We start from the raw sequence: 72,089 nt of genomic DNA, 5'->3' as shown, positions 1-72,089 counted from the left end.
AACAGATAAAAGTCTTTCTATGATTTTTGATATTTTCAAGAAAGCATCGCCGGAGAATAACACTTTGCCAGAATCCTTCTACGAAGCTCAAAAGACGGTGAAGAAGTTGGTTCTTAACTCCATCAAGATTGATGCTTGTCCTAATAATTGCATGCTATTTTGGAAAGAGCATGCTAATGTGGATGAATGTATAAAGTGTCATGCATCAAGATGGAAAAAAAAGGAACAAGGCAATGGAAATCCCACTACAGGTACTAATCCCAAAAAGCTTCCTTGTCAGATAATGAGGTATTTTCCTCTAATATCGAGGCTTCAGAGAATGTTTATGTCATCTAAAACTACCGCTAGTATGAGATGACATTCAGATGAACTTCAGAGTGACTATGGGGTAATGACACATCCAGCCGATTCAAAAGCTTGGAAATCATTTGACGATAAATATCCATCTTTTGCCTCTGAAACACGAAATGTTCGCCTTGGTTTAGCAAGTGACGGCTTCAGTCCCTTCAGGAATGGACATATTCCCTATAGCACATGGCCAGTGGTTCTAATACCATATAATTTGCCTCTATGGCTTTGCATGAAACAACATTCTCTTATTTTGTCCACGCTCATTCCAGGCCCTAAGGGACCTAAGAAAAATATTGATGTGTATCTCCAACCTCTAATTGAGGAACTTATGTTGCTTTGGAATGTTGGTGTGGAGACATATGACGCCTCAAAAAAAGAGAAGTTTAGGTTGTTCGCTTCTTTGCTATGGACTATTAGTGACTATCCAGCTTATGATGATCTCTCTGGATGGAGTACGGGAGGAGAAAAAGGTTGTCCTACTTGCAACAGTGACACATCTTCAGAATGGTTAAGAAATGGGGGCAAGTATTGTTACATGCGTCATCACCGACTTCTACCCATTGATCATGAATGGAGGTACGATGGGGCATCTTTTGACGGCTTTGGAATGTTGGTGTGGAGACATATGACGCCTCAAAAAAAGAGAAGTTTAGGTTGTTCGCTTCTTTGCTATGGACTATTAGTGACTATCCAGCTTATGATGATCTCTCTGGATGGAGTACGGGAGGAGAAAAAGGTTGTCCTACTTGCAACAGTGACACATCTTCAGAATGGTTAAGAAATGGGGGCAAGTATTGTTACATGCGTCATCACCGACTTCTACCCATTGATCATGAATGGAGGTACGATGGGGCATCTTTTGACGGCACACATGAGATTAGACCAAAGCCAAAGGAGTTAACCGGTGAGGAAGTGCTTGAATAATTTGTGGATGTTGAATGCGTTACATCTTTTGAGAATCCTACTAGGAAGAGAAATCGGCGGAAAGATCAAAAGAACAAATGCAAAGCAATATGGAGAAAAAAGAGCATTTTCTATGAGTTGTTGTATTGGAGTAGTCTTCTAGTACGTCATAATTTAGATGTGATGCACATTGAGAAGAATTTTTGTGAGACCTTACTTGCTACTTTGCTTGACATAGAAGGGAAAAGTAAGGACAATCTGAATGCACGGCATGATTTGAAGGAAATAAAAATTAGAAAGTCCCAGCATACTAAAGAACGCGACTTGGTAGTTGGGAGATTCCCCCGGCTCCTTAGACATTGTCCTTGGAGGAAAAAAGGAAGCTATGTACCTTCCTGACGAGTGTCAAGTTCCCTAATGGCTATGCTTCAAATATCTCCCGAAATTCATTGGTAAGAGAGCGCAAATTGGCAGGTTTGAAAAGTCGTGACTACCATGTCATTATGGAGCATCTTCTTCCTATTGTTATACGTGATTGGCCGAAGTCATTGTCCACACCACTTATTAAATTGAGCTCATTTTTCAAGGAGCTGTGCTCTAAGACATTGAATGTGAAAGACTTAGAAATAATGGACAAGGAAATAGTTGTCATCCCATGCGAGCTAGGAAAGATTTTCCCAGCGGCTTTCTTTGTGATTATGATTCACCTGTCGGTACACCTTGCAAAAGAAGCAATGATTGCAGGACCCGTTCAATATCGCTTTGTGTCTACTTGCATTTCTCTTTCCCACTTGTGCACATGATTTTTGTTTACAAAAGCCTAAGGTTGAAAATGATTATAACTTAGAGTTTGAACATATTGGACTTCATCTGTCTGAAGTCTGCTCAGCTATTCCTTTACATTGAGGTCATCTTTTACTCTAATTCTACTACAAATTGACTCTGTTCTGCACAATAATATGATGAGTCTGCTTGTGGCTTGTGCTGCCTTTATAAGTTGAAAATCCGTAAACCTGAACCTGTATTGTCCTTTGCTTAAACAGTTATAATCTTAAATTGCAAAGCAAGCTTACTGTTTCTTGAAGTTGGTCCATGCGCTTGTACAATTAATGTTAACAGGAATTGTGTCTTGCTTAGAACAAAGGTCTGCATAAGTACATAGACTATGAGCCAATACTTTGTGTTTGATATTAGGTCTTTTTTACCTGCTGTCATATACTTATATGACTTGGCAAGTTAGGAATGCAACTACTTACCCCAAACCATTCCTCAAAACCTGAATAATTGCAACACCAAACCATTCCTCACAACCTGAATAGCTATCTAATGTTTTGATTTCATTATGCTACACATGTAACTCTTGTAATTATATCAGTTTTGCAGGGGCTATAATATTTTGTTGTTCATTTAAGAAGTCTGATGATATGCTGTAAGGCGGCAATGATGATGCTTCAAGAAGGCTGATGACATAAAATGCTACTCAACGTCTGTGGAAAGTTTGGAAACTTTTTTTAGTGCCTATGTAGTTGTGGTTGTAAAGGCTTGGGAAGAGAATTACATTGCTAGTGTTTGAATATTGCTATATTGGTGTACTTTCTACTCTTCAATAAGAAATAGTTTGATATTTAGTTGTGGATTCTGTATGAACTTTAGTGAATATAAAAATAGTTTTTCATGGCATCATCTAATTATAGAAGTGCGGAAGCTATCTGAGTGCATTTAAGTGCACATATTATCTAAGGAAATAGATGTGTCATTCACTCCATAATATTGTATCATGACTTAACTCATACAGCTTTTGCACCTTGTATGCTGACTGCCTTGCTTGAGATAATTGACTTTGCCTAAAATATAGGTTGAGGAAAGGCATTGTGAAAGTGTTGTTAGCCTTCTTTACACAGTAAAGCTCGTACCAAAAAAGGAAGGTCGCAACAACACACATAAAGTACAGATGTTAAAAAAAAGTTAGTTCCGCTGCAACCACAATTCAAGTTACACTAAAAAATATCTTTAGATGCAACAATAATCTATGTGATGCTGAAAAAAATGGCTATCGAGACAACTAAATTTATATGATGCTAAATACATGGCTTTAGAGACAACTAACTACATTTGATGCTGAAAAAATGGCTTTAGAGACAACTAAATTCATGTGATGCTAAATACATGGCTTTAGAGACAACTAACTACAGTTGATGCTGAAAAAAATGGCTTTAGAGAAAACTTAAGTCATGTGACGCTAAATGCATGGCTTTAGAGACAACTAACTACAGTTGATGCTAAAAAAAATGGCTTTAGAGACAATTAAATTCATGTGATGCTAAAAATATGGATTTAGAGACAACCAATATTCATGTAATGCTAAAAACTTGATTTTAGAGGCAACCAACATTTATCTGATGATGAAATGTATCTTTAGAGGCACCAGAATATACTTGACGCTAAACACCATATAATTTAGGGGCAACCATGTTTATGTGATGCTAAAAGGGGCTTTTAGAGGCAAGTCGGCCAAACAACGTGCCTCTATAACCAAATATTTTTGTACTGGAAAGTAAGTCATTTCGAGCCCTTTTTTGGGTTTAATGTTCCTATAATCCAACCTCTACGCCTATTTCAAGTTCTAATGCCTCATGCAAGTCATACAATACTCATTAAAGCTTTCTATTACTTGGTTGTATGTTTCTAAGCAAGTTTAAGACACTTATCCAATGAAAATGATTGAAAGTAAGCCATTTCGAGCCCTTTGTTGGGTTTAATGTTCCTATAATCCAACCTCTACGCCTATTTCATGTTCTAATGCCTCATGCCAGTCCTACAATACTCATTTAAGCTTTATATTACTTGGTTGTATGATTCTAAGCAAGTTTAAGACACTTGGCCAAAATGAGTGAAAATAAGCCATTTCGGGCTCTTTTTTGGGTTTAATGTTCCTATAATCCAACCTCTACGCCTATTTCAAGTTCTAATGTCTCATGCAAGTCCTACAATACTCATTTAAGCTTTCTATTACTTGGTTGTATGATTCTAAGCAAGTTTAAGACACTTAGCCAATGAAAATGATTGAAAGTAAGCCATTTCGAGCCCTTTTTTGGGTTTAATGTTCCTATAATCCAACCTCTACGCCTATTACAAGTTCTAATGCCTCATGAAAGTCATATAATACTCATTTAAGACACTTAGCCAATGAAAATGATTGAAAGTAAGCCATTTCGAGCCCTTTTTTGGGTTTAATGTTCCTATAATCCAACCTCTACGCCTATTACAAGTTCTAATGCCTCATGAAAGTCATATAATACTCGTTTAAGCTTTCTATTACTTGGTTGTATGATTCTAAGCAAGTTTAAGACACTTAGCCAATGAAAATGATTGAAAGTAAGCCATTTCGAGCCCTTTTTTGGGTTTAATGTTCCTATAATCCAACCTCTAGGCCTATTTCAAGTTCTAATGCCTCATGAAAATCTTGCAATACTCATTGAAGCTTTCTATTACTTGGGTGTATGATTCTAAGTAAGTTTAAGACACTTAGCCAAAATGAGTGAAAATAAGCCATTTCGGGCCCTTTTTTGGGTTTAATGTTCCTATAATCCAACCTCTACCCATATTTCAAGTTCTAATGTCTCATGCAATTCCTACAATATTCATTTAAGCTTTCTATTACTTGGTTGTATGATTCTAAGCAAGTTTAAGACACTTAGCCAATGAAAATGATGAAAGTAAGCCATTTCGAACCCTTTTTGGGTTTAATGTTCCTATAATCCAACATCTACGCCTATTTCAAGTTCTAATGCCTCATGCAAGTCATACAATACTCATTTAACCTTTTTATTACTTGGTTGTATAATTCTAAGCAAGTTTAAGATACTTAGCCAATGAAAATGATGAAAGTAAGCCATTTCGAGGCCTTTTTTGGGTTTAATAATGTTCCTATGATCCAACTTCTACGCCTATTTCAAGTTCTAATGCCTCATGCAAGTCATACAATACTCATTTAAGCTTTCTATTACTTGGTTATATGATTTTAAGCAAGTCTAAGACACTTAGCCAATGAAAATGAGTGAAAGTAAGACATTTCGAGCCCTTTTTTGTGTTTAATGTTCCTATAATCTAACCTCTACGCCTATTTCAAGTTCTAATGCCTCATGCAAGTCCTACAATACTCATTTAAGCTTTCTATTAGTTGGTTGTATGATTCTAAGCAAGTTTAAGACACTTAGCCAATGAAAATGAGTGAAAGTAAGCGATTTCGAGCCCTTTTTTGGGTTTAATGTTCCTATAATCCAACTTCTACGCCTATTTCAAGTTCTAATGCCCCATGCAAGTCATACAATACTCATTTAAGCTTTCTATTACATGGTTATATGATTCTAAGCAAGTTTAAGACACTTAGCCAATGAAAATGAGTGAGAGTAAGACATTTCGAGCCCTTTTTTGGGTTTAATGTTCCTGTAATCTAACCTCTACACCTATTTCAAGTTCTAATGCCTCATGCAAGTCCTACAATACTCTTTTAAGCTTTATATTAGTTTGTTGTATGATTCTAAGCAAGTTTAAGATAATTAGCCAATGAAAATGAGTGAAAGTAAGCCATTTCGAGCCTTTTTTTGGGTTTAATGTTCCTATAATCCAATCTCTACGCCTATTTCAAGTTCTAATACCTCATGCAAGTCCTACAATACGAATTTAAGTTTCTTATTACTTGGTTATATGATTCTAAGCAAGTTTAAGACACTTAGCCAATGAAAATGAGTAAAAGTAAGCCATTTCGAGCCCTTTTTTGGGTTTAATGTTCCTATAATCCAACCTCTACGCCTATTTCAAGTTCTAATGCCTCATGTAAGTCCTACATAACTTATTTAAGCTTTCTATTACTTAGTTGTATGATTCTAAGCAAGTTTAAGATACTTAGCCAATGAAAATGAGTGAAAGTAAGCCATTTCGAGCCCTTTTTGGGTTTAATGTTCCTATAATCCAACATATATGCCTATTTCAAGTTCTAATGCCTCATGCAAGTCCCACTTTATAAATCTATCAATATTATTTCAATTACCTTGATTTGCAGGACTTTGTCATTGATCGGCACCTTCTTTTTAGACTCATCCCTCATATGTGTGTCCATGAACAAGTCCAAAGCGGAAGGCAGCACCCCTCCACGCTGTGCGGCCTAAACGTTTAAATGCATTAATTAAATAAAGTTTCTGAATTAAATGTATTCAAGACAAGTTACACTTACCAATCTCTTGGCGCGCTTGGCTGAGGAAATAGAGCCCTGGCAATGAGAAGGAGGTACATTGCTGGTCAAGTCACCTCCTCGCCGGTTCTTGCTGGCGTTCTCAAATCGGGCTCTGAACTCCTCGTCTTGAGCATTCTTCATCATCTGCTCGTGAATGCTCACAGAGAGCCACGTCGGACATACACCGCCCTTCTTCTTTACTATCAAGTGGTGATTGTCTTTCAACCTTTTGGCCTTTTTTTTGTCGAATGCAGACCTCACTTGGGATTGAAGCTTCTCCCTCCATATATAAGAAACCAATCCCAAAGGATTAGTTTACATATTATAAACTTAAGTATAAAGGGTTAGTTTACATATATAAAAAAACCAATCACAAAGGGTTAGTTTACATATTATAAACTTAACAAATACGATTTCACCTTGAAAAGAGAAAACCAATGGTTTTCTGTGTCGTTATCAACCTGCGACCAATTCCTCTATGGATGATGGAAATGTTGCTTAAAGCATTTACTCATGGAGCGAATGACTCCATTGTCTTCAAACCTGATAAAAAGCAATTAAAACCGAGTGAACAACACCAATAAAATCTATCAAAAGTAATAAAGTATTACGCTCATAATATAACTTACCAAAGTCCATTGGGGTCCAACTCCTTTCGCTTGTCAACTACCCCAACCCCATGATTGTCCTCTACCCTGACTTCTTCCTCTGCCTCGTCCCTCTCCAACTCGTCATCAAGCTCAGGCTGAGGCTCAAGCCCCTCTCTGCCACGACCTCGACCACTACCCCCACCACGAGAACCACCTCGAGATCCGGCATGTGATGACATCTGCAAAATAAATCACCAACAAAGATTGAAGGCATGGCAAAACTTGAAATTAATCACATATTATAATCAATAAATTATGAAACCGTAGTTTAAAATATTGAAAATCACATAATTAATCAATTTTTAAAAAGCTTGAAATTAAACAAAGATTAAATGACTAAAACACATATAATATAAATAAACAATATGTCTTACACATAGAATACGACAAGACGATAAAATGACAAACATATTGTCTTACAACAAAAGAAAACTACATAAGGTAACAAAACACACTAAATGTCATCAAACAAATCATAATCATCAAGGTCATCCTCGTCATCATCATCGTCAGTTAAATCACCAATCTCGTCGCTGCTTTCATTTTCACTTGGTTCTCCTTGTTCATTCGGCGCCTCAAATTCTATGATCTCATCATTATTGTTGTCGTCATCAACATCATAGTCTGGTATCTCATCCGGAGCACAAAGAATTGCAGCGTTATCAGTTCTTTCCTCCTGGAGAACATCCAAATCAACTGGGGCATCAACTTCAGACCTTCCCTTCATTTTAAACACAGCCCACCATTGCACTTTATTCCTCCTAAGACTGGGATACGGCGCGTAGTTAACTTGGCTAACTTGGTACGACAACACAAACAGGTCATATTATGGGTATTTCTTGGTGTGGTTGACTTCAACAAGTCTGTACTGTTCATGAATGTTCATACCCTTGTCCGAGTCTATCCAACTGCACTTGAACAAGATTGTCTTATAAACATCCAAATTACCATGGTACACCAGTTCGATAACCTCCTCCAAGATGCCAAAGTAATCAACTCCATCAGCAGCTTGTACACATACACCATAATTCATGGTTGACTTGTTCTTGCCATATTCGTGTGTATGAAAGTTATATCCATTCACAAAGATCAACTGATTCCACGTTCTCACTTGTCTGGAAGGACCCATAGCAAGAGCTTGAGTGACATCATCACTTGTCATGGCACGAAGGACCTGTTTTTAGGGACTAAGTTAGTACATGAAGGTATCTCAATGGTTATAACAAATACTGTACGAAACTCACATTTGTCTTGAACCAAATAGGAAACTCGGCTTTGCATTTGCTCCACACATCATCCTTAGCAATGTTCGATCTTAAATTGACAATGTAATCCTCGAATTGCCTTGAGTAAGTAATGTCACACACGTTAGGCAAAGGACAAGTACGATGTAAGGTCTTTACAACTTCTCACCAAATTACCTTTCATAATCACTTAAGATGCCACTGTTTGCAAGTACGTAAAGCTTTGCTCGATCGTACTCCTTGTCTTGCAACCATCGCAAACAACCATATATTCCCGGTCGACCGCAGTCTTCGCTAAACAACTCGGGGACACCAAGACCATGTGTGCTAGCGACATCAGGATTGACATTTCTTCCTAAGTCCCTTGATTTTGTGTCAACCCAAGACTGAAAGTAGTTGGAGCAGAAGTTCGCTATCTTCTCAGTTAGGTAGGCATTGCATATTGAACCTTCAACACGTGCTTTGTTTCCCACTTTACGCTTTAAGTGGTTAAGAAACCTGTCAGTAAGGTGAGGATTAGCTCTTTATGTACGAATTCAATACTGTATGACACTTAAAACAAATTCAGTTACCTTTCGAAAGGGTACATCCACCTATACTGGACGGGGCCACCAACTTTTGCATCATAAGGCAAGTGAACTGGCAAGTGCTCCATTGAATTAATAAAAAAATGATGGAGGAAAGATTTTTTCCAACTTGCATAAGATCTCGGCGATGTTGTTCTCTAAGTGCTCCATCTCACTGACTTTGATTGTGGATGCACACAAGTCTCAAAAGAATTGGCTTATTTCGGTTCGCCTTCCAAACATGCAAAGGAAGCAATTCTTTTAGACCAACCGGCAACAACCTCTCCATGAATACATGACAGTCATGACTCTTCAATCCTTGCAATTTACTATAACTAAGATCCACACATCTACTCAAGTTCGATTTCTCCGAGCCTTGTCGAGTGTGTGAGGTGCTTTAGGCTTGGCCAAATTCCCCACACCATCATCAACAAGCTCCGGTTCCCGGCGTTTGCAAACACGTGCCATGTCCTTCCTTGCACTAAGGGTGTCTAAAGTTTGACCCTTCACATCCATCACAGTGTTAATGATTTGGTTGAAAAAATTCTTCTCAACATGCATGACATCTAACTTGTGACGGATAATCAAATCTTTCCAATATAGAAGTTCCCACAAAATATCCTGTCTCAACCAACCTTTTTTATGCTTCTTCAATCGGTTCAGTGCCTCGGGACCATCAGTTGCTTCAGGTAAGTCCTTCACACACTGCCACAGTTCCTCTCCAGACATTATGTGAGGAGCTACGTCATTCTCAACCCTATTCTTACAAAAAGCAGTCTTATTCGTTCGAAATAGGTGGTCAGAAGGAAGAAATTGTCGATGACAATTGAACCATGTCACTTTACCCCCATGTTCAAGCCAGAATGCCTTGCTTTTATCCATGCAATAAGGGCATGCCTTCTTTCTAATAGTAGACCATCCGGACAACATACCATACGCTGGAAAGTCACTAATTGTCCAAAGCAGCGCTGCTCGAAGGTTGAAATTTTGCTTTCTTGAAACATCATAGGTCATAGTCCCAATATACCACAACTGCTTCAACTCTTCAACTAGAGGTTGCATAAACACATCCAAGTTTCCTTTGGGATTTTTAGGCCCCGGAACGATCAAAGAAAGAAACATGAATGGTTTCTTCATGCACGTAGATGGAGGCAAATTGTATGGTGTGAGGATAACTGGCCAGCATGAATATTGCCCTCCGAACTTACCATATGGAGAAATTCTGTCAGTGCACAGCCCGGGTCTAACATTTCGAGCCTCAGCGGCGAAGTCGGGAAAGGTTCTATCAAAGTGTTTCCATGCTTCACTGTCACTTGGATGTGCTAAGGTACCTTGCACTCGAGGATTGTCGGTGTGCCATGTCATTTCCTGAGAGATGTTCTTAGTTGCAAACAACCTCTGCAACCTCGGTGTGATTGGAAAGTAGATTAACACTTTTGCAGGAATAAGCTTGCCCATAGAAGTTTTCTTGTACCGATCACTACCGCATACACTACACTTATCTAAGTGAGCATCACCCTTCCAAAACAACATACAACCTCTAGGATATGCATGTATCCTCTCATGAGGAAGCTCCAAACCCTTTAGAACTTTCTTTGTGTCATTGAAAGTTCTTCCCATGTGGTTGTTCTAGGGTATCGCCTCATTCAATAAACTAGCAAACCCATCAACACACTTGTGTGGTAGGTTATACTCACACTTTAAACTTATGATTCTAGAAGCCATCTCCAGCACGAACATCTTGTCCCTTCATACAAGGGATTCTCGGCCGCCTTGAGAAGGTCGAATAACTTCTTCGCTTCACCATTCGGTTCTTCTTCAACTGAGTTTGAAAGTGCAAGCATGTCATGATCTTCAGTATTCCCTAAAGCATCCACAACCATATCCATATACAGATTTGATTGAGCGGAAGATGAGGAGGAACCCGTAGCACGTTCACCTTGACATAACTAGTCAAAGTAATTCGGTTTAAAACCCTTACTGTACAAATGTACTTTGACCGTGTCCACATCCAAGTAACGCAAGTTATTACACCGGATGCATGGACATTTTATCTTGTCATCGTCATTTAAATGTGGATGTCGTAAACAAAACTCAATGAACTTATCAACCCCTTTCACAAACTCAATTCTAAGGGAACGCCCATCAAGTCTGTTATACATCCAGCTACGTTCCTTCCTTTTCATAATTTAAAACTCTACACACAATTAGAAAGTATCAATCCACTATATTCACTACTTGTTCATAGAAGTACGTACTATATGTAATAGACAAATATTAGACAATTTATGAATAATAAGAATTACTAACAAATCCAAAAGATTAACAACTACACTAGCTAAGTAATATGTAAAGTAAGTATATACTAAATACATTAACAAATATATAGTGAACATATACTAGATATACACTAAATATATTATACTAAACATATATTTAATATATACAATCAACTCAATTCGATACAACTAAAAAATACATATCTTTACAAAGCACCTAGAATAATAAGCCCTTGATAATATAAATTTGATATGTGACCATTAATTGTACTTAATTCTCTACGTGTAATAAATTAATTACTCAATTTGTCTAAAGCATGTAACATTAACAAAACCACTTCACAATTAACTTCAATAAATTAAACAAGTTGATGAACAACACCAATATACTAAACATGTTCTTTTATCAACAACACTTAACATATTCAATTTTTAACAACAACAACACTTAACATATTTAATTATCAACAACAACAACACTTAACATATTCAATTATCAACAACAAATTCACTTAACAACAACAACAACAAATTCACTTAACAACAACAACAAATTCACTTAACAACAACAACAATGCAATTGAAAACAACAACAACAACAATCATCACTCACAACACCGACAACTATGAACAACAACTATGAACAACAATAATACATCAAAAATACTAAAAATCCCAATCAACAACAAGGAATTCAAGCCAAAAATCAACAAAACTAAGGTATAAATTCATACTTTAAGCAATTGTAGAAGAGAGAGTGACGGCGGCGGCGCTAGCAGTGGCGGGGTGCCGGCGATGCTCCGACACGAGTTGGCGCTAGAATAGAGAGGGCTATGCTCCGTTTGAGAGGAGTACTATGTGAGTCCGACGCGAGTGAAGGTAAATAGAGGCGCGAGTGGCGACGGTCCTTCGGCGACAATGGAGGCGCGGCGGTTCGCCGGCGACAATGGAGAGGTTAGGGTTTGGTAAATGGTGAAATTTGTTGAGAGGTCGTCGAAATGTGTTTGCAAGGGTCGAGTAAGGTGTTGATATATCCGTGTATTTAGCATCCGCCTAGCCCCATTTAGCGTCCGTGAGGCGGAGCTAAATTTAATACTTTTTATAAAAATAAATCAGTTGCAATTAGTGTCCGTTAGGCGGACGCTGACCTCTATAGACCGACGGTAAATTACGTCTGTTTAGTAGACGAATGCTAAATTTAGGAAATCAGACACTATTTATCATCTGAAAAAAAGACGGACGGTATGTCGACTTATACCATCAACTTTCTATGGCGGACGCTAATGTCAGACGCTAAAACGGCGGATTCTTGTTGTGATACTAATGTGATGGATGTGGGACGAAATGAAATCGTATTTGCATTTCATCTAATAGACCAAGTTGTCTATTAAGGATTAAGTAACCCGTATGATTCTAGTAAGATGACGGTGCCCGTTCGTTGCCAACTAAATAAAAAGCAAAGAATGTAATGCTATTGTAGTATCATGTCTAGGAATGATCCTTATTGCTTTGATTATGCTTTTTATGCACTCAATGCTTTACTATGTTCTCAACATAGCTGATTGTGTGTTATTGTGTTGTTTGTTAACCTGTGATGAACCATTGATGCTACAATGGAGAGCAGACTAGGTGTGCTGGTGTTGCTGCATGATGTTGAGCATACGGGGGGATATTTCTTAGTCTTGAAACTTAAAAGCGTTTTAGTTAAGCATTATAAGACTAATATGATTTACTTAATTAGTTTGTGGTTTGAATAAAAAGGGGTCGTTGATGATTCTCGAGTTGTAGTTACATCTTTATTTCCGCTGCAGTTCAGTTTTCGTGACAATGATTTGAGTTAACATTTCTTTTCAATAAGCCTTGCGTTTCACCGCGGCGGTAACACTTCCAAAGTCGATATGCGACGTAGTCGAAGACGTGTATGGATTTTCGGGGTGTTAAAGTCATATTTACTATCTTCTCTTATGAAAAAAAAGGTCAAGATATTTTTGTCCTTTTAATTTTTTGATTGAAATATTTGATGCAATACCATTTTAAACTTGTTTAGAATGACAAGTTGAAATGAGAAAGGGTTTAATTATTTTCTTTTGTAATTTTTTTCATTCCATTAGATCATCAATTAAGGGTAATTTTTTCTGGATGGGGACACCATCTTCCTCCCCCCTTCTCTTATATAATAAAGATTAACAAGAAAATAATATGTCATAAATTCAAGTACTAATAAAAAATTATCATGATAAAATTTGTATGTGAAATTGGAGTACTATCATGTATTTGGGTAATATGTGAATTCGGTTCAAACACAGTTAAAAAACAGTTTGAAACAATTTCAGTTTAAATTTGTTTCAGTTCAGTTCAGTTTCAGTTTGAATCTGTTCAGTTAATTCAGTTTAATATTCAGTTGATCGATCAACTTTTCAATTTTTCACAGTTATTTTCAGCTACAGTTTGTTTCACTTAATTGCACTTTAGTTTTGGTTTTTCATTTACAGTTTATTCCAGTTTCAATTCATTATTTTTCAGTTGATTTCAGTTACAATTTCTCCCATTTCAGTTTAATTCAGTTCAAATTTCAATTGTTTCAGTTCAACCAGCAGTTCATTAACCAAAGTGATAGCTCTATGTGAATCGACAAGTGTGTTCATTCAATATGTAAGGATAAGGTCTGCATTTTTTCTGATCTGATCTGATTTGAACTGAACTTTTCTGATCTAATCTAAGTTGAACTTTTCTGGTATGATCTAATATGATCAAATCTGAAATACACACTAGAGTGTTTAGCCTTAGTTGATTACGATTTGCAAGTCCTTGAAGAAAAAAAAAAAAATCTACGAGTATTCTCATCTCACCCAAAAAAAATAATTTGGCGGATATTAGTATTCCCTTTACAAGTTAGATATAGGAAATCCATTAAAAGAAAGAAATACGAAAATAAAAAAATAAAAAAATAAAAATAGAGATTCGTAAATCGTAATTCAGATACTTTCTCTCTCCCCCTTTTGTTCCGCCTCAAATTCTAAATAATTTCAATTTTCGCAATAATCTCCTTTTTCGCATTTCCCCGCTTTCTCTCTCCTCCGAAATAAAAACCCTAATTCCAGTGACTGCGCCCTTTCTCTCTCCCCACCCCCGCAAATTCATGGCGTCGGAGGAAATAGGCGGCGCAGGTGGCAAGTTCCGCAAGAAGCCGGCTCGTCGTAGCGCAACTCCGTACGCTAGGCCCGCGTCGGCGTTGCGACCGACGCAGCAGTTTGTCGGCGGTGAAGTAGGAGAGAGAAACAGTTGGTTGTCGAAGCTTGTGGATCCAGCTTCTAGGCTCATCACCGCTGGTGCGCACAAGCTTTTTTCTTCTGTGTTCCGCAAACGCCTTCTCCCTCCTCCTCCGATTTCTGGTAATTCATCAAACCCTCTCGTTTTTTGTTTTGTTTTGTTAATTTAGCGTGGTTTGTTTTTTTCAATTGATATTATAGGGGTTTTATGGTAATTGATGATTAGTTGTGTTGGTTTTTACAAATTTTGAGCTAAGTTTAGGGAACTTGGAATTTGGTATTGTTTTTTTTTTTTTGAGTTTATTGTTGGATGTGTTGTTTATGTGGTTAAGGAGTTGCTTAATTGATGCTCCCCCTAAGAACAATGTTTGATTTCGAACGGTGTCGTTCTTATATTGCTGTTTTAGTGTGGTTTTTTTGTTTGAATGTGGGATGGATTTTCGTAAGGGGTATTGTGGAGGAGAGTAAAAGAGGGTTTTTGGTGTTTGTAATTTGATTATTGTTGTTTTGATTCTTTTATTGAGCTCGATCTGGGAAGTTGAAATTTGTTGTTAAGGGTTTTATGGTAGTTTTTTTTTTCAATTCAATTTCCTTGTTGGACATGTTATTTAGAGTTGCTTAATTGATGCTCCTCCATCTCCGAAGAAAAGAGAAAAAATACTCCCTTTTCGGCTTGTTTCCGTTCAAAAAGGTGTAGGAATTCTAACAATTAGTGTTTGTATATTTGATAACAAATTATGATTCTGGATTCATGGATGTTGTATATAAGATTATGAATGTAGGATTGGTGAACTTTTCTATTCAACATTTTGGGTATAATAGACTCCTTCCATATGATAATATAGTGCTCGCATTTCTTTTTAAGTGTCCCAACATGTTATGCCTATTATCTTTTTTAACCATTTTGTTTGGACTAAATGATCCTTAATTTCTACATGAACTTTCGAAAATACTCCTACCTTTCTTTCAAAATATGTGCCCCTATTTATTATTTTACACCATTTCAAGGAATATTTATTGTTTTTGTTTTTTCTAAAGGAAAAAAGAAATAAAGAAACTAGTTCCAAGACAAAAGTACCAAAAAACACTTCCTTAAATTTTTTTTTTGAAAATCCTACTACTCCTTTTATTTTCCTTAATTCCTTTGAAAAATGAGAAGTGAGCCCTATATTATGAGATGAATAAAGTATGACATTTAGATTTATAAACTAGTATTATTGCTCGGGCAATATTCCGAGTCAGTTACGATTATCAAACACTTCCTCCGTTTTTTAATAAGTGACACAGTGAGAAAGTGGAGGAATATCAAGGAGTCTAGAGAGAGAAAGTTGGGACCACTTGTTCAACCAATCAAATTTGAGTATTGGATAAAGTAGGTAGGTGAAATAATTAAATAATGGCAAAGATGTAATAAATGAGAAGTATTTTTTACTACTTTGAGCTACGTGTCACTTATTGTGACATTTCCCTAAAAGGAAAACGTGTCACTTATTAAAAAACAGAGGAAGTATGCTATTCTTCATAAATTTCAGAATTGATTTTATTAGCTTTTCGTAATTTTCTTGCTTGTGTAAAATTGGAAAATGGAATTTAAACATGATTAGTTGTTTTTAAAGAACTTCTAAGGAAACGGGATAAAAATTAACAATTTTAATGGAATTGGGGTAAGAGAATGTTAGTACCTTAATAAAAATAAAAGTGTTAGAGATAAAAAAAACTTGTCTACATCTTTATAGTTATATATAATTATAACTTATAAGACTTTATTATGGTTTACTTTGAAATATTAAACATTGATATTGTAGAGGATTCAGGATTGGTGTTAAACTCCCACATTTTGTTTTAAAGGTAGTAGCTACACGTTGTTAATATTCTTAAATGAGATTATAAATATGTGTATAAGAAGCTTTAGAAGATTGCCACGTGGCACATACATTGGAGAGTGTCATGTGGCACTGTTCCTTTGATAGGGAACGTCTTTTAATATATTTGTATAGGTAGAACATGTGGAAGCTTGAGAAGATTGCCGCGTGGCACATACATTGGAGAGTGCCATGTGGCACCATTTCTTGATAGGAACGCCTTTTAATATACTACCTTCGTTTCACATTATTTCTAACGATTAGACATTTTCTACTCATACTTTATGTCAAATCGTTGCAAATAATATGAAACAGAGGTAGTATTTGTATAGGTACAACATGTGTATATGGTATGGACAAAAAATATTCATAATAGTTTTGAACTATGCACAGCATGTAGGAGAGAAGCAATAGCGGTAACATTTTGTGGGTCTTGTCTCAGCCAACTCCTGTATTTGCTTGCTCTGATTTCAGGATTGTTACCTTGATGTAGATCTTTATGTATGCTTAGAATCTGATTGCATTGTTGCTGTTTTGTTTGCTGCAAGTTGCAACTTGACACCATTATTTACATTTATGTAAGTATGTTTTTCTTTTCCTAATCAAAGCAAAATTATTATTCTTTTTTAATATAGATGTGACAGCAGAGATAGGGGATGTGCAGCCTGAGGTCACTACAAGGGTATGCCTCTCATCTTATTCATTTATTTCCTGTTCACTAGACAATATTTGGATCCTGGATAACATGCTTTATTGCCTGGTCAAATTTTACATGTGTTTGCGTAATAATTTGAATCCTGATACTTTTTTACTTTTGCCGGGAAAGAATATCTGCCATCTCAAGCGTTTACTTTATCAGAAGGAAAGTTTGTTCCTTTCGAAAACTATTAAACATTGCTTTGATGTATTTTGAAGAAGGGTCTTGTAGCTGCTCTGTTATTATAGGTTCCGGTTGGACACAAAATTATGATAGCTCTTTCTGGTTTAGAAATCCTTTTGGCTATTATCTTTTAGTAAATTATAAGGGTCAAAATGCGGAGGAATGAGTGGAAATATTGGTTTATATGCGGGGAATTGGAGAAAATTTGGCGAAGTGAACACGTAACATGAGGAGGAAGGTGGAATGGTTACTATTGGAGATATGAAATTTATGACTAGTAGACTGTTGTCAAATCAAGCAGTGGCCTAGAAGATAGATTTTTGGTATTATACTATCGAAGCATGTGGCTTCAGCAAGCTATGTAGGAGTTAAACATCAGAGATCAGCTCATCAAGCACCCATTACCCTCTACATAATTGTTGGCATTATATATCTCATCTTCTAGCTAGTGCTCCCTTCATTGATGGTGTTACCTAGCTTGACGAACATGTTGCTTCCTATTTTTCATAATTATAGTTCACATTTATTAATTTTTTGATTAAAGGTCAGAAATTTGGGCCATTATTTTGTCATTCATGTAGAATGATATAAATTGTGAGAATAATCTTGTATGTTATTTTGGAAATTCTTTGCACTTCCTTCTGATAATATCCAATTTGAAAGAATACAAAAAAATTTCTTCCTTATATTTTAAGTCAAAATGAATACTCTCTCTGTCCCCTGTTTCCTTCCCATTTACCTTTTCAGAGTGTCTCATGCACGTCTTTGATTATTAATCATTATAGTCACATGTTATGAAGCTTCATGGAGGTTTATATTGTAAATATACACTTCAAGATTGTTATCAAATATAATTGAAGTTCACGAATTTTGGGATCACATAAATATGAAGTAGGAAAATAGTTCTGAGGCGAAGGGAGTATATATTCACAAGGAATACTGACTGCACTGATTACATTTTGACAAAAAATGACTGTTGTGTTCAGAATACTTGCCTCAAATAAAATCTTGTTAGAAAGATGATTGAATAAAGATACGTACACTGAGGTGAATGTATGGTTGCATGAGGAGATACTATATCTACAATGAAGTGATTCCTAAAAGGGCTAGACCTTGAGTGGCAATCATCAAGTAACATGGAGAATCAATGGCAATGATTTGGAAATTTCCATTGCGAGCATGAGGAGGCGTGCCATGTTAGTCTAGAGAATAAACTAAGAATGAATTGGATGGAAGGGGTACCAAAGGATATGAAAGCATTGGGTCTCCAAGGTGATATTTTATTGCCTTCTACATGAATGAAGAAGGGATTTATGTGAGTGACTCACTTGGTGTACATGCTATCTATTATGTAGTTGACCTCATCCTTTTGGGATAAGGCTATGCTATTGTTTGACAAAAAAGATCAAATGTGGCCTACTAGTTTGGAGAAGGGTATCAAGATGTCTTCTCGTAGTCCACCTAGTCCAATGAAGAAAGGATCATGTGTAATCTTCTTCAGGCAGCCTTCTTTTGCTTAATAATGTTTTGACCTTATATCATGTATGACTATGCATGTTTATTGTTCAGCTTGTTTGTTTACTTTGTGAAAAACCGCATGTAGGTTACTCAATTGATGTTGGGTACTTGTAAAACTTAAGATCTCCTCCTGTATTATCTCCTTGTCTCAGGTGGGATTTTGACTTAGTTGTGTGATTTAGAAGTTTATACTTATAAAAGCAGTCAATGAGGGACCTGGGTTCCATATAGCTGGTATTAAGATAAGGTGTGAGACTTGGTATTAAATTTTGGGTGAGGTCGCAATTTTTATAACAGTCGCAGAACCACTATTATGGCCAACATGGATGATCGTGGCTGCTCGGGCTATTATGCAGATCGTGGTAAGTTCAAAACTCTTTCAATGCGTTCGTGATGCAGTGGTGCGGCTGAGATGTGATGCCGTACTCTGAATCTTAAAAATGAGGGCGAACTAAGTTATGATCATATATTTGTGTCAACTGAGATCTGAAAATAAGATGTGAAAAGGAGTTGTATGAGCAGGTTCACATGATTACTTATTGTGATTTGACATCTTAAGAAGAGTTATGATGATAATAAGATCTACTTAAAGTTCCTCAAACTTGCTGTATATGGAATACCAGTGATATATTTAATACTGATGATTATGTATACAAACTAATTACCCGGTCATGTGAAATTAACCTAATGTTAAATAAAGATTGTCATGTAGGTATTCTTTTCTTTACCTTTTTGTGTATTTATTCGTGGTATCTCTTTTGCATGCTGTGCTCGTCACTTGCCTTGGACTATATCCATGTTCTGGTACAGTTGCTTACTAATTTCTGTTGACTAGGTTATTCCTTCTTACACCAAGGGGCCATTTGTTGGTAGAGGTAATGATCTGAGCAGAGCATCTGAGAGTGGCGGGGTTGCAGATTTGGAGGAAATCCTGAAGCAGAAGACCTTTACCAGGCAAGTCTTGTTGGATTTGTTGCTAGTCTTGCATTTAGATCAATACTGATGTGTCTTTGGTTGTCCTTTTCCGTTGAAATAAATTATACTTCCTCCGTTTCTCAACAAGTGAAACATCGAGAAAGTGGGGGAATATCAAGGACTGTAGAGAGAGAGAGAGAGTTGACACCACAATAAACTAGGGTATTTCAAGTGGTGAAACAAAAAAGTTGCGGTTTCCTCTTGCTTTTTGGTGGCATGTTTGTAATAATATTGAACTTTTTTTTACCATTTTTAGCTTGGTTGCACTTATTGTGACTATTTCAAATAAGGAAAGTGTTTCACTTATTGAGAAACGAAGAAGGGGAAATGGGTGAGCTACTTCCCCCATTTTATTTATAGGAAGCAGAAACTGATGGGAAGTTTTACTTTCCTCATTTTGTACATTTTGCCAAACAAACAACCCCATCTTACACTTCATAGAAATGGAACTTCCCAAGACATCTTTTGCCAACGAAATGAGCAGTTACATATTTTTTTTTAGTATATCAGTATCTCTCTCAGTTTAATGGTCTAATTTCACCACTGTTCACAAATTTCAAATGTGGAAAATTCAATCAGACGGTATTTTTTTCCATTTTCCTTGGGGCATTAGTTCTGGTGACCTAGATGAATGAGGCTTCTGTGAAAGTGCACTGTTGTATCATGATGGGTGCTTGGTGGTGTTCGATCTCATCCACTTTTTGATAGAAGCTGTTACCAAGGCACGATCTTTTGGTCATACAGTGACAGTGGGCAAGCTTATCTTTGTTGCAAGGCTTACACGGTTTACTATCTGGTCATGAATTGGATGATTACAGACAGACTAAGTTCTAAGACATTGTTGTGCAGTCATGTTTTAAGATTATCTTTATGCAATTGATAAAGCAATTTGCTATGATTTATGGACCATAACAGTGCCTAGTATCGTAATATCTCTCAGGTCTGAGATTGATCATTTGACTGCACTGCTACTGTCGAGAACTGATGATAATTCGGTTGGAGATGATAAGGAAAGATTGGAACCCAATGCTTCAGCCAAGGAGGCTGTTCATAATACACGTGAAATACTAAATAATCTACATGCCCTTGAAAATGGAGCAGAACGTGTGCTACCTGCAGCAATCTCAACTCCTGTTGTGAGTTCAAAAGTAGGTAACAGTTCGTTTTCGGTCTACTTTATCTTCTGATGAAATTACTCATGCTGAGTTTTTCAATGCAAATGCTTCCTGTATTTAGGTGCTTGAAGATGCTGTTGCTTCCCCTGCTGAGCTTGCTAAAGCATACATGGGTAGCAGGTCTACAAGAGCATCCCCGTCAGTATTAGGACTGCAAAATCAAATGCCCAGGGAAGATCTATCTGCTACTTATAATCCATTTTTTAAACCAAAATCTCCAGCCATGTCTTCTACTCAAAAGCCTGCTAGTGAGATTGGAGCGCCTGTTAATGGTTTTATGACCCCTAGATTTCGCGGACGATCTGCAATATACAGCATGGCTCGTACTCCATATTCCAGGCCTCATCCAAACGATGATTTTAAGGTTTGCTCTGGCAGGTCTGTTATGTACATAAATTTACTTAGATGCATTTGTGCTTGCTTATAGTTTTATTCTTCATGATGTAGGCTGCCGAAACTGCTTTTGATGTCCATGGTGCGTCATCATCATCTCATAATGCAACAGAGATTCACCAGCTTAGTGGATCTAAGAAACAGGTAAGGTCTGACAAATTTTCAGCTGTTGGTGTAACGTGATTTGTATTTTCTAACTTTTGATTGTATTTATCTCTTTGTTTGCAGGTTCTCAAGCGCAGGAGCTCTGTCTTAGAAAGTGATATTGGGTTTGTCGGTCCCATTCGCAGGATCCGTCAAAAGCCTAATCTCCTGCACCAGAAAATCTTATCTTTGCCAGCTTCTGGTGCTTCTCATGTAAAGCATGGATCAGTGACTTCTACAGATTTTACTGAAGTGCCATCTACCATTGATTGGAGTTCTAACCACCTTTCTTCAAAAGCAATTGAAGAGAAGGGCTTGCCTAGTACAAGCAATGGTTATGTTCCTTCACAATCTATTGAGATGGCTCAAAAGATCTTTCAAGAACTCGACAAATTCACTTCAAAAGGCAAGTCTCCTGAAAAGAAAATTGACATTGTGGGAGGAAGTTCATCGGGGAAGATGGCATCGGATTCACAAGGATTGGCTCGTAAGAGCATGAATACTGTAGACTCATTGAAGATGTTGCAGAATATCCAAGACAGTAGGAAGGAGAATGGTTCCTTGGACCCTAATGCACGTGATCATTCACTTAAGATATCACCAAGGGTAGAAGAAGGTAGCATGAAAAAACTTGTCATCCCCTCTGTTGAAGATGGTGCAGAGGCTGGAAGACCTAATAAGGCCTCAAATTATACGAATTTGCAGTCAGACTTTACCCATCAACAGAAAAAGCGGGCATTTCAGATGAGTGCTCATGAGGTATACTAATGCCCTCCTTTAGCTTTATTATGTTTGGATTATTGTATGTGTAACTGTGTATAGAGAGCATTTAGTCACTATTCTGACTGAGTCTTAACTCCTTATGACATAGGTTGTAATTATATGCTATGAGTCAGTCCCTCTTGTTCGTTTTAGTTGATTGATGCATCTTGACTCATTAACTTTCTCTAGTTCCACTTACGACTTTGGCTAATTCCTTCTTAGCTTTTGCACTTATTACATATGAACTGTCAACATGGACAAATTCTTTGTTACAGGAACTATGTTTTTTTTTTCTCATGAATTTGATTGTAAGGGAGATGTTTTTTTATTGTACACCCAAGTGAAACTTTTTTCTTGAAAAAGTGATCTGTATGTCTGTATTTGGTAGTAGCCTGCACGTTAGTGTTGAATGTAAATAGATTTCCTAGACTGCATGCTATGAAGTGTGAAAGCTGCGTGTTTTATGTGTAATATTATATTCCTATTGCCAGTAGTTTATATAATTTTTTTGATATATTTCCTCGTATCGAAGGATTACCTGGAGGTGGATGATGATGTGCATGCAAATGGTGTTGCATCAGCTCCGATCTTTAACGGGGTGGATGGCAATGAGTTGGCTAAAAGTTCAGCTGGGTTCTCTGATAATCCTCAAAGTGCAGCAATTTCAGCAGAGAAGCCTCAAGTTCCAGAACCAAAACCATCAACAATTTCATTGGGCACGAGCAAAGAAGAATCTCTACCAGATGGGTCTACTTCTACTCAAAAAATTACCGGCTTTTCGTTTCCTGTTGGACTATCAACTTCATCTCCAAGTAGCATGAATACACAAGCTGCAGTTAGTTCTCCTCAGCCAACAGCAGAAATTGATAAAATTGCTGGATCTAGTGAAAAAATTAATGAGATCACTGCATATAGTTCGAACTCTGCCAAGGGGGCTCCATTTACATTTTCTGCTTCATCCTTTAATGCGGAGTCTGCAGTCTCAAAGGAGGTTAAACCGGAGTTGCGTAGCAGGTACTTTATGCTCTCTAATATTCTGTTACTGAGGTTAGACTCCCAACAATGTGCTTGTATCACTTGTCTAAAGTTTTAATTTGTGTGGGGCACTTCTACCAAATGTTACCCGGAACGCAGGTCAGGGCCTCGAGTAATTTATTATATGTCCCAGGTCGCAGCACAGATATGTTTTAGATTGCTGGTGGTGACCTAGATTGCAATTTACATGATCGAAATCTGTCTTCTTGTGTCCTCTAAAACCCATCCAATCCAGGATGCATTCAGCCGGTACAGAATGATATTGCAGAGAGGGAGAGGGAGAGAAGAAAGACGTATAAAACTAAGATTCATCCTCTTCTGACTTCCCATACCCTTTTTTCCATGACTACATTCTTATCCAGTTATTTTTCAGCCTACTACCCATTAATTTCTACCAACTCTTTCACACAAATTACTTATCTTAGGAACTAGCCAGTCAATAAAGTAAATAAAACGCCATTCCAATTGTGTCTGTGTGTGTTGCATCTAAATTGTACCAAATTTTGTAGCGTCCTGACTTCGGCATATCCTTTTCCATACCCTGTGTTGAACTGACTTGCATACTACGCAGTATGCAACATACTTTTACCTTTCATTGCTGTCTATGATTCCGCGCACTAAGCTCCTGGGTTAGGGAAAACTAAAAATCCAGTATGGTAAGTGGACTACTAAAATAACTAGAATAGAAGTATAATGCTATGAATCAATATTTAGGGGGTAAGGGTAATTTAGGGAGTCTCTTTATTAGTTAGCTTGAGTAATAAGTTAGATAGTTTGTTAGGGAAAGTAGTATAAATACAGAGCAAAATAGAATGTGAAAATCATGATGAATATTGAATAGAAAAATTGGGTGAGCTTTTAAGAGTTCAGTGGGAGAGAACAAGCCTCTCGAAAACTTTTAGTTATCCTTTTATTGCTGTAATTTCAGTTTAAGTAATCAAATCTTCTACTTCTTCTTTAATCTATGCTATTAATGGTGTCCAAGTTATGTTAATTCATAACTAAAATAGAAGCATAACTAAAATATAAATATCATGGAAGTAATGGTTAACCTGTACTGTGTTTGAGACTTGAGCCTTGCCTCGATTTTTGTTGATCATTTTAGAATGTAATGAGTGCTTTGTTGGAGAACTTTGATAGAAATCAGCAATGAGTGCTGCTATGATGCTTCAGATAATGTGGTATGTTGAATTTCTTCATCATTGTAAAATGTATGTCTGGGATTTTCCTACTTTACTCCTCCCTTTCTTCTCCCCCTCTTTTTTGGCTGCAGTGAACATGGAATTAGTGCAACTACACTTGTCAATTGGACGAGCAAAGCCCAGATAGGCTAGCATTCTACTACCATATAGATGTAGTACCATTATGTAGGATATCATCTGAACCTGAGATCATGGCATTTTTTTCTGTTCATGTTTATGTGGTTAACTTCGACGTTATGATTGCTTGTGTGGACTCTGGAACTCTCTTTAACCTGAATTGCTGACGGCTATTGCTATTATTGCCAGTGCAACTGATGCTGCAGACAAAGGAGATGGACCCGGTAAAACCAACGAGAAAAGCACCCTGCTTTTTGGGGATGTATCTAAGAAAATAGAAGATGCTCCTCCTTCTGCATCGAGCTCAGCTAAAGGCTTGTTTACATTTGGACTACCATCAAATGGTGCACCTCTTAGCAATGGATTATCCAGTACAGTACCTGTAACAATGAGTGTGTCATCTCCAGCTCAAATTTCATGTAACTCAAATGGCATTGGTGTATCTACATCGACCCTGGCATCTGAGTCTTCTTCACCAATGTTCTCTCTCTCTAATGGCATTGGTGTATCTACATCGACCCTGGCTACTTCTGCAGCCACCTTTGGCAGCAGTAGCAATTTATCAACCTCAGTAACAGCTCCATCAATTTCATTTGCGTCTGGTTTTCAATTTGGATCTTCTGCTATTCCTTCTACCTCATCAACAGTGTCAACTCCAGCTTCAGAATCTGCTGCAAATGCAGAAGCCAAAGGAAACGAGACTGCTTTTGGCAATGCAACTAGCAGTCTGTTGAGTGCCAAGCCTTCTGCAACTGCTAGTTCAGGAAGCAATATGTCTGGGTTTACTGTTTCTTCTACCTTCACCACCAGTAGTGAGACTCAAAATGCTGGCGCAGCTGTTGCCAGTGGATCTATCTTCGGTTTTCCAGCATCATCATCTGCTATTGCAGTCTCAACATCAACACCAAGCTTCTCCAGTCAGTCTGCTTTTTCAGCCTCATCTCATATATTTGGGTATAGCGCACCTGCTAGTGCTTCTATGAACAATGTTGCTAATCCTTTCACTTCAAGCTCTGCGTCAGCAACAAGTGATCTGTGTTCCTCTTCAGTGACTGCACCTGTCAGCTCAAGCAGTAATACATCATCTAACATATTTGGTTGGCCATCTTCTAAACCCACTGCTCCTGGCTCTATGTTTGGCACATCATCTCAATCATCTGGTATTTCATTTGGGTTGACAGCTGCTGGGACTTCTGCACCTAGTAATAGCACCCTTGTGTTTGGAGCTACCTCCAGCTCTTCGGCAGCTAGTAACAGTGCACCTTTTGTGTTCGGGTCTGGCTCATCAGCGTCAGCTTCTGTTTTCTCAATCCCTTCTGCTGCTGCCGTGCCTGCTTCTCCAATTACACCCTTTTCGTCTCAGCCGCTATTTGGTAGCTCTACCCCTCAAACATTTGGATTTGGTTCGACGCCCCCCGTTGGAAACAATGATAGGATGAGCATGGAAGATAGCATGGCTGAAGATTCTGTGCAAGTACCAACACCTGCAGCACCAGTTTTTGGGACACAAGTTTCAGCACCATCGAGTGGCTTTGTGTTTGGTGGAGCAGCACCATCCACTGGAAGTCCATTTCAGTTTGGCTGCCAGCAGAACCAAATGGCCCCCCAGAGCACACCATTTCAGCCCTCCGGTAGTCTAGAGTTTAATGGGGCTGGGAGCTTTTCATTAGGAAGTGGTGGCGGTGGCGATAAATCAAATCGTAGGATTGTGAGAGTGAAAAACAGAATTAAGAGAAAATGAAAGTGGTTGCTGATATTACAGGGATTTATGGAGCCATGGCTTCTTTTATTGATTTCTCATGGAGCAAGAATGGGCATAGCACCAGGACATTGGTATGACCTGGCTTGGCCTATTTACTCACGATACCTACATGATTTCGGGAAAGCAAGAACCAAATCTCTTTCCAGCATTTCATAAATTTTGCTTTTTAGGTGATAGATTACCAGTTACAAGGCTTAGTTTTCACAATTTTGAGTTTATTTGAAGTTGGTGAAAGATTTGTATCTGTAATAACTGTAGTGTTTCAGTAGCTCTAGGATCATGTCTTCTGTAGCCATATTGTGTACCATATAGAACAGTGTCGTGAACCTAAACAGTTGAAGTTTGTCAGCAAAGACTACGTTGTGTGTAGAGAATTTATTCGAGATGTTTTATTACATTCAAAATCTTGTCCACAAATCACTTCTAAGTTCTAATATTCGTGGTGTACTTTCCCTGTTGCAAGTTATTTGAACACTTGGTCAATTCTTTTATTAGTTAGAATGAACAACTAGTGTCAGTAAGAAAAAATTTACATGATTGAATACACTAATGAACAATTTTCTCATAATAGAAATTCAAAATTCAATTTGGGTTATTCCATAAAATTGTATCTAAGGGGATGCAAATTCAAAATGATCATGCCGATAAAAAGTAATTCATAGAATTTCAAATGATGGTGTATCAAGCTCAGTTAATTAGACGAGGATAGGAAGTTAAGGACATGAAAGCAAGAAATAACAAAAAGGAAACAAAGCAATATAATAGCCATTTAAACAAATCACTCATCACTTGAAGTTATTTTGGAAACCCTCGTAATGGAAAGTATTCTAGAACAACTCATAGTTGAGATAATAATGAGAAGTACATCCATAATTAGAAGTATTTTTTATAATTTTTTCATTTTAAATAATTAAATCAAACATATACAATACAATTTTACATGACAATATTTTCATTTATATATTAGTAAAAACATTTCGTCAAATAATACGAAGTTTTGCCACCAAAATACAAGTGTTGCACTTATTGATAAGTAGCAAAAGTAATTTCAACCTCGTATTATGCATTTTATGATCTCATACATATCTTAGGATGGTTTATTTGGGCTTTAACAGTAGAGCATGTCTAGTGAGGACATATAAAATCTTGTCATCCATGGTCTGCTATGGTACCCATCAAAATCATATATTATGCTTTACTATGTCTCTTCTCCATTCCCCAGATGGATGATTCTTCATATTATTTGGTGTTCTAATAATAGTTAGAAGTTCCGAACTTAAAAAAAGAAAGTATATAACTACTCTTTTCATCTTCCAAAATTTAATAGTGTTATAAAAAAAATTGTGGATGTTAATTTGTCAAAATTGTACCTTTCGATTTGGCTTGGTGGTGTATCCTTGTTCATTTGGCTTTTCTGAAGAGGAATTTCCAGTAATTAAGTTGGTCGAAACTTTTATAGTGGTGTTGGTGTAAGGAAAAGGGGGAAAGATGATTTGGAGTGGTTCTTGGTCGAAAAATTTGTAGTGGTGGTGGTGGTGTGATAGTGGCTGGAGTAGGGGAGCTAATGAGAAGGTGGTGATGGTGCTGTTATAAGGAAAGGAAAACAAGGGATCATATGGGTGTATTTTTATACGTATTTAGGACGATACTAGGAAATACAGGGCGATAAACAACAACTCAATCCTTACCAAGCAAGACTTGACCTAGTGGTAAAGATTTGGCCTCATGACTTCAAGGTCATGGGATCAAATCTTAATAGGGGCTCCTTGAAGGTGAGGTTTTCCTTACCATCTCCCCTCCCTCCAAGAAGTCTGATCTACAAAACCTGACTGGTTGTCCCTGTACTAGGTGTCAGTTCAGTAGGGTCTGTTCATCTTACCAACTTTTTAAAAAATAGCAACTCAATCCTTCTTAGTTGGATAATTATTCAATAATGCTACAATTTTTTATCGCCGCTGAAATGATTGAAATCTTAATCCTTTATTTTAATAAAATAATATTATCCATTGATTTATTGAATCTTAAAAATACAAAAAAATAGAGAATAGAATCATTTTCTTCCTCTAGGAGTATTGGCTCTTTGTTTCTTTAGATTTTTTTTTATCACCATTAAAAAAGATTTTTGGAATATAAAGCCAATTAGTATATACAATTATAATATATAAATTTATTAATGTTTACATTTTAATTATAGTTTAAACATAAAATCAACTTAATGAACAATATGACTCTAAAATTAAAAATGGATGGCTTAGATTACACAAATTATGGTATAATATAAATATCTCTATTATATATGAAAACTATTGAGAACTTTAGTATCCACATAAATTTCCTTAAATATCTTTTATATAATTGTTATTCTAAGATAATCAATGAAGGATTTTATTAAAAAAAAAATACGTAATTACATATAAATAAAATTCTAACCCAAAATAATAGATGAAAAATTAAATTGAAAATTTCCACCAAATCAGACAGACGAAGTGACATACGCATCGACATCTCACATCTCGTGTGCATAAAATACATATAGTTCAAATAAAAGTGAGTGGTTTTGCTCTGTTTTAGCACCCTATATATGTGTTAGGCCACATTTTATGGCTCTGGTAAGGCTCTGCATTGCACATAAAGTGCAGAGACAAGAGGAGAGAGAAATTCTGGGAAGGAAAGGGGAAAGGGAAAGGGAAAGGGAAAGGGAAAGGTTTGTGCTGTCTCTGAAACATGCAAACATGATCAATGCAAAGGCATCCGTTTCCAAAGACATCAATAATAAGAACTCTAAGGTTTTTTTTTTCTTTCGTTTCTTCATATCTTGAAATCTATCAACATGCAAACATGCAAACATGATCTTTCTTCTTTTTATTCTTTACGTGTTGTAAATATGTACTCTTATTTTTATATTTTGCCGAACGCATGAAGATTATTATTCATTGAAATTTAGTACCAAGTTTATGTATGTTTGTGATCTTCCCAAGTCCCATATCAGTTCTGTTATATTATGATCTGAATTCTGAAGACTTGTGTGGATTTTTTTTTTGCTGCAACGTTAATTTATGTGCAAGATGGCAATATCATATGATACGCGTACCGTTGATTTCTAGTCATGTATTCGTGTCGGATCCTTGACATAGAGAGATAGCAGTGTAAAATATATGAATATGACTAGTAGCAATTGAAAATTAGAAGAAGGTCTAGAAAACTTTTGTCGAAATTGCCACCAACGGCCCCCATGGCACACACAATCTTAGCAACCGACCTCCAGGGTTGCAGAATCTCCGTCACTCCTCTATGGTGTAGTGTGACTAGATAGACTTTAGACAATTTAGGAATGTTGTACAAAGGTTGAAAGAGAGCAGAGTGTGGATTTTTGTTTAAGTGATCGAATTTCTATGAATTACTGAAGGAAAACAATGGCTTATTTATAGCAGTAGGATAAAAGATAAAATGGGAAGCAAATGATTGATGGTGGTAAGTACGGCAAGATAATCTCCAACGGAAACCGAATCACTGGAGGATGTTATTTGGCCGTTCCAAAATCAGCATTGATTTTGTCCAAAAAATCAGCCAAGGTTGAATAACAAGCTCCATCCCCAACCTAGCCACTTCCCTAATCCCGGCCAATGTGTGTGGTGGTCTAGAGTCTCGCCTCTGTTTCTTTAACAAAGTTGTATGGTGATGTAGGATATATAAAGAAGGTAAAATAGCTCTTATTCTACCAATGTAGGACAAAGAACTTCAACTTATTTTGAAGCAAGAACACTTGGACACTTCCTTTTGGACCAAAAACATGTAAGGTTCTTCACAAAAAATAGCTGTATTATTTGAACACTTGGGCATGTAGCTGTGTATTACACTTGGACCCTAGTAAGAATTATAGGCAATAAAAGCTGACTATGAGACAACAATCGAATCTAATATTGATTCTGCTACTATCACAACCTGGACAGGAGTGGATGTATGTAGTGCTATAATATGAAAATCAGCTTAGATTATTTTGGAGATACATGGGAAACCCTCCCTTTGTTTCCTACAACTATTGAAAACGAAGAAGTCATTCATTTAAATATAATTGTAATATCATAGGAGTAGAAGAAACTGGTAGTAGATAAAATATCGTTCATACTTGTAGTAAACGATTCCATAAAACAACTAGAGGGTAAGGTCATATTGGAACCATTCCCCTTGCTGTTATGCTACAATTTGAGCTTTCCCCATTGCTGTTATGCTACAAATTGAGCTTTCCCTGTTGCTGTTATGCTACAAATTGAGCTTTATAGGTTAGTCGTGAACTTGTGACTTTTGAAAGCATGAATGCCAGTATAGGATCATTCAGACTACTGCTTTTCTACTCGATATTGTCAAGTAAAGGTTTGAAGTTTGTTCTCAGAGCCACCCTTTTTTCATGGTCTCTTGGAACAATTGTTCTGAGGAACTCTTGCTTCTGAAAGTTCTTGTGTAATGTTCACTTTGATAGTACCTCACGTAAACCTGTTCGAGATATTATCACCAGCCATCTACTCTTAAGTCTGATTTGGTTAACAAGGTGAGCAGATTGCTCGATTCTTATAAGATATACCAGACATTGTGTTTCTTAGGTTTTCTTCTATATCATCAAATGATCAAATAGTAGTACTTTATATTCCTTGTTCCATACGATCTTGTCCAAATTGTACAATCACTATGCCGATGTCCACTTGATCAACCTTTCTCCTTTAGTTTCGCCTAATGACGTATTAGAAAAATGTTCTGATCATGAAGAAAAGTGAAGTATGACAGCTTGAAATTTTTTGATCATAGAGCTTTAATTCATAATCCCAAGGATGAGAGGTCAAGATTTGATTGCAAAACAAAACATTTGATCTTTGCTGGCTATTCAAAAGACGAGCTCCACTATAAATATGACATTTAGGAGAGAGACTATTCAAGGCAAAGATGTCTTCTACGAGGACCTAACCATCAAAGCCACACAAAAGTTGGCAAAATCAACCAACCTGTAATCCTTAATCTTGCTCTTTATCAATGTTGAAAAAGATCAAGGAGAACCTCATATGATAGGATAATGGCAATAGTGAGAACATGGAATATATGATATAATAAGAAAGTCAACCACCACCAGCATCACACTTAAGAAGGTCCAGAAAAAAGAAATAACTTCCACCATAATTAGTGCCTTAGTGGGAAGTGAGTATTAATCACGAAGAGGGAGACCCACTGTCTTCCCAAGAAGCAATTAATGATGCACTTTGAAAACAATGCTACCATGCAAGAAGAAATGACATTCTTGTGTGAGAACAACACACGCGATTTATATTAGTAAGTTTATTAGAACTTCGGAAGGTCGAAAAGCTTCAAAAAATAAGTAGGTTTAGATGTTGAAATATGAAAATCAACCATAACATAAAAGTGAAAATGGTTGTGAAAGGTTTTAGTATGAGTAACTATGAGTAACTTTCTAATGAAGGATTTGGGGCAGATAAAGCCTTGAGTATGAAAATACATCGTCATGAAGGAAAGGTGAAAATTTGGCTGTGACAAGAAAAGTACATCAGATATTTGCTTAAACATGCACAAAGTAGAGCTGGTTAATTCCCCACTTGCAAGGCATTCATAGTTAAGCTCCCACCAACATTTTTCATGATTGATGCTTGCACATAGATGCCGTGGATACAGAGGCTCCTACGAGAATTAGTTATCATGCAAGAAAAATAGAAGTTATATTGTGATAGTCTAGGGCTCTAATATGAGTACTAATCATCTGGCCTTTGGATGATGCCATATCATGGGACGCACATTTAGAAGCCAATTTTTTTTGATTTGTAGTGGCTGATTGGATAACCTTTGAAGGTGGGAAGGTTCAGGAATTATTTGATGTGTTATTGATGATGTACACAGGATCAAAATTTTTGTGTCAAAGTCGAGGATTAAGTTTGAAAAGACCGGGTTTAGCAACAACAAAAGAATAACCTCTAGGTTACTTGTTAGGTTTAATTGATCACAACAGTTAGCAAGTCACTATGACAATACGCGTAAAAGGGAAGGGAAAATGGAGAAGGCAGGGGACAGGAAGGGAAGATTGAGCTTGCGTTGTCCTTTCAAGACTTTCTAACATTGGAAGAATTTGGTTTATTTAGAGGAGTGGGAACATTTACCCATTGAATTCTCTTCCCTTCCCTTACCCAATGTTGTATCCAAACAAGAAAAAAAAAATTAAGCCTTCCCTTTCCCTCCAAATTCCCTATCCAAAGAAACCATGAATTCCGATAAACAGAAAGATAAAATTTACTTAATATAATCCTAGGCCAGATTTACTATAATATATGTGAAAATATATCCTAGTACAAGTTCTTGTCCCAATCTATGCAGCTGTTACCGGGATCTTGGGTTTCATGTAAACTGATCACTGTAGCATGATTCACATGCATGTTTTGAGATGGAAAATCATGCCTTTTAATCAATCAGGCAAAAGGATTAACCTAAATAATAGCTTTTGACATCATTTTTCATCTAATGTAGAGCTGCCTGCTTCTGTACATTTATGCCATCAATCCTCTATTTTTCATGATTTCGGCCGTCATTCATTTTGGTTCCTTTTATTTTGGACCTCTTATCCTGTTGGTACCTAGATTATTGCATTTCATACCTAAAGCAGAGTTTATTGACCTAACTGCCTTAAATAAATATTACATGCAGGTACTAGAGGGTCTGCTTAAGCTTCCACAGAACAGGGAATGTGCAGATTGCAGATCAAAGTATGTATATTATTATTGTTATTAAAGTCATTTGAGGTGAACCAACTGACGCAAAAAATTATGAGATGCATATATATGGTAAAAAGAAGGTTATATATTGTCCGAATCATGATCAAGTTGTGCTGCGAGAATTTCATAATACAGCTTACATGCTTAAGTTCTTTTTCCTCATTCCCATTGTATGGAACAGATTACTTGATTTGAGCAAGTCCAAACTCATATAATCTATTTTTTGTTAGATTTTGTGATCAATAAGAGAATCGGATAACCACTCCAAGGCACGGAAACTACGCTTTCCTATTAGTTTAATTTCGCCCCTCTAGGATCACCGGGTTAACACGAAATAACTAATGAGATACAATGGAGAAAACAATCCACTTAGATGATCTTCTAAGTGAATCAACCAAGAACTTGTGTTTTTGTGTTTGTGAGGAACACTCAAGAGAAGATTGCAAGGTTTCTCTTAAGCAAAGCAAGAAGTGTTTGAGAGTATAGAAAATCTGATTTTTCTTCTAACCCCTCACTCATAGGAATCCCAAGGTTTATATAGGAAGAATAAACCTTTCAATGACTAGGGAGGTTACTCACATAACCCCCATCTTAATCACATTGATCAAAGAGGTTAATCACATAACCCCCATCTTAATCACTCATCAAAGGTCTTTAATCTACTGATTAAAGGACCTTAAAAGTCATTAAAATGATCAACAAAGCATCACAACGGATATAAAACCGTCGAGGCAACTTTTCGCATTCCAAGGCAGAAGACACGTCGCGACTCGCGAAGAAGCTCGCGAGTCGCGAGGCGCTGGTCGCGACCCGCGACACCTATCGCGACTCGCGACGGTCCACTGGTCGCGACTCGCGACTCCTGTCGCGACTCGCGGCCAGTCTTCTGTCTCCCTTGGTTTATCATATGCGTTTTGCCACTTGATGCACACTAGTCTTTTACATACTAGACCTCCTCCTCTTCTAGTACATACCCCTATGAGTCTCAAACCCATTACCCTATAAATGTTCCAACAATCCTCCTCCCATTTATAGGGTAATGTTGAAAAGTTTTTCAACTTGCTATAAATCGCAAACACACATGTTCATGCATCATGGAAATATCTAACGATTGAATTTCCATTTAGTAAAAGTAATCTTTACAATAATTTAGATCATAATGATAGACAAAGCTTTGAATCATATAACCATTACAAATTATTGAAGTTACTAATACACACAAACATAAACTAGGTTCTTAAAACCTCCGACACCTATGAAGCCTTGGTGTCCATATCCATTCATAAGCATTCCAAGTCAAGCCTAAGACTTGATGAAGCGGCCAAACTTCTAGCTTACATAGGTAAATCTTTCCGGACATGCTCCTACAATTGAGCACCTTATCAAAGATTTATTAAGAATAAAATTCAACCTCTTTATCATTGTAGCAACAAGCACTAACCTCGGGATGTATTAAACAAGTGCTCCCAACCTCTTAGAGAAGTACTATCCTCCTTGAATTTGAGATCTAACGTTGTATTAGACATCAAATAGAGTTTTCCTTCACCATAGGTTGATCAATAGGCTTAAGACCCATCCCTTTGTTCATTTTGTTCACTAGTTCCCTTGACAACGGTTTTGTAAACGTATCCGCCAAGTTCAAACTAGACCGAACAAAATTAATAGTTATACAACTATTCCTTATCATTTCCCGCACATAGCTATGTCTAACTCCAATGTGCCTTGACTTGCCATTGTAGACTTCACTATATGCTTTAGCTATGGTTGATGCACTATCACAATGGATAGCAAGAGGTGACATTGGTTTCACCCATAAGTCCACCTCACTCAACACATTCCTTAGCCATTCCGCTTCTTGGCAACAAGAAGCCAAAGCAATGAATTCCGATGCCATAGTGGAATCCGTTATACATGTTTGCTTCTTGGATGCCCATGAAATGGCACCTCCTCCAAGAAGAAACACCCAACCACTAGTGGATGAATAATCTTCCTTATTCGAAATCCAACTAGCATCCGAGTAACCTTCTAAGATAGAAGGTTCTCTTTTATTTTATGACATAATCCAAGGTCTTATTCAAGTACCTTAACACTCTTCTCAATGCTTGCCAATGCAACATACTAGGATTACTAGTATACCTACTGAGCTTGCCAATAGCAAAGGCTATATCCGGCCGAGTGCTAGTCATAGCATACATCAAGCTTCCAATTAAGCTTGCATACTCCAATTGTGAAATTGGAGTACCACTACTCGGAACCAAGTGAATACTAGGATCCATAGGAGTAGCAAAATGAGTCGAATTTGACTCATTATACCTCTTGACCACTTTCTCAATATAATGAGATTGTGATAAAGAAAACGACCCTTTCCCTCTTATTATTCTAATACCTAGAATAACATCCGCTTCACCCAAATCTTTCATGGAGAAGCTAGAGGAAAGGAAGACTTTGGTCTTTTCCACTTGTTCCAAATCAGTCCCAAAAATAAGCATATCATCAACATATAAGCAAATTATAACTCCTTTACCGTTATTATCAAATTTGCTATATACACACTTATCGGACTGATTTATTTTGAACCCACTAGACAACACAACTTCATCAAATTTTTGATGCCATTGCTTAGGTGCTTGTTTAAGACCATACAAAGATCTAACTAATTTGCAAACTTTAGTTTCTTGACCTTTAACCACAAACCCTTCAGGTTGATTCATGTACACTTCCTCCTCCAATTCACCATTAAGAAAAGCAGTTTTTACATCCATTTGGTGAATTACTAGACCATGAATCGCAGCTAATGCTATCAATAGTCTAATAGTAGCTATTCTAGCTACTGGAGCATAAGTATCAAAGTAATCGATACCATATCTTTGCCTAAAACCTTGGACCACTAACCGGGCCTTATGTTTTAGTATGGTTCCATCGATTTTCTTTTTCCTTACAAAAATCCATTTACAACCTAGGGGTTTGCAACCGGGAGGTAAATTAGCTAAAATCCAAGTGTGATTACCCATTATAGAATCCATTTCATCATTCACTGCCTCTTTCCAGAAAGCAGAATCATGAGACTTCATAGCCTCATCAAAGGACCTAGGATCCTCCTCCATATTGTAACAATATGAAATTTGAGTCGAAATTGACTCCCTTGACCCTTCAACTAAATATAGTTGAAAATCCGGTCCAAAAGATTTCTCTTTTCTAATTCGTTTACTTTTCCTAATTTCCGGTGTTGTAGTATCATGATCATTTGAATGTCATCTACAACATTGGAACTAGTACTAGGTATCATGTCCTTTGGTCTTGGAATCGATGAGAATCTAGTCTCATCAAATATTGCATCCCTTGACTCTATCACGGAGTGAATAGAGACAAAGTCATTGGCTCAATGACATAAAACCTATAGGCTTTGCTATGTACCGCATAGCCTATAAAAATGCAATCAATTCCTTTTTCACCTAAAGTTTTCCTTTTAGGTTCCGTCAATTTGACAATTGCCCTACAACCCCATACCTTAAGGTAATTGAGATTAGGCTTTTTATTACACCAAAGTTCATAAGGGGTAGTCTTATTCCTTTTATTAGGAACTCGATTTAAAATGTAACATGCAGTTAAAATTGCATCACCCCAAAAACCGTCATTAAGACCCGAATTAGAAAGCATATATTAACCATTTCTTTTAGGACCCTATTTTTCCTTTCCGCTATACCATTACTTTGAGGTGAGTATGGGGCGGTTGTTTCATGAATTACACCAATGGAACTAAAATAACTTGGATTATAATATTCACCACCCCTATCCGTTCGAAGTCTTTTAATCTTTTGATTAAGTTGGAGTTCCACTTCGATTTTAAAGGTCTTAAACTTTTCTAGTGCTTCATCTTTAGTAAAATAAAATATATGTAACAAAACCTTGAAAAATCATCAATAAAAGTTACAATATATTTTTTATTTCCTAAAGAAGGTGAACTATGAAAGTCACACAAGTCACTATGCACCAATTCAAGCAATACCGTTTGTCTAGTCACACTAGGATAAGGATTTTTTGTAATTTTATTTAGCACGCAAGTGTGACACTTCTCTAACTTTAAATCGAAAGGAGGTATAACCCCATTTTAGACATGTCATATAATCTACGATAATTCACATGACATAAACGATTGTGCCATAGAGAAGAAACATCAAGCATGTAAATAGAACTAGTACCAATTTTATTATCAATACTAAATTTAAACATTCCATTACAAAAGAAACCTTGTCCAACAAAAATACCACCCTTGGAAAGTACAAATTTATCCGACTCAAAAACAACTTTAAAACCATACTTATTCAAGAGACCTCCGACACAAGATTCTTCCTAACTTCCGGTACATACACAACATCCCGGAGAGTTAAAGTCTTTCCCGAGGTTAACAAAATTCTACTTGGCCTATGCCTCTAGCCTTTACCGTAGAATCATTCCCCATATACAAGATTGGACCATCATCCAAATCTTTCAAAGACTTGAAGAAATCCTTGTTATTGCACACATGTCTAGAGGCTCCCGAATCTATCCACCAAGAATCATCAACCTGCACACACATAATTTCAGAAATCATAGCAACAAAATGCATTTCTTCAATTACATTAACATGTGCATTGTTACCTTGGTTTTGAACAACACTAGGTTGTGTGTTCTTTGTCTTCTTCTTGTTGTTAGAAGGACAATCCCTCTTAAGATGAGGACCATTGCATATCCAACAAGAGAGGGTCTTCCTCTTCTTGTTTGCAACATTGGTTTTGTTATTGTTGTTGTTGTTGTTGTTGTTGGATTTCTTGGTCTTACTAGACCCACCAACCTCTACCAAATTAACGGTAGATTTAGGAATACTAGGAGTAGTATCCTTAACCCCATCTTGAGCCCGGATCCCCTCTTCAATACGAAGATGAGTTCCTAATTGCTCCATGGACATGTCTTCCTTTTTATGTTTTAAAAGATGTTTTGTATCTTTCCAAGAATTTGGTAATTTGTCAATGATTGAGGCAACCGCAATTGCCTCATCCATCACCATACCATGTGATCTTATTTGGTTCAAAATATGATGAACCTCATGGAATTGCTCCATAATAGGCCGATCATTAGTCATTTTAAAAGAATTAAAATTACTAACAAGGAATTTCTTACTTGAAGCATCTTCCGAAATGTACTTGGCCTCAAGAGCATCCCAAAGTTCCTTTGCACTCTCCACATTTTGGTAGAGATCAAACAACGGGTCGGTGAGAGAGTTGAGAATATGACCACGACAAATGTAGTCATCATTCTCCCACTTTATCCTCTTCCTAGTAGTCTCAAGAGGCTCTTCCTCTCCATCTTCCGGGAGTGGTGGCATAGGAGTTGATAACACATACACCACATTCAAGGCGGTCAACAAGAAGTGCATCTTCTTTTGCCACCTCCGATAGCCCACCCCTCAAACTTATCCAACTTTTGGAAGTTCATAGTCATGTCCTTGAGTGATTGAGCCATATCCGAAAAGAAAGAAAATTAAACTAATAGATTGTTAGATTTGTGATCAATGAGAGAACCGGATATCCACTCCAAGGCACGGAAACTACGCTTTCCTATTAGTTTAATTTCGCCCCTCTAGGATCACCGGGTTAACACGAAATAACTAATGAGATACAATGGAGAGAAACAATCCACTTAGATGATCTTCTAAGTGAATCAACAAGAACTTGTGTTTTGTGTTTGTGAAGAACACTCAAGAGAAGATTGCAAGTTTCTCTTAAGCAAAGCAAGAAGTTTTGAGAGTATAGAAAATCTGATTTTTCTTCTAACCCTCACTCATAGGAATCCCAAGGTTTATATAGGAAGAATAAACCTTTCATGACTAGGGAGGTTAATCACATAACCCCCATCTTAATCACATTGATAAGAGGTTAATCACATAACCCCCATCTTAATCACTCATCAAAGGTCTTTAATCTACTGATTAAAGGACCTTAAAAGTCATTAAAATGATCAACAAAGCATCACAACGGATATAAAACCGTCGAGGCAACTTTTCGCATTCCAAGGCAGAAGACACGTCGCGACTCGCGAAGAAGCTCGCGAGTCGCGAGGCGCTGGTCGCGCCCGCGACACCTGTCGCGACTCGCGACGGTCCACTGGTCGCGACTCGCGACTCCTGTCGCGACTCGCGGCCAGTCTTCTGTCTCCCTTGGTTTATCAATGCGTTTTGCCACTTGATGCACACTAGTCTTTTACATACTAGACCTCCTCCTCTTCTAGTACATACCCCTATGAGTCTCAAACCCATTACCCTATAAATGTTCCAACATTTTTTTTGTGGAATCTTCTCAATGGAGATTACTGAATGTTTGAGGACACTTTATTTCTTGCGAACACATTAAGATCAGAATAATGCAAGAAGTTTTCCCTTCAAGAGTTTGTTCGGATAATAGTAAAATAAGTAAAGGAAGGGGAAGGGAGGGAAGAATAAAATCATTTTCCTTATTTGGATAATGGAGAAGAGGAGTGAAGTGAGGTGAAAGGAGCTAGTATGAAAGGTTGAGTTGACCTATTCGAGAATCTCCAGAATTCTGGCGATGTTTATCAGCTGTGCTTCAAGGGAGGAAGCAGAATACTGATTCCCTTATTTTATGAACTCTTGAGTTCAGTAACATCACATTATACTTCGAGAAAGTAGACTTAAGTTGTTAGGTAAAGAACTCTGATGGAGAAAGAAAAATATATTTCAGAAGCATTTATCAAAAGTTTTGATTGATTCAGATGTAGACGAGGAAGTATTGATGGAGGATAGATAGAAACATAGGGGAGAGTTATGAGGGGTGGATAAGCGTTGTGTTTCTAGTTTCCTTCCAAATCTTTCCAGTTATAAAGATATATATTTTTAAAAGAATGAAGAAAGATAAGTTCCTCCATTTTCCTCGTCCCAAACAAGGGAAAATACACCCCTTCCTTCCCCTCTATATCACTCTATCCAAGCAAGCTTTAACTATTTATATCCTGTCATAGATTACAATAAAAGTTACTATTTTTTTTTTCTTAATACTTGCTACTTAATAATTTTTGGGATGATTCACAATACTTGCAACATTTCTCTTCTGGTAAGTTTTTATACATAAAAGCCTTGCTTATCATTAATAACATGAGACATGCTCCACTCCCTCTCCTCCTTGGTTCATGTCCAGTTTCCATATGTTACAAGTATTAAGAAATAGAAATACTATGTTCATTTGACATCCAGAGCTTGCTTTTGGGTCGAAATTTGTTAAGTATTTCTGATTTTCATGTGCTTCTTGTGATACTCATGATTAACTGTATCTCTCTGTTTTTCTTCTTATAATGGAGTGCTTACAGACATTATGTGATCTTCTTTGAACTTGTGTTTCTTTAGCTTTTGTGTCCCTTCTATTGTTTGCTTAATCCATTTGAAGATTAAATACTGTATGTCATCTGGGAACTAGGCCAAGGTTGTATATATTTCATGTCCTGCTTATTATGTAAAGAAACGCAACTACTTTTACAGTAATAGCTCATTGCTACTATGTCTTAGTAACAAGCATTAATCCGTTTTTCCAATAACTTAAGCTTAAAAATTCTCCAAGTGTTGAATTTATCTGGTGGAATAGGAATTTACATCTGTTATGATATAAATCATGTGAAGGAGTATTCTGTAGATTCATTGAGCATAGTTCTCAAACTTTTTACCACTTTATTGGTTTGCATCATTTCAGAGGTCCAAGATGGGCAAGTATAAACCTAGGAATATTTATATGCATGCAATGTTCAGGAATACATCGGAGTCTTGGAGTACATATATCACAAGTAAGGGCTTCTGCAACTTTTGTTTTTCATAGTACACATTTTTTTTTGCTGATGTTTGTGTTTGCATCAAGAAAAAGTGGGAGTCATATGTTAATTTCATGTGGGTAGATGTTGCTTCCATATAGCACTTTCGGCTCTTCTTGTATCTAAATGTCTTGTATGGTATATTCATAAACAATAGTGTTTAGCTGATAAAAAGATCTCATTTTTAAGAGAGAATTATCCGTAAGCAATAGGTATGGTAATGGGTCCAGGACCCACTTAGACCCGGAAATGAGTCTTATTGCTTCAGGTAGGCTATATGTCCAAGTTCAATGTTTTCAAATCCAGTCCGTACTTACAGAGTCGCTTAAGCTTATACTGAGGAAAAGAATCTTAAGTTCCTGATCCTACGATTGAATATCTAGTATGTTGTCTCGCACGATCTACTCTCACCAATAATATGTAAACTATATAAAACTTAGATGTATGCACCTATGGAACTTTAAATTGAAATAACTAAAATGTTTTGAGTGGCTAGTGACAGCTAGCCCTTTTATTTGTATTGGCATGAGCATGTTCATGTCCATATGTTACTGTTATCTAATTGTTTTATTACACAAAGGGGGTTAAATTTAGGCAAACTTATCATTGTGATAGCAAAGAAACTGTTCCCGTTTGAGCCTTAACTTGATATACAATAAAAACCTAATACATTAGGAGGGCAGGTGGTTTAGTACTTCATTGGAATTGGACATGCCAAAGGCAATTTGAATTTTTTTCATGTTTGAGCTCCATTGGCAGTATTCTTGGAAAATATTTTGCCTTTTTTTGTTTTTTTTTTTTTTTTTTTGACGACGAGGACAAACATATAAAGACTTAACCTACTAAGTTACCTACTCTGGCTGCAATAGCTAGTTCATGAGCTGAGACAACCTCTTGCCGACCGACCTTACTTAGCATGCAAAATATAAAAATTTTGCCTGTTATTTATAACATTGTTGCATAGACCTCAAAGTTTGAGATCAAATGTTTTAGTATCCTAAATCTCTAAGAATTTGAGTGATAAATTTTTTACACTTTGTTAAAGTCACCACATGATCTCTGTCAACAAACAGAGGAAAGGAGCTATTTTTGATCTTATCTTTTCCCAGCTTGATAGCTAGTCCATCTTGCTAGTTTCTTGTTTACACGTCTTACAAATATGAAATATGAGCATACAATTTGAATTGCTGGGAACTCTGTACCATAGTGTGTTTTATGTTCAGTTAGAACGATTTCAGAACTTATTTTGCTAATATGTGAGAATGTTCGTATCTAATCTCAGTTTCATGTGGATGTTCATTTTAATATCAAAGGAGAGTTCTGTTTAAATGCTTTTTTCTCAGATATTCTCTGGCATACTTTTTGTTATTGCGGAGGGGTGGAAGTGGGGATAGGGAATGGATAGGTGGTTAAGACCTTAGTATGTAATACAACATCTTTCTATCTACAAGGGGTTTTATACATTTGTTCACAAACATGTTCTTCATATCAGAGATGTTTTGCTTGATGGACTATCCATTTCTTTTTATTGCATTCTCATATTGGCACTTTGTTTCTTTGTTCAAATTATTTCAGTAGTGTATATTTTTATACTTTTTTTTAGGTGCGGTCAATAACGCTCGACACTTGGCTACCGGAGCAAGTTGCATTTATGCAGTGTAAGAATGTAAAATGGCTTCAATTTCTTTGCATAAAGCATTTTTTATGAGCTTTTTTTAAGATAACCAATGTCTAAGAAATACTCGCTTTTGAACTTCCACTTTGATTATTTAATTTCCTGTCAAAGGATTATTCCATATTAAAGCTTGATCAATATGCAAAGTTTTTTCAGTTTTTGTCTTAATTCTAAAGATCAGTAACAAATTTCCGGAGACATGCATCTTTGAGGTGATTGAAAGAATACATAGTACATTATATAAGAGAGTATGATCAATTAAAGTAAAGGTTAATCTAAAATATATTTCTTATATCACTAATAGTTTTCCTTGATAGTAAAAGCATAAAATCACTAACTTCCTGCCTTCATGCTACCAACAGTGCAAACAACACAAGAGCATTGTCGGTCTTAAACGACTAACACCTTTTGGTTTTTATTCTGTTGTAGCTATGGGCAATGGTAAATCTAATGACTTCTGGGAAGCTCAACTGCCCCAAAATCATGATAGGAGTGAAATTGATACATTTATTCGTGTCAAGTAAGCTCGTAATTACACTCCACAAAAGTTACTTGAATCGTACGACTGAATTTTTTTTGAAGTACTTTTGTATTGTTCAAACATAGTCTACTTCTCAGGTATGTCGATAAAAGATGGGTTGCAAAGACAGCTACAAATCCAATTGCAATACCAAAAGGAAGAAACCCTAGATGCAATAATAAGTATGATGATTGGAGTTCCAAAAATGGCATCCCAAAGATACCAAAAGGATCATCACTAGATGAACAGGCTTTCGATAGTTACATGGAAAAATGTCCCCCTGTTGATTTGAAGACACGTACAGTAATATCCTTTGTCTTCTCATTTTCTTTGTTTGATCTATCTTCGGTATTTTGGTGTTAAACTCACTCCTTTCAGAAATATATGTTTTCATCATCTTTTTAGCGATCCTCGAAGTTTAAATGCTAGCTTTTAGATATCGTTGTTGAAGTTACATACACATATATATATACACACACACACACACACACACACACACACACACACACACACACACACACACATATATATATAAGGGCAAGATCACATGAGAATACTCCTTATATGAGAAATGAGAATGAATCTCAACCACATGATTGGATTAGAGTTACAACACTTGCTCATTAGAGTTATACCCTCCTAAAAAAATTTGAACCCAAAAAATAATTATTTTTTGAATTTTTATTTTTCTAATATTCTTTTTTGGAGTTACATCCCTTTTTCACTAGAGTTACATCCCTTTTTCATTAGAGTTACATCACTTATTCGTAAGAGTTATACCGCGTAAAATTCATTCTCATTTCTCATGTAAGCATGCATTCTCATATGAACTCACTTCTATATATATATATATATATATATATATAGGGGCGGGATCCGCTGAAAACAACTTTTAATCTAAAAACTGAAAACAAGGATAACTTTTAACACTTTTAGGGTAACTTTTTCCAGTTTTGGGGTAACTTTTGCCAGTTTTGGGGTAACTTTATTATAAAAAGGGTAGTTCTATATATTTATATATTTCAAGGGTAACTTTATTTATTATAAGAGTAACTATTACCACTTTTAGTGTAACTTTTACCACTTTAAAGGTAACTTTATTATGTTAAGGCTTTAAGGGTAACTTTATACTAAGAGTAGCTTTGAAATTTTTTACGATAACTAGCTTTTAGAATTATCAGAATTCAAGAAGGTTCAAAATACCATCGCGAATATCAAAAATTTCAAATTCAACTTTCCATACATGCTCATATCAGAAATATCAGAAATTTCGTGAATATCAGAAATTTCAGATTTCATAACAAAATACAATCAAGGTTCAAAATACATGCTCATCGTTATCAATCTTAGGCTCAATTGAAGACAAGATACGCCAAGCATCGTGAATTGAGCCGACGACATTCTTCTATGTGGCAGAGAGAAGGTGGCTCTCTTCGATCGGAGAGTCGACGCCGGAAGAGTGAGTTGTGACGACGAGTTTGTCCATGTATTTCGCATTTCTTCATAACATTATGCTTGTTCGACGAGTTTCTCCATGTAAACAAGCTGTTATCTAGTTAGGTTTTTGAGGATCACCATTGTTTGAGGAGAGAATTTGGGTGTTTTTTTGAGGGAAAAAGAGGAGGAAGAGAGGGGGGGGGGGTTATTTTGGATTTTATGAGGGGAAGGAGAAAGAATTTCAGCCCTTAGATCATTTGAGTAATATTATTTGATGGTCTAGATCTTCTGTTTTCTGTTTTCATTTTAATGGGTGTTTTCACAAGATCCTATTCATAAGATTACATGAGAATGCTCCTTACATGAGAAATGAGAACGAATCTCAACCACACGATTGGATTAGAGTTACAACACTTGTTTATTAGAGTTATACCTCCCTCAAAAATTTTGAGCCAAAAAAACACATTTTTTTTTTGAATTTTTTATTTCTTATATTCTTTTTTTTGGAGTTACATCACTTTTTCATTAGAGTTACATAATTTTTTCATAAGAGTTATAGAGCGTAAAATTCATTCTCATTTCTCATGTAAGTGTGCATTCTCATATGAACTCACTTCTACACACACACACATATATATATATACATACATATATACATGGCCGAATTAGAAAGATGCTCAAAATGAGACGGGTGAGAATAAATCTTAACAATGTAAATTTAATCCAACTATTGAGATACAAAGTTGATAACTGCATATGCATAATTTTTGAACTAAATGTGCTAATTTTTTTTTAATTTTATGTGCATATTTTATGAATTCAATGTGTATGTGGTTTTGTATGGTTGAATATGCACAACTTTTAAATTAAATGTGCATAATATTTGAATTGAATGTGCATAATGTTTAGACGAAATGTAAATAAGATTATCAAAAAGAAAAAAAATCATCATAAAGGCTCCAAAGATAATTCTAGACGACACAAATTGATTGAATTTGGAGTCCCATAATATAAGTAGTGTTTTCGTTTTTAATTGATCGATTTCGAGGACGAATGGAGCCTGCTGTGATGATCTAAGATGAGTTCTTTTGAAGGGTTTTTTGATAGTGGTCAACGATGTCAGCGCCGAGGAGAGAAGGAGAGAGAGAGAGTAAGAAGATTTAGCACGGAAGTGAACTTCTAATTAAGAATTATGTAAACAGTTGTCATTTATTTCCTCCATTGGATTAATAGCATGGAAGGGTCTAGATTCCTTTTGACTCGTCCCATCATAAGATCCTTCTCATTGGATCAACTCTCTCTACACACATGTGTATATATAAAAATGAAAGCATTGTGCATTATATAGATGAAGAGGCATGAGTACTCCCTAGTCCCTCCTCTTCTTTTTAATCTACGCACTATTGCTTTTTCTTTTGTTGTTAACATATCCCATCTACTTTCTCCTCTTTTTCCACCCATGTCATTTTTAATATCTTAACCCACTTTTTAGTTTCGCTCTCATACTTTCGTACTTCCTCCTTAGTGAGTGAACTAACAATTAAAAAGGGAGTACTACCTAGTGAGAGGACATCCATCCCTCGTACATGAGACCTAAGAAACAATGGTAAAGTTTAAGGTAAGTCCTGTAAATTAGAATGTACCTCCGACCCCCTAAAAAAAAAGAAAAGAATGTACCTCCGACAACATAAACAACCAACACTTAATATTAACAAGGATGAGACTATAGCCTTCAGCCTTCTTCAAAGTTAAAACCAAAGAGAACAACTCTGTATCTCACTACAAGGTGCATGCAACCAGCTGGCCTTCATGTGTCACGTTGTTGCAAGAAAGTTCAATATTTACCCTTTGAATCATGAGTGTCCGAAGACCAACCTAAATATTAGAAGAGCTAATTCTTAATTAGTGTATGTATAGATTAAAGTGACTTGTCTTAAATAAATCTGATGTTTCTTAAAAACTTTCCCTATTCTAGTACTCAAATCATCCCATCATCTTTCTTAGAAAATATGAGTTTTATGGGTCTATTGATTAGTGGTTTTTGGGTCTCTTAGGAGTTAGGTACTTGCTCGAGCTTCTTGTTTAATAATATAGAATAAAAGGTAGTGTATTCGTTTAGTTGTTGAAAGGTAATTAATCAATTGGGATGACCTTTTCTCTTCTCTCAAAGCATAAACACTTCCCCTTTTTTTTGTTTGTCCCTACCCAAAGGGGTTTAGAAATTTGAACTCACGTCTTTGATATTAATTTTGGTGGATTCAATACTTGTACTCGTTTAAGAAGATGGGGTAATTTCAGTACCTTATGTTCTACATCCATTGACAATGTTTTTCAACTTCTTATTCATTAATTCATCTTTCCAAGTCCAATTACAAAACATGGATTTGGTATGTACTTTTCATGTGTCCATATCGGATTTGCTACTATGATATTTTCCTTAGTGTCTCCAGATAGAAGAAAGGGTACATTTGTTTTCACGATGATGGTATACAAAATAAGTCTTGCATTCGAACCTAAGATGTGATTGCAAGGCGAACTCAGTGCTCGGGATGGCTCCCCAAGGCAGACCCTCCGACGCTTAAAGTCAGTAGTACCTATATTGTGTATAAGAATAGGGAGAGAAATATAGAGGGAAGAGAGAAAGTGGGAGTATTGGCCTCATTAATGTGGCCTCCCTTTACCTTGCTCCTCATAGAGGGTATATATTACATGGTAAAATTCAGCTTTGGAGCGATTTCGTGCATAAACATTTTCTAGAATATGCACCTACGGGCAACAATTAACAAAAGACATTCATTACAAGCCGATAACATCCTAAATACAAATAACTAGTTAGCATCATGTGGGGATTGATTCTCTTTTTTTTTTATTGCATTTTAGCACATATTTTCACTTACAATGTGAGATTTATTATTCAGCTTGTGCTTCCAAAAAAGACCTATGTTAGGGACAAAACATGGACTGATGAGATTGGTTATACTTATGTATAGCTGCAGTTCTGTTACTTTCTCTTAGGTTGGGGAGTCTAACCTAGTTGGTTTGTCCTCCTAAGAGGGAGTTTAGGTTGTAAATGATTTTTGTTGTGAATATAGTTTCTTACTTAGCAAAGAAAAGATGTGAGATTTATTTGGGATTATTCGTTGAACAGGGCTCTTTGGATACGAATATTTGGTTATCATCATGTCCTTTCGACGGACTACATGTACCAGATAACATGGATACATCCATGAAGAAGGCTCTTAATTTTGGTTTGCTCCACAATCAAGCCAATGAGGAGGCTCCTTCTCATGTTCCTTCTACTTGGACCACCTTTGACTGTAAGTCATATTGATGATTATTACTTGAGCCTTCAATATCTTATCATTTTTAGTTTGAAATGTTCCATGATTGTTTCCATTTTCTGTGGTTTATCACATCTTTTCATTTCTTAGACTACCTAACTAGAACTTAATGCTCTTTATGCAGGAGGGTGCTGCAACAATCCATGTATTTATTGTAGGGATTCATCATTTTGCCGGTTGCCCTGGAGATAGATCAGAGTAAGCATTAATTTTCTATTATATTGGTGGCATTTGGTTGATATTGGAAATTAAGTTCTCATGAGATTTAAATTCATACTCCTTCCGACTCAGAATACTCTTTACACTTTCTTTTTTTATCTATCCCAAAATACTCTTTACACTTCTATCTTGGGATATGATCCATTATTATTTTAATCATTCTACCTTTTAACTATTGGCCCACACTCTTTCTCATCCAAATAAAATAATACCACTCTTGTTACTTACCTACTCTAACCATGACCCACATTCTCTCTCCTTAAAATAAAATAATACTACTTTTACCAACTAGTAACTCGTATCACATCTACTTTTCAATAAAATAACAATTGATAACCAAACAACAACTTATCATTTAAAACTACGTGTCTTGATAAGTGTCAAGAATATTCCGAGACGGAGGGAGTAGTAATTAAATTCATCGGAATTTCTCATAAAATTTTATTTAGCAATAGGAGAAATAAATGAAGACTTATCAAAGGGGCGATGAACCGTAAATCAAAGATAATTAGCATGTTCGACACAAGCTTTTCAAGTAGCTTTTAGTGTCTTGACTAGGTCAAAACACTAATTAAGAAAAATAGTAGTGTTTGGTAAGTTAGTGGTGTAAGTAGCTTTTAGTGTTACAAGTAGCGTTTTAGTAGTGTTTGTGAAAGCTACAATTTGTAGCTTTTGGGGTAACGTTTAGTTGGGCATATATTATATATTAAAGTTTTGTTTGAGTTTTTAATTAATTATTTGTAAACATCTACTTTGACAGCTTCTTTTACCGAACATCAATATCTTATACCGCTACTTGGACAGCTAAGAACTACACACCAATCACTAATAGCTACCAGCACAACTAACAGCTAAAAGCTACTACTACAGTCTACAACTATTGTTGTCGAACACGCTCATAAGCTAATGTTGTGAAATTTGATGATAATTAAAAAAACAAAGAATTGCAAGAAAGATGTTTGTGATGAAAATCTTCCAATCCCAAATAGGAATTAAAAACTTTTAATCTTAGGAAAAATTGTAAATAATAATTCCACTTTTAGACCATCTTCTCAAATTATGTTGAACTTTTGATTATTCCTAGATGGATTAAACTTGTTGGAGCATTTTCTCATATTAAGTTTTGACTGGTTAGTAATATGTTTGATAGGTTAAACATGACAAGTGGCGCTATATGATTGGTTTGTATATATTTTTATTTTTTAATTAATTTAAAATAATAAATATTGTATTTTAATTTATTTTATTAATAGTAACTTTTCGGGTTTGAATTTTGAGCTTTTTTCTAACCTAAAAATTCATTATATTTCTCCAAATTGATTGCAAAATTTGGATATTTGCACTCAATTTTGTATCATCGTTATTCATTTTTATGTTACTATTGAGCAAACTTATAACATTTAAACCTACTTTAATATTATTTGTCAACTCTTTATATATGTATCATATGATTATTACTCATTGATGGGTCATTGTTACTCATTTTTGTCATTATTAAGTAAACTTGCATCATTTAAACCTAAATTAATATTATCTGTCAACTCCTTATGTACCATATCATTGTTACTCATTTATACGACATTATTACTCATTTTTATGTCATTATTAAGCAAACTTGTATCATTAAAACTTATTTTAATATAATTTGTCAGCTCTTTATGTATCATATCATTATGATTCGTCATTATTACTCATTTTTATATCTTATCATTAGAACTCACTTCTATGTCATTTTACACATTTTCATATCTTTTTTCTTTTTTATTTTTTATTTTTTATTTTTTTGGCAATGTCAAAAATGACATAAAAGTGACGAGTGAATCACATTAAACTCAAACTAATAACATAGAAGGATATAAGTATAACCTAAAATGGGGTGATGCAGTGGCCTATGGGAGGGTGCAAATATCCAAATTTTGCAATCAATTTGGAGAAATATAATGAATTTTTAGGTTAGAAAAAAGCTCAAAATTCAAACCTGAAAAGTTACTCAAATCACCATATGTTTCGTTCCAATACATCAGAAATCTACGACAAGAAATTGCCGTAATCTAGGGAGTGTGAGGAGGATTTGTTCATGGTGGATGCTTTGTTCATGGTGTTAATTGAATTGGGGGAAAATGGAAGTTTAATGGAGGAGAGAGAAAGGACTGAAGAGAGATAGAGGGTTGAGTTGAAAGATGACGGTGGTGGAGAAAAATTTCACACGTGTGAGTTAATTGTAACACCGTAATTTATGGTGTAATAGTTACACCCAATACCTTGTGAAATAAATAAGTTCCCATGACTTGAAATTCTTTTATATCGATTTAAAAGGCGTTGGAAAATGGTTAAACTTGGATAAATCAATCGGAGGGGAACCATAAACCTCATCATGCTTGTTCCTCAAAGAATGTTTATCAAGGAATAAACACTGAAGCACAAGTTCCTTAATGAATCTATTATATGATCTCAAACATATTTCAAGTTCCAGTTTAATCAAGCTGAAGAGTGAAGAATAAACCAAATAAATAATTAATTATAGTTTCTTACAATACCTATTATACACTTTTAACAAAGTCTTCAACTTTTGATGCAATCACTTCAACCTTAAATTAGTACATTTAGAGCTTCACATGTTTTTCATATTATCAACTTAATTCTTACAAACACAATGCAAGTAAAAATTAGATTATTTTGTCGTCACCAAAACTAGAATAGGGTAACATTGTGTTGAAGTGGACTAGTTGGTGTAATTTATTTTCTATTAACGATAGTTAAACATCTTTGCAATTATAGGTTAGAATACGTAACATTTCCTCAAGCCATAAAATAACAGAATGCTATGCTTCGCTTTTAATTTTCTATCTCGCTCAATATGGACTTCAGATTTTGTTCTGGTTGCATAACTTTTCCAACTTAGTGCTGAATATTACCATCACTAAGTTATGAATTTGGTTGATTAGGTACTATCTTAATAGATTGTTATCGCAAATAGTAGGATTCTAGTGAATATCTCAGCTGAAGGGGGAATTCGTTATGCATATTATGCATTTATGCTGGTATTGCCTTCAAGTAGAAGTCATGATTATCGCGGCAAGGAAATTCGTTGAACTATGAACATCCTACAAATCAAAGGTTTTTGTGGTTGTACAATGAATGTTTAATGTATATGTCAATGTCTCAATGAAGTAAGTTCCATAATGAAGATAATATTTCGGCTATCTACCAGGCTCCTTTGATATATCTTCGTGTAGCTGTTTAGTGCATTACATGCCTTTAGAGGAGGTGGAGGTTTCATGCATATACATGTTTTATGTTGCTTTTTGTTGCGATTTTTTTTTGTTTTGTTTTCTCAATCCAAATATTCATCCCTTGAGAGGTTTAATGCGGGTCAATTCATAGTGAAGCCATGAGGAGAGCTTAAATGTGTCATTTCGATTTCGCAATTATCAAATTTCTCTGCGATTGGTAAAACGAAAGGTACACAATGGCACTAAAAGTGATACCATTTCGAAGTGGTCTGGGTACCAATTGAATATTTTCCTTCTATAGAAAAACCGATTACAAGAGCATTGAGTACCAATAAAGGGTGGGTGTTACATGAGAAATTCTACGCTCACAATTAGATACAAACACTTTCCTAGCATCGAGTTTCCAGTTATGAAAATTTAGGAACATAGATACAATTAGCGGAATAAAATAATAATCATATATTCATATTCTTACTTTCTTAGCATCTAACCAGGATCATCATGCATACACTAATATGAATCATAATATATTTCCTTCGATCTAAAATAAATAAAACAAGTGAAAGTATTGGGTCAGACCGTCTGACCCAACATTCTCGTCAGACGGGCTGAGCCCAGTACTATACAATTTTAGTTTCGACTTTCCTCCACAAAACTATGGTAGATTCTCTATCTCACAACTTTCTCTCTGTCGTTCGCACATTTTCTCAAGTATACAGTGGGTTACTTGTACTTCTTAGCTAAACAATTTGCTTCTCCTGCAACACAAAATGAAAGATCTGTACAAGTGTTGGAGAATTTCTTTGTTGATTATATTGTGGACGACATTATTGCTGGGTATTATGTTGATGCCTCACATTGCGGAATCTGCGAGATTACCCCGACGAGTGGCTCTCATTCTTCGTTCCCTTGACATCACATGTTTACATATCAGAAGTTCTGATGACGTGGATACTCCCAGATATTATATGAAGGTGTTGCGAAAGAAACGTCTAAAGACATTTGCTACCTACTTTTCTCCAATATGAAAATATGAAAACAAAGTCTTCTGATTAGCCATATGAAGATGACAATGCAAAGATAACTATAATACATGCACCAAATATACAAAAGAACTCCAAGGTGTGTCCAAGGTATAACGCAGATACAGTAATCAAGGACTTTGTGGCAGAAGAGGAATGAAGAAGAAGGAGAAAGTGAGAGAAAGTAGAGATTAGTGTTTTGTTTTCTTTTCAGTTGGACTTTCTTTTCTTTCAGTTGGACTTTCTTTTCTTTCAGTTAGACTTTGTTTCTTTCAGTTAGACTTTGTTTCTTTCAGTTGGACTTTGTTTCTTTCAGTTGGACTTTCTTTTCTTTCAGTTGGACCAACTGAAAGAAATAATGGGCCAACTGAAAGAAATAATGGACTAACTGAAACAAAATGAAGACTACCTGAAGAAAGATGTAGACTACTGAAAAAGAATAAAGACCAACTGAAACCCAAGTAAGTCTAACTGAAGCACAAAAACCCACTGAAAAACAAAGAAGACTAACTGAAAACAAAATGAAGACTACCTGAAAAAAAATTGGAACCACCTGAAAAAAAATGAAGACTACCTGAAAAAAATTGGAACCACCTGAAAGTTGTCCGACCAAGATTATGGTCGGACGAGTCCGACACAATACGTTCTCATAAAACAATTATCAGTTTAGGCCATTTTAAAATAAATGAGACATTACTATATTTGGTACTTACTTCTCTCTCTTCATCATATGAGTTCCTTTTTTCTCTATCTCCCTCTTCACCTAAATTTCTGTTCTAAAACAGAATGGAGAAAGTATATAAATACCTTTGACACCTTTGACGTGTGAATCCTCCAGCTACTAGCTTTTTTTTTTTTGTTGGAGAACTTAGATAGTCAAATTAATGTCATTCCTCTAGTATTAGTCCATGAGTACCGACTGGATCACCAACGTAAGTTAGTATGGAAGGAGGAACAATTTTTCACTTGCTTTTGATGACTTTGGCCAGATATTAGGAAAGAGTGGGAAGTACCTTGAAGCTCTTATAAAAGTGTGCATGAAATGTAACCTCCATATACACTCGATGTATAGATAGTTATACGAAGACATTATTAGGCGAATAATATGAGATATTACTAGCATATTAATGCTGGCAACTCAATGCTTAGTAACCTCCCGTAACCGACTATCTTTGCTCTTTATGAGATTTGGGGTGCTTTCATCCAATCTTTACTCTAATGTATGACTTTATAGGACCTGGTCAATATTCGTAGTAGGCCTAATCTTATTAGCCTACAAATCGTAATTACCTTCTAACAAAACGTTATGACCATCTAAATTAACCGAATATATAATCTCCATAACTTCTTGAATTTATACACTTAAATGAAGGATAAATCTTTGAATCCCACACTTATTCAAGAACGAGTGTGTAATGTTCAAATTTCTTAAGTCAGTTAATATCCAATTTGATGATATGATGGTATCCAATATAGTCGATACAAATATTCAACTCATTTCTTGAAATTCGTTGAAACAAATGATTAGCTCTTTAATCCATTTTATCATGGTCGTAGGCATGTTTTTATTGCCTATGCAGGATAAAAGCGTATATTTGACTACCTCATTGTAAATGTTTTATTGAAAAATATTTTGAAGTCGTCAATTTTTTATTTAAAAAAGACTCATAAATCTAATTGGATATTGTGAAACCATAAGGACAACTTAAGGACTTATGCAATGTAGATGAACCAAAAATTGAGTTCAAGGGGTGAGGGTACGAATATGACCAGGAACCAAATTCGTCCATTAACAACCTCCACTTAATAACGATTCATGTCAATATTTACTCAATTAAACAACCAAGTAATATATTAATGAAATCTAAATAATCTAGGTTGGTTCATTAGACACATTAAAGACTAATTTTTGGTGCCATGTTATTATGCAATCAAATTACTGGGAACGTAATCCAATTGTCCAAATTATCTTAATTTACTGTTGGAACATTTATTTAGTTCTTTGATTAGCAAAAACTAAACACGTGCAGTGATGGAAACATTAAATCTTATAAGCATGCATATGCATATGAATATGAATAATATATAGAAAAAAAGGAAGAGTTGATATTAGAGTATAGAAAATAACGTTAATGCCATTGATATCTACATCGTGGCAAGTAAATTGTTAGGAAAAAGGAATTCAATAGGAATTCACACTCAAGAATAATATCTTTGTCGCCTGGGTCTTATGTAACAATCTGCAGGAGGAGCAATCTTGAAGATTCAATGCAAATTGATGGAGTTTGAATGTGGTTTGAATGTATTTGAATGATGTAGGAAAGTATGTCGTAGTATGTTATGAAGTGTGTGTGAAGTATTAAAGCCTGAAGAGAAAGTATTTCCGTGTTAGTAAAAATCATAGCTATTTATAGGCAAAGGAAATCGAAACCGTGAACGAGAAGAGATAAGAAAAGGTTGTAAGATCATTCTTTTTTATTCTTTTTTCCATAACCTACCATCTTCCTTCTACTATCAATCAACTAGTTTCGCTTTCCAACTTCCATTGGTTACGAAACCTCCCCAACAATAAAAAAATAGAAGGAAAATAGAAAAAGTCGCTAGGCGCACAAGCAATGCACTTACGGCAATGCAAATCTGGAGCCGATTTGGCTCGTCTTAACTTTTTGAGATTCTTTTTGGTCTTTAAAGAAATTTTATTCTTTAAGATTCGAAATCAGTTATCTTTAGGAATAAAAATCTAATTTTCAAAATATTCTTTAAAAATTAATTATCGAAAATAATTAATATTAAAATATTAAAAATACAATTAGTTATCAGGAATAATAAATTGGGCTTTTAAAATGGGGCTTGATTTTAATAAATAGACTTTATGTTTCGAAACACTTTTGGGCTTATAACTCATTCGATTGCTCTTCCTTTAGACCAGATATAATGCCCCAGATCTCAACCTCAAATAATAATATAAACCATACTCAAATAATCTTAAAATTTGACTCAAAATTTCGGCAGAATTTCCTTTGAAACCGGGAATTACTTTAAACCTGTTTGCAAACTCCTAAAAATATAATATCACGAGTACAAAATCAACAATTTATGTCGGACGTGTGTTCGACGCTATAACCCTCGACGCAAATTTGGGAGAGTAGATTTGCGCCAGATTAGGACACAACACAAATATGAAGGTATATATTTGCATCAGACGATAGGATATGTTTGGATTAGGACACCAAAAACACCCAACATGGACTATGTGCGTTGGATGCTAAGGCTCATTCGACGCAATTGACGAGCCATTTGCATCGCATGTGGGCTATGTGCAATGCAAATTGCTCTTTTTTAGTAAACAGAAAGTTAATTTTAATGAGCCACATCAGACCCACAATAAACAACATCCATAAAAATGAAATTCAGATATACAAAAACAATGAAATGAGAAACGAGATTCAACTTCTGAGCATAGGAAATTAGGAATACTTATTGATATAACGAGATTCAAAATGATAATTACCAAATTTATAAACATCGAGGATGGAGCATCAAATAAAACATATATAATAAAAAAATATATAATTCAAATATGTAATACAAAAGCAACATCCAAAAAAACGAACTTCGGTTTGAATGCAAGAATTTCTATATTCTCGATCTTCGAATTTCAGAACAAATATAGTACAAAACCAACCATTAAGAAACATTAAGAAATACTTGGAATTAGTAAAAACAAATCTTTCAAACTAATGAAGATATACAAAAATTCATAAATAATTTATCTGTCATCAAAACATCAATTCTAGATCGGCAAACACCAAACGAAACCCCATCCCACTAGTTTCTAGATTATCGATCTTTAAATTTGAGAATTCTTTTCTTTAATGAATTCTCGATCTTTCTTCTTATTCTGGAAATTCAAACTTCTCGTTCTTAAATTTGAGAAAATAGTAGTGAATTCTTGATCTTCTTCAATTTGAGGAAAATGAATTAGGGAGATTTCATCTGTGTCAATTCGTAAATGTGTTGATGAATTGTGTTGATGAATTCGTGAATGTGTCACTTTGTAAACCACAATGAATCATGAAGGAAGAAAGAGGAGAAGAAGTGTTGGTAGGGTATGAGAAAGAGAGCGATAGAGGGAGAAAGTGAGAGAGAGTGAGAGGAGTGCCGGAGTAAAGAAAGAAGTGTTGGTATGTTGTTAGGGTTTGAAAATAAAAAGGGGAAGCAAGCCTTGTGGCCGATGTGCTTCGCATGGAAATAAGGTCCGATGCAAATCAGATCCAAGATAAGCGGTCCTAAAATCCATTTGTGTCGGATGGGCTTATATCTAAAGCAAATCATAGGATACAACCATTTGCATCGCATTCAACTTACCTTCGACGCAAGATTGGCTTTAATTATTCGCTCAAACATTGATTGGGGTCCAACGCACATGAATCTCGTACCCATTCGCTTTAATTTTTTGCGTCGTATGCGTGATACATCCGACGCATATAAAACATGATTTGCATCTGACGCCATGCATGTCCGATGCAAATGATGCGCTTCACACTTCTGCACTGACTTACCTATTGTGCGACGCAATTTAGGAAACGTAAATCAACATTTTTCTACTAGTGTATTATGAATCTCAAGACCCAAATCGTCGACGCTTTCGCGGAAACAACCTCAAGAGGGAATCAAACCCACGAACCTACTCAAGATTACAAACCCATCTAGGAAATCATGAATCAAAACTTCAACAAGAATAACATAACCAATACATATATGAACCCAAGTATAATTTACAACTGAAGCTCTTTGAATACAAAGTTTTTCTATGAATTCTAATCCTCACCTTAGACATCACGAATCCAACATGAAACCTACTCTAGTGTCAACTTCTCTCCATTGTACAAGATGGGTCATCACGGGTTCCACCCTAAGGGGAAAGAATAACAACTACAAACAAAAGCAAATATAGCACACGTAAGCAAAAATTGAGTACCAACTATCCACCTTAAACAAAACGATCAAGGCAACGAATATACACTCATGAAAACAAAAGTATAACTCAAACTCTCATTTACATCAATATCTAGAGGCTGCCCTTGTAAACTCTATATATTAATCTATTCAAAACCAAAATAATAGAATATGAGGTGTTGTATTCACTATTTTGATGATGACAAATATTTACCTTAGTTTAATTTAGTTTATTTCGTTTAGTTGGTTTTGTTAGATTTAGTTATTTGCGTTTATTTATATAATGTATTTTAGTTTTATTATTTTATCTCACAAATAGTTTATTAAATAACTTATGGAGAATTGACTATGAGTTTATTAATCAAAATTAAGTTATTTAGTCTAAATGTGTTTTTAACGGCTCTATACATGTTTATATTATGGACTTTAATTTGTGAAAAGTTAGAATCCATAATGTTAGTGGAAGTTAGTTCTTTATGCGCAGGACAATAAGTGGCAGCAAGTAACACAATTTGATTTGAAAAAACCGGCTAACTTCCAGCGCTACAAAGGAGGAATGATGAAGTGGTTCCTAGATTTTAGGAAGCACAACAACCTACCTACCTTGGTGCGCGAGATCGTGGCTAAAGATGTGGAAGCGGTTAAGCAAATTCTAACGGCTACATAGTGGATGGTGTGCAGCTAAATTTTAGCTCCGACTATGTACGTGTGGGGAAAATCATGGAGCAATCAATAGTCTACATATAGTTGTGATTTAAGGAACTTAAGGAGAAATTCTTTCAGATTTTCGTGTAATTATATTCTAAGAAAGTGTATTCGTTTTCTACTCTTCATTCATTGTCAATCATTGTATTAGAGCTTGGGTTGAGAGGAACAAAAATCTATAATCATTTGCGAAAAAAGAGAAAGAGAAAGAGAAGAGAGAAAGAGAAGACTTCAAGCGAAGTCAAGTGAGATAGTCACGTGTTCAGGGGGAACAAGGTGACTAGGAACAAGTTCCTAGAGGAACTGAGAAGATCCAAATTTAGGTTGTACAAAAGAGAGTCTTTTGGCCTAATATATTAAATTTGAGTCAAAATCCCTCGTGGTCAAGGTTTTTCTTCCCATTCGGCCTAGAAAGTTTTCCTTGTAAAAATCCTGTGTGCTTATCTCTTTCAAAATTATGTACTTGTCTCTTTCTTAGTTAAAGTTTTTTTTAATGCCGCAAAAAGATTGAAAATCTCCCGAACTACAATTCACCCCCTCTTGTAGTTGATCTAGTGTTTGTACTCGAATAACAATTGGTATCATAGCCCGATTCCTCCAAAAATCAGTTAACACTGAGGAGCTAGTACCTGGTAATCATGAACATTATGGGAGAAAGATTGGATAAAGGTTACTCAACTCAACGTCCACCTATGTTTAATGGCAAGCACTATCCATACTGGAAGAATCGTATGGAAATCTTCATTAAGGCTGAAAAACATCAAGTCTGGAGAGTGATAGAAATTGGTAACTTTGAAGTCACAGAGAAAAATGAAAAAGGCGAGACCATTCCCAAACCACTCTCAAAATATGATAAAGATGACTTCGACAAGATGGAGATGAACAACTTAGCCAAGAAGATTCTCCACTGTGGTTTTGGTCCCCATGAACACAACAGAATCATGGGATGCAAAACAGCCAAGCAGATGTGGGAACTTCTACAGGTTACGCACGAAGGAACAAGCGAAGTCAAAATATCGAATATAGATATGCTCATGCACCGGTATGAGTTGTTCCTGATGAAGCCTAATGAGTCAGTTCATGATATGCTCACTAGGTTCTCCAACATTATCAATGAGCTTGACTCCCTAGGAAAGGCTATTACTCTAGAGGAATAAGTACGAAAAGTACTTAGGAGTCTCCTGCAGGATGACAAATGGATGGCGAAAGTCACAACTCTGCAAGAAACCAAAGATTTCACCACCTTCAATATTGAACAACTTACAGGTTCCTTATTTACTCATGAGCTACATCTGGGAACTCATGAGGCTGATCCTAGTAGACCTAAAGCTTTGGCTCTCAAATCGGAGAACAAGATAATTCAGAAACTGATGATGAGGAAGCAGCATTGATCGCGAAAAAGTTCAAAAAATTCTTTAACAAGAATTACAAAGGGAAAAACACGAAAAGCCTGTAAAGCTAAGCTGTCATAAGTGTGGAAATCCTGACCACTTTAGAAGGGAATGTCCACTTTGGGAAAATGACAAGGGTAAAGGATAATACAAGGAGAAAGGAAAGGAACAACATAAACCTTTCTCAAAAGTAGAAATGAGAAGGGCCATGGTTGCTGCCTGGGGAGAATCAGACTCTGACGAGGAGCAGGAACAACCTGAAGAGGAAACATCCCATTTATGTCTCATGGCGAAGACAGATAATGAAGAATACTTGCCAAGCAATAAAGTACGCATTAATGTGATTAAAGAAGAGCTAAAAGAACTTTCAAAGAATCAACTTATAAAACTACTTTTGGAGATTTTGGATGACTACAAGGCAATCTGCCTTAGAGAAGAAAATATGGAGAATGCCTTGGAAGTCACCAAAGAACATTCAAATTGGTTTAAAACATTAAATGCAAATATTGAGGAAAAATTCTTTGAAGTTTTTGATGAAAACCAACATATTCAAGAAGCATTTGAAAAGGTTAAAAATGAAAACTATTTCTTGAATATGGAGATGGCATAATTGAAACTATGTGTCCCTGAAGGAACCAGTTCCCCTATAAATACCAGTTCCGATTTCGAAAAATTGAAATTTGAACATGATAAAGTTTTAAATGAAAATCTGGTACTTAAAGGGAAATTGGAATCTTCAAGAACAAAACTTCCTGATCCAGTAAGCTGGATACAAAAGTATAAAAATGAAGGAAGGAATGGACTAGGTTTCAATCACAAGAATAGAAATAAAATGAAAAAATATGTTGATCTGCCAAGCAGACGAGTATGTTCTAACTGTGGGAACAGTGGTCACTTAGTGTCTGACTGTTCCTCTAGAGAAGAACATATTGAGATCAGCACTCGCTTAGTTAAGCAAGTGTGGAAAATTAAGAGAAACACAAGCCTTACAGAGTAACCCAAGTCAGACTGGGTTCCTACCACTGACTAATTATTTTGGATACAGGCTAAAGTGAGGGGGAACAACTTGTGGTACCTCGATAACAATTGTTCTAAGCACATGACTGGAGACAAAAATAAATTTCTCTCGCTTTCAGCCTATGATGGAGGAACTGTGACATTTGGAGACAATCTTACAGGTAATATTGTAGTTGTAGGTAAGGTTGGAAAGTCTAAGTCACATTCCATAGATAATGTATTTTTTGTCGAGGGTTCAAAATACAATCTACTTAGCATTTCTCATTTTTGTGATAAAGGGAACAATGTGAAATTTAGTGATGAGTGTTGTGTAGTAAGTACACAGGAACAGGTACCAAGATTCTGGAAGGAACTAGGAAGGGAAACACTTATGTTGTTGACCTAAACCTGGTTCCTAGGAACAATCTAACTTGTTTAAGTGCTATCGACAATGAACCACTCCTATGGCATAAAAGGTGTGGTCATGCAAGTATGACCTTACGCCACAAGTTAAGAGGTAAGGATTTAGTTGGTGGTCTACCAACAATCAAAGCCTCTAACCATGAAGTTTGTGGACCATGTGCGAAAGGTAAACAAGTTAGATCCTCGTTCAAATCAAAGAAGGTGGTAAGTACACAAAGTCCTCTTGAATTAATTCAGATGGACTTATGTAGCTCTGTTCGAATTCAAAGCAGATCTTCTAAGAGATATGTACTTGTTATAGTTGATGATTTTTCAAGATACACTTGGGTTATTTTTCTTCATAGCAAAGATGAAACTTTTGATGAATTTGTAAACTTTGCTAAAAGAAGACAAAGAGTAAGTGGTTTTAAGATTAAACATTTGCGTTCTGATCATGGTAAGGAGTTTGAAAACTCCAAGTTTGATGAGTTTTGCAGAAATGAAGGACTAGACCACAACTAGGGATGGCAGTGGGGCGGGTCAAGTAGGCGACCCGCCCCATCCCCGCCCAATTGGGGCGGGGATGGGTCTAGGTTTGGCGAGGATGGGGCGGGGATGAGGATTAAAATTGTACCCGCATTGGGTGGTGGAGCGGGTGTGGATTTTATGTTATACCCGCCCCATCCTCGCCCGCCCCGCCCCACACTCGCTCCACATATTTATTATTAAAATTCTATTTATATACATATATTACTAACGTATTTGAAGACACTTTTGAAATGTAATAAAACATTTGCCTTTGTTAATGTATTTTAACTTTTCTTTTACTATATTATATTGTGATTTTGCGAAGTAGACAACTATAATGGGCTTATGGCAGATTTTTTGGTGGATTTTTTGTGGGGATGAAGTGGGTATGAGGCGGGTGCGGGGGAGGGTCTAGAATTTCCCCCCGCAATGGGTGGTGGGGCGGGGATGGGGATGAAATCTTTTCCCGCAATGGGTGGTGGGGCGGGGATGGGGATGTGAATATAATGAGGCTGCGGGTGTGGAGGTACCAGCCTCCGCACCCGCCCCGCCCAATTGCCATCCATAACCACAACTTCTCAGCTCCCAGGACCCCACAACAAAATGGCATGGTGGAGAGGAAGAATCGTCCTCTGGAGGACATGGCAAGGACAATGATAATAGCCAGCAATCTTCCAAAGAACTTCTGGGTTGAAGTAGTGAACACGGCGTGCTATATCATTAATACGGTCATGCTGAGACCTATTACCTTGAAGACCCCCTACGAGATTCTCAAAGGAAGAAAACTCAACATCTCATACTTTAGAGTCTTTGGATGTAGATGTTTTGTACACAACAATGGTAAAGACAATTTAGGAAAATTTGATGCTAGAAGTGATGAGGCAGTTTTTTTATAGGATATGCTTTAAATAGTAAAGCATATAGAGTTTATAACAAAAGAACAATGTGTGTTGAGGAAAGTGTCCATATTATTTTTGATGAAACTAACTCTATGCAGGAACCATGTTATGAAAATGATTTTGAAATTGGATTGACTCGTCCTGAAGAGTCAGTCAATTTTTGATGAGGAACTAACACCTGCAGGTACTGACAAGAAGCCCATTCCTGAAAATGAGATAATTGTTCCTGATCCTGTTACTCAGGAGGAACATGCAGATGAATGAACACAGGCAGAAGAAACTCCTCCAGAAAATGAAGCAATTGAAGAACCTCAAGCTGAAGGAGCAGAAACAAGGAGATTTGAACCAAGATCCTGGAAACACCAGAAATCCCATCCTTTGGACTTGATCGTAAGTGATATCAAGAAGGGAACTCAGACAAGATCCCAACTTAAAAACTTCTATGCTTTCCAAGCCTTTATGTCCATGACGAAACCTCGAGATCACAATGATGTCCTACTAGAGTCTGATTGGATAAATGCCATGCAAGAGGAACTGAATGAGTTCCCTAGAAACAAGATCTGGCATCTTGAGACCAAGCCTAAGAGCCAAAAGGTAATTGAGCTAAATAGGTCTTCAGGAACAAGCTGGATGAGCATGGAACGGTCATAATAAGGAACAAAGCTAGACTCGTAGCTAAAGGGTACAATCAACAAGAAGGTATTGATTTCGATGAAACCTTTGCTCCTGTAGCTAGAACAGAAGCGATAAGAATTTTGATTGCCTTTGCTGCATTCATGGGTTTTAGGTTGTACCAAATGGACGTCAAATGTGCCTTTTTAAATGGGTATTCAATGGAAGACGTCTATGTGGAACAACCTTCTGGATTCGAAAATCCTGATCTTCCAAACCATGTCTATAAGCTAGATAAAGCTCTTTATGGGCTGAAGCAAGCTCATAGATCTTGGTATGAAAGACTCTCAAAATTCTTACTTTCAAATGAGTTTGTAAGAGGTAAAGTTGATAGGACCCTGTTCCTTAGATCTAAAAGAACAGACATTCTAGTAGTTCAGATTTATGTGGATGATATAATCTTTGGTGCCACTAACGAATCTCTTTGTAAGGAATTTGCTGATTTAATGAGTAGTGAATTTGAAATGAGCATGATGGGAGAATTAAACTTCTTTCTCGGCTTGCAAATCAAGCAAATGGAAAGAGGAAGAATGATCCATCAACAAAAATATGTGAAGGAGTTACTGAAAAAATATGGGCTGGATTAAGCAAAAACAACCATACTCCAATAGGAACATGAACAAGGTTAGATGAGGATCCAAGTGGTAAGTCCATAGATTAGAAACTCTATAGAGGTATGATTGGATCCTTACTTTACTTAACTACAAGTAGACCTGATATTTCCTTTAGTGTTGGTTTATGTGCAAGATTCTAATCAAACCCTAAGGAATGCCACTTGATAGCAGTCAAAAGGATCCTTAGGTATTTTAAAGGAAGCGATGATCTTTGTTTATTCTATTCTCGAAGTGACATCTTTGATCTAGTTAGCTACTCTGATGCTGACTATGCTGGAGACTTGGTAAATCGAAAAAGCACTTCTGAAATTGCCCTGTTCCTGGGAACAAGCTTAGTCTCTTGGAGCTCAAAGAAGCAAAACACTATTGCTCTTTCAACAGCTGAAGCCGAGTATGTAGCAGCAGCCGCGTGTTGTTCCCAGGTATTATGGATCAAACAACAGGTACCCGACTTTGGCATAAAATTTAAGTGTGTTCCTATATGCTGTGATAACACTAGTGCCATATGCATTTCCAAGGATCCAATTCATCACTCTAGGGTCAAGCATATTCATATTCGCATCATTTCTTAAAGGATAATGTAGAAAAGGGACTAGTCAAAGTTGATTTTTGCCCCACCGAAAAATCAAATAGCCGACATCTTGACTAAGCCACTATCCAGGGACAGGTTTGAAAAGATTCGCTTGGAACTAGGTATGATTAGAATTATTTGAATGTACCAATGACATTAATTCCCTAAGAGTCATTTCTTACTAAGTGTGCCATGCAACTTACATGAATAAATTTTATACACCTAGGGTAAAGTATAAGGACTCACATTTGTCTTTGAATATTACCCTTAGTGTCCTTGCACATAATTTGATAAGTAAGTGGAATGTACAATTTGGACAAAATTTATCACATGCAAGAGTAATTTTTTTTCTTTTCTTTTTTTTTTCTTCTTTTGTATCTCCAAAATTCTTTAATTATCTTTTCTATTTATCTCTCTTAAATTCTTTGATTCAATGCTTCAAAATTTATTATAGCCCAAAATACAAATTCAGTTAATCTAAGTTGAAAAGAGAAATTTCATTAAATTCTCTCAAAAGCCCATAAACCGTTTCAATAAACCTCACACCCTTTTATTTACTTTCACACGACTTCATCATTACTTTTTAAACCCAATCCATCACATCACTGTTCCCTCACTCCATCTCTCTACTTTCACAACTCTCTTCTTCAACCTCTCTCCAAAACTTCTCACCATGTCTTCCCACAACAAAAATTTCGGTGACCAGGAGCGATTTCCGATGGAGAAAACTCCATCACTTGAAGACCTTAGTGATCAAGAATCCTCAAAATCCAAAGAAGACTCAACGGGGTCGAAAGCCGTATACTCTGCCCACGAATTTCTCTCTCCAAAACATGAAGAAGGAGAAAATAAAGTTGAAAGCGTTCAAGAAAAGGAAATTCACATTCCTACCAAGAGGGGTAAGAAAACAAAATTTTCTCAATTACTTGTGGGTTTTTGTATTGATCTTGCATGGTGCAAAAAATCAAAATGGACGAAAATTGTGAACATTCTGAGATTTCAAAAATGGATGAAAGTAGTTAGTTTGGATGACGGATTGTTTGAAATAGAATGTGTGATTTTTGTTCTAGTTTTAATATTACTGAAGGTGTTTGCGTAAGTGTTATTAATGGGAGTGTTGTAACCCTAACCGAGAAAAAATTAAGTGACCTGTTTGAAGTACCATATGAGGGGTACAAAGAATATGTCAAGGGTTAAGCAAAATTGAATATAAATGGAGCTTCTAATGAAAAAATTCTCACTTTCTTTAATGGAAATCTTTAATGGAAATCTCACTGCCCTGTCCCTTGATCAAAAAGAACTCTCTCCTTTTCATAAACTTCTATTTTTGTTTGTGTGGCGTTTTGTATTACCCAGATCCCCCAAAAGGCCCCATGTCAATCTAATGGACCTCTCCATTATGTATTGCTTCGCCAAGAACATCAAGATTAACTTTCCCTCTTTCATGATTTCTCATCTGTCATGCTGCATTTCTCACAATACCAAAGTTGGTTATGGAAATCTCCTCACCACCATTTTGAAACAAAGCAAAGTAAAACTCCCTGCCAGTCCCTCCTTTAACCTTGAACCTGAAAACTACTTAACCAAAGACACCTTATCAAGACTCAGTTTAAGGGTGGTCAATGGAAAACTAGATTTTGAGAGGGAGGAGTCACCTGTTAAGTTAGAGGTGGGTTCTAAGAGAAAATTGGGTGAAGAAGGAGTTCCTGCTGGTTATGTGAGGAAGAGCCAAAGACTTGCTGGGTCCAAGTCTCTAAAGGAGCAGGATCAGGGTGATGCTGTGCTGATTAACTTGGACTCCGATCAAGTTCCTTCTACTGCAGTTGACTTCCCTCTGCTTTCAACTACTGGGATTCATGGAATGCTACGGGGTATTCAAGAATCTCTGACTCTCCTGCATTCTAGGATCAACATCATTGGAGCCTCTGTATCAAACTTGGACTCTCAGCAGCAGCAGGGCTTGGTAGCTATCAAGCAGGCTGATACTACAATCTAAAACAAGGTTGATGGTGTAGTCTCCAAGATCGATTCCGTGGTCACCACTCTCTTCAAACGCCCCAAGCCCTAACTTCTTTCTTTAAAACTATGCTTAATTGGACAAGTTCTTTTGGCTGTAATATTGGTTGAACAATTTCTTTTACTTTCGTATCTACTCTCTTCTCTTTACTCTTGTGTTGTGCATTTTGCTCATTGCCTGCTGTCCATCTTATTGCTTTCTCTCTTTCGTATTTTTGGTGTGCTAGGATGGCTAACATTATGAGATATCTGTTTGAGCTACTTGCTTACTGCCTAGACTGTTGACTCTCTAGTGCTGCAGGTCCATAACCTTAGTTTTGATAATGATAAAAGGGGGAAGAGATGTTATTGGTATAGTCAAATTTTTTTCATCTTAGTTCCTATAGTTTTTTTTTATCACTCTTAGTCCCTGTTTCCTTGTCTTAGTTCAGTCTAGTTACTTAGGTTGTGTTACTTAGTTGAGTCTTGTCTCTTTGTTATTTTTATTTCTTTATGATAAAAATAAAATTTTTTTTACCAATATTATTTGCCATCATTAAAAAGGGGCCGGGGAATATTGTTGTATTCACTATTTTGATAATGACAAATATTTACCTTAGTTTAATTTAGTTCTTTCGTTTAGTTGGTTTTGTTAGATTTAGTTATTTGCGTTTATTTATATAATGTATTTTAGGTTTATTATTTTATCTCACAAATAGTTTATTAAATAACTTATATATGAAGAATTGATTATGAGTTTAATCAAAATTAAGTTATTTAGTCTAAATGTGTTTTTAACGGCTTTATACATGTTTATATTATGGACTTTAATTTGTGAAAAGTTAGAATCCATAATGTTAGGGGAAGTTAGTTGTTTATGCGCAGGACAATAAGTGGCAGCAAGTAACACAATTTGATTTGAAGAAACCGGCTAACTTCTAGCGCTACAAAGGAGGAATAATGAAGTGGTTCCTAGCTTTTAGGTTGCACAACAACCTACCTACCTTGGTGCGCGATATCGTGGCTGAAGATGTGGAAGCGGTTAAGCAAATTCTAACGGCTACATAGTGGATGGTGTGCATCTAAATTTTACCTCCCACTATGTACATGTGGAGAAAATCATGGAGCAATCAACAATCTACATATAGTTGTGATTTAACGAACTTAAGGAGAAATACTTTCAGATTTTCATGTAATATTATTCTAAGAAAGTGTATTCGTTTTCTACTCTTCATTCATTGTCAATCATTGTATTAGAGCTTGGATTGAGAGAAACAAAAGTCTGTAATCATTTGAGAAAAAAAAAGAGAAAGAGAAGAGAGAAAGAGAAGACTTCCAGCGAAGTCTAGTGAGATAGTCACGTGTTCAGGGGGAACAAGGTGTCTGAGAACAAGTTCTTAGAGGAACTGAGAAGGTCCAATATTAGGTTGTACAAAAGTGAGTCTTTTGGCCTAGTATATTAAAGAGAATTTGAGTCAAAATCTCTCGTGGTCAAGGTTTTTCTTCTTATTGGGCCTAGGAAGTTTTCCTTGTAAAAATCCCGTGTGCTTATCTCGTTCAAGTTTATGTACTTGTCTCTTTATTAGTTAAAGTTTGTTTTATTTCCGCAAAAAGATTGAAAATCTCCATAACTACAATTCACCCCCCCTCTTATAGTTGATCTAGTGTTTGTACTCGACTAACATGAGGTCTTCATACTTCAAAGCCAAATCAATCGTACTCAAAGTAAGTGAGTCATATAATCATGAATTAAGTTAGATTAAAATTATGCATTAATTTCACAACTGTAATGATAAGGCAATCAAATAAGCAATTGGGGTACTATTTAATCCTAAATCAACACAATCACGACATCAAGTCTTAATATTATTAAAAACAAACGACAATTTATTACATCCATTAGATTGACTATTCAACTTTTGATAACAAAATATAAAACAAAGGATGAACTTCAATTACTATCAACTGCAAAGATCATTTCATTATACAACAATTATTAAATAATCTAAAGAGAAGTAACAGGGATCTGGGAGCCTCGGCCGAGCCACTAAATAGTAAAAGATATATCACAGAGTTTCGGCCGATCATATCATAATCCGCTCATTAATGATTTATTTAAGACTTTTCTTATCTTGTAAATTACTTTTCTAGGCATATTAGGTTATTGAATATTATTTAGGTTAGGTTTTCATTTTTTCTCTCTCTAGCCTCTTTCAAGTGATATTTAGTTTCACTTTAGAGTTTTTAGTTTTCTCCTCTCTTTCCCTCTAGTTTTTAGTGTAAACCCTAGTTTTTTTTATCCTTTTTCATTAATTCATGAATTATTCTATTAGTTTCTTTCATTGATTTCTTTTATTATGTTTTTCTTGGTAGATTTAGATTTTATTATTTGTTTCATGATAGAGTAGTTTTTTATTTCTAGGGGTTTGAGAATCCATGTTTATATGCTATGATTATTTATTGATATTTATTCGTGGTTTGATTAGTTATTGATTTATGTAATTGATTAGTGTTTTATTGTTAATCTTGCAATCTGATCAATTGTTTGATTAAATATTGTTAATATTGAGTCATAGATCGAGAGATAATACTCTTTAGAGGCTTACCTACAATTAGCAAATCTAATTATGTTGAGGGACCGTACTAGCATATGTTTATTTGAGAGTGTTAATGCTTGACCAAGGATTAACCTGTGCTCTAGATATCTGATTGATTGAACTATTGATGATATTTTTATAGATTATAGTTATAAACATGGTGAACCATTACCCTAAATCCTTTTTAGCCCGATTTTCGTAGTTTGATTAGTTTAGAACTTTAATTAATTCAAATATCTGTGATCTTGTTTAGTTTCTCTATACCTTATAAACTAGATAAAACGATCATTTCTCTGTGGATTCGACTCTACTTACCCTTCTACATTGTTAGAAGGTTTTGCAGGAATTATTTTTTGACGTGTGTACGATAGCCTATCAATTGCGTTTAGGACGCGTTATGGTTACTATGATTTCACAGTGATGCCGCTTGGTCTGACCAACGCACCTGTAATGTTCATGGATTTGATGCATAGAATTTTCAGGCTATACTTGGATAAATATGTGGTTGTGTTTATAGATGATATTTTAATATATTTGAAGTATAAGAGTAGTCATGAGTTGCATTTGAGGAAAGTTTTGTCCACCTTGAGAGAGAATAAGTTGTACGCCAAACTCTCTAAATGTGAGTTTTTGGTTGGATGAGGTTGCATTTTTAGGACATGTTATCTCAAAGGAAGGAGTTTCGGTGGATCATGCTAAGATTTAAGTGGTGCGCGAGTAGCCAACACCGAAGAGGGTGTCTGGTATATGGAGTTTTCTTGGGTTAGTTGGTTACTATCGAAGATTTGTAAAGGATTTCTCGAAGATCTCGAGACCAATGACTAGGTGATGAAGAAAGAATGTAAGTTTGACTGGACTCCAAAGTGTGAGGAAGCGTTTTAGGCGTTGAAGGAAAGGTTGACTATCGCTTTAATTGACGAGAGTTAGCAGTATGATGTTTATAATAATGCTACAAAGTATGGGTTAGGATGTGTATTGATGCATAATAGGAAGGTCATCGCTTATGCTTCTAGGCAGGTAAAACCATATGAGGTGAATTATCCAACCTGTGATCTTAAATTAGTTGCACACGTGTATGGGCAACGTGTAAGTTGCACACGAATCATAAGAGCTTAAAGCATATTTTCACTAAGAAGGAGTTGAACATGAGGCGGAGGAGGTAGCTGGGGTTGATCAAGGATTATGATTTGGCAATCGAGTATCATGGAGGGAAAGCTAATGTTGTTGCTGATGCGTTGAGTCGAAAGTCGATTCATTCAGTTAATGTAATGGTGCTGCCGAGTCAGTTATGTGTAGATTTTGAGAAACTGCCATTCGAAATACTGGAAGAAGGAGGTATTGAAGAATTGCTGGGTTCATTGTCAATTCAACCCTTGATCTATGATGAGATTAGGGAGGGTCAATCAAAGGATGAAAACTTAGAATTTAAACTTTGTCTAACTGTGCCGGACAAAAAAAAGTCATTATGACACGAGAAAAGGCTAGTAGGTTACCTTGTGTAGTGTTGCATTGGTGCAGGACGACAAGAGAGAGCATGCGCAGGTTTGAGGGAAGTTGGAACTGAAGGTGTTGCATGACTGAGTGTTAATGGTGGTGTCAATTAAGATATTCTTTGAACCTCTGAGGGAAGCAATAGGTAAAGTAAAGACTTTTTGAATCTCCTTTTTAAAAAAAATGTTGGATCACCTGATCCAACATGATATTAACTACATCAGCCACTTAACACACAAGTTATAAGTCAGTTTTAAAGTATTCTCAATACACGATTATAAAACGTTAATGAAAAGCTAATATGCATATCATGATTTTAAGAAAAACATCTTAAATCTTAAATTATTAAAACAAACAAAATTTCATATAATTTGCACGGGTCTAAAAGCTAGCTAGTTAATGAAATATATATATATATATGTATATATATATATACATATATATATATATATATATATATTTATATATATATATATATATATTACTGGATTGTCTATTTAATACAATGATCCAATAACAATATTGTGCTTTCGCTAGCATAATGCCCCACGATTCCTGGAATTAATGGAAGCAATTTCTATAGTTATTAGGAGACAAACATTGCAATTTGCATGTGATAGTATCTCAATAGCTGTTACTTCATTCCAACTATATCAACATCTTGATTTTTTTTTTGGTACATGAGTAGAGTTAGGACACCCTTTTCTCAAGGGAGAAACCTAACGAATCAAGGATTACAATTTTTTGAAGATCAGGATCAGTGGACGAATCAATGTCAGCTGTGCTGGCTGAACTAATGTGACCTTTTTTTGATAGGAGATCCGCTACTCGATTGACTTCCCGGTAAATATGTTTAATGGTATAGTATCTGAAATGAGTAAGAAGTTGTCGTATTTCTTCAATGAGAGTCTGTATACCCCAAGGGCACTCATATTGCCCTTGCAAAATTCTTATAACTACTTGGTTATCTCCTTCAATGTATAAATCTTGAATTTTCTGATGGATGGCAAGAAGAATGCCATTTCTTCATCCAATTCAGCGAGTATTTATATTTTTTATTCCCACCCATGTCATATTTGTTTCCTATGTGCCATTTCATTGTATATTCATGGAAGACCCTAGCTGGGCATAATTATTGTACTCTCTTCGAAACTAAAATTCATGTACTTTTTTCCTTCTACTAAAGATGTATTTTATTTGCTTTAATTATCTAAATTTATTTGAACCGAACACTTTTAAATTGATTATAATTAATATAAACTTATTTAAAATTTATTAAAGTGTAGTTTGTAAGGTGATCGAATTTATTAGAACTTATGTAAATTTAGTGGAAGTTAGAAATTAATGTGCTTTGTTAGGAGCTGAGGAAAGTATTTTCAAAGAAAACTATTTTCAAAGAAAACTATTTTCAAAGAAAACTATTTTCATTACTTTCCTTTGTTTGGTTGGACTGGTCAAGGAGGAAAAAGTATGGATTGGACTTCATTTTCCAGTAGTGAAAAATTAATTACTTTCTCTAGTTAAGCAAGAGAAGTCATACTTTCTCTACCTCTATCAAATAATACACAACACAAATAAAGAAAAATAAATTTCAACCAAACAAAGATAGTTCAATTAGAATTGAGTTTTGTTTTGAAAAATGATTTGTATGGAAAACCACTTTCCATTAAAATTATTTTCCATTATCCAACCAAACACTCTCTTATTGAAACTAATTATTAAACCTGAAATATATTTGAGGTAAAGAGAAAACACGCCGAAGATAAAGCGGGACTAAGTTTGTATGAGTCTATTATCTTTTTAAAAGATATGAGAGTCTAGAGAGAGAAAGTCTTGCTTCTCTCTAGGATTGTTAGCGTAACTGTGAAATCTTCATTTCTGTAATTTGAATCT

The 72,089-nt window shown here is 35.9% G+C and overlaps 3 protein-coding genes across 11 annotated transcripts; 2 read left to right on the top strand and 1 right to left on the bottom strand.

Moving 5' to 3' along the window:
- The first annotated feature begins 14,076 nt into the window (after nucleotides 1–14,076).
- On the top strand, nucleotides 14,077–26,724 carry LOC104901419 (nuclear pore complex protein NUP1). 2 transcript variants are annotated; one of them, XM_010688995.4, is made up of 9 exons: nucleotides 14,077–14,618; nucleotides 16,993–17,039; nucleotides 19,591–19,709; nucleotides 20,671–20,878; nucleotides 20,967–21,269; nucleotides 21,353–21,442; nucleotides 21,527–22,201; nucleotides 22,737–23,218; nucleotides 24,748–26,724. In XM_010688995.4, exons 1-9 carry the CDS (start codon nucleotides 14,366–14,368, stop codon nucleotides 26,297–26,299), a joined length of 3,729 nt encoding a protein of 1,242 aa, XP_010687297.1. In that variant the 5' UTR covers nucleotides 14,077–14,365; the 3' UTR covers nucleotides 26,300–26,724. The 2 variants fall into 2 exon arrangements, with proteins under 2 accessions (XP_010687297.1, XP_048490731.1); XM_048634774.2 differs by lacking the exons at nucleotides 14,077–14,618; nucleotides 16,993–17,039 and adding an exon at nucleotides 17,095–19,117.
- Nucleotides 26,725–28,782: 2,058 nt separating this feature from the next.
- Nucleotides 28,783–51,324, top strand: LOC104901418 (probable ADP-ribosylation factor GTPase-activating protein AGD15). Of its 8 annotated transcripts, none has more exons than XM_057391258.1 (11): nucleotides 28,783–28,994; nucleotides 29,026–29,106; nucleotides 33,014–33,072; nucleotides 40,815–40,905; nucleotides 42,533–42,587; nucleotides 43,034–43,124; nucleotides 43,211–43,427; nucleotides 44,475–44,583; nucleotides 47,710–47,878; nucleotides 48,027–48,100; nucleotides 51,102–51,324. In XM_057391258.1, the coding sequence occupies exons 2-9, from the start codon at nucleotides 29,053–29,055 to the stop codon at nucleotides 47,772–47,774; spliced, it is 741 nt and encodes a 246-aa protein (XP_057247241.1). In that variant the 5' UTR covers nucleotides 28,783–28,994; nucleotides 29,026–29,052; the 3' UTR covers nucleotides 47,775–47,878; nucleotides 48,027–48,100; nucleotides 51,102–51,324. The 8 variants fall into 8 exon arrangements, with proteins under 8 accessions (XP_057247241.1, XP_057247240.1, XP_057247242.1 ...); XM_057391257.1 differs by having other exon boundaries at nucleotides 51,067–51,324; XM_057391259.1 differs by lacking the exon at nucleotides 51,102–51,324 and adding an exon at nucleotides 48,882–49,392.
- Nucleotides 37,220–38,817, bottom strand: LOC130589734 (uncharacterized). The gene is made up of 2 exons (XM_057391256.1): nucleotides 37,720–38,817; nucleotides 37,220–37,645 (listed from the first exon to the last, which is right to left on the bottom strand). Exons 1-2 carry the CDS (start codon nucleotides 38,492–38,494, stop codon nucleotides 37,641–37,643), a joined length of 780 nt encoding a protein of 259 aa, XP_057247239.1. The 5' UTR covers nucleotides 38,495–38,817; the 3' UTR covers nucleotides 37,220–37,640.
- Nucleotides 51,325–72,089: the final 20,765 nt, after the last annotated feature.

Source organism: Beta vulgaris, chromosome 8, assembly GCF_026745355.1.
Source record: "Beta vulgaris subsp. vulgaris cultivar EL10 chromosome 8, EL10.2, whole genome shotgun sequence".
Lineage (NCBI taxonomy): Eukaryota > Viridiplantae > Streptophyta > Magnoliopsida > Caryophyllales > Amaranthaceae > Beta > Beta vulgaris.
This window is presented reverse-complemented; position numbering and strand designations above follow the sequence as displayed.

What these genes read in the sequence shown, in the direction of transcription:
- LOC104901419 (XM_010688995.4), top strand. Translation starts at nt 14,366, where the DNA reads ATGGCGTCGGAGGAAATAGGCGGCGCAGGTGGCAAGTTCCGCAAGAAG. An exon ending in CCCTCCTCCTCCGATTTCTG is followed by an intron (nt 14,619 to 16,992) that starts GTAATTCATCAA and finishes TTTTTAATATAG; the next exon opens with ATGTGACAGCAGAGATAGGG. An exon ending in TTCAGATGAGTGCTCATGAG is followed by an intron (nt 22,202 to 22,736) that starts GTATACTAATGC and finishes CTCGTATCGAAG; the next exon opens with GATTACCTGGAGGTGGATGA.
- LOC104901418 (XM_057391258.1), top strand. Translation starts at nt 29,053, where the DNA reads ATGATCAATGCAAAGGCATCCGTTTCCAAAGACATCAATAATAAGAAC. An exon ending in GCAAGTTGCATTTATGCAGT is followed by an intron (nt 42,588 to 43,033) that starts GTAAGAATGTAA and finishes ATTCTGTTGTAG; the next exon opens with CTATGGGCAATGGTAAATCT. An exon ending in TTGATTTGAAGACACGTACA is followed by an intron (nt 43,428 to 44,474) that starts GTAATATCCTTT and finishes TATCAATCTTAG; the next exon opens with GCTCAATTGAAGACAAGATA.
- LOC130589734 (XM_057391256.1), bottom strand. Translation starts at nt 38,494, where the DNA reads ATGCACTTCTTGTTGACCGCCTTGAATGTGGTGTATGTGTTATCAACT.